General features: G+C 33.3%; 7 protein-coding genes and 1 non-coding gene across 10 annotated transcripts in view; 3 read left to right on the top strand and 5 right to left on the bottom strand.

Annotated features, from left to right (window-relative positions):
- The window catches only part of LOC110642051 (uncharacterized), a 2,764-nt gene extending 1,589 nt beyond the window's left edge, over positions 1-1,175 (bottom strand). Inside the window, exon 1 of one of the 2 annotated variants that reach the window (XM_021793979.2) lies at positions 827-1,175. In XM_021793979.2, the coding sequence (XP_021649671.2) occupies positions 827-1,130 (304 nt within the window). In that variant the 5' untranslated portion in view covers positions 1,131-1,175. The remainder of the gene's footprint in view (positions 1-826) is intronic. The other variant, XM_021793980.2, reaches the window with a different exon arrangement.
- A 785-nt stretch (positions 1,176-1,960) lies between these two features.
- On the bottom strand, positions 1,961-4,155 carry LOC131169481 (acyltransferase GLAUCE-like). The gene is made up of 3 exons (XM_058128707.1): positions 3,989-4,155; positions 3,251-3,718; positions 1,961-3,162 (listed from the first exon to the last, which is right to left on the bottom strand). Exons 2-3 carry the CDS (start codon positions 3,683-3,685, stop codon positions 2,269-2,271), a joined length of 1,329 nt encoding a protein of 442 aa, XP_057984690.1. The 5' UTR covers positions 3,686-3,718; positions 3,989-4,155; the 3' UTR covers positions 1,961-2,268.
- Positions 4,156-4,586: 431 nt separating this feature from the next.
- Positions 4,587-6,637, bottom strand: LOC110642060 (60S ribosomal protein L13a-3). Its single transcript, XM_021793989.2, has 4 exons — positions 6,322-6,637; positions 5,809-5,925; positions 5,611-5,698; positions 4,587-5,013 (listed from the first exon to the last, which is right to left on the bottom strand). Exons 1-4 carry the CDS (start codon positions 6,591-6,593, stop codon positions 4,870-4,872), a joined length of 621 nt encoding a protein of 206 aa, XP_021649681.2. The 5' UTR covers positions 6,594-6,637; the 3' UTR covers positions 4,587-4,869.
- Positions 6,638-30,653: 24,016 nt separating this feature from the next.
- Positions 30,654-33,581, top strand: LOC110647470 (cytochrome b5). Its single transcript, XM_021801313.2, has 3 exons — positions 30,654-30,951; positions 32,917-32,983; positions 33,074-33,581. The coding sequence occupies exons 1-3, from the start codon at positions 30,865-30,867 to the stop codon at positions 33,328-33,330; spliced, it is 411 nt and encodes a 136-aa protein (XP_021657005.1). The 5' UTR covers positions 30,654-30,864; the 3' UTR covers positions 33,331-33,581.
- Positions 33,582-36,736: 3,155 nt separating this feature from the next.
- LOC110647473 (BTB/POZ domain-containing protein At5g48800) lies at positions 36,737-41,876 on the bottom strand. Of its 2 annotated transcripts, none has more exons than XM_021801315.2 (4): positions 41,175-41,876; positions 40,379-40,445; positions 37,965-39,131; positions 36,737-37,527 (listed from the first exon to the last, which is right to left on the bottom strand). In XM_021801315.2, exons 1-4 carry the CDS (start codon positions 41,249-41,251, stop codon positions 36,994-36,996), a joined length of 1,845 nt encoding a protein of 614 aa, XP_021657007.2. In that variant the 5' UTR covers positions 41,252-41,876; the 3' UTR covers positions 36,737-36,993. The 2 variants fall into 2 exon arrangements, with proteins under 2 accessions (XP_021657007.2, XP_021657008.1); XM_021801316.2 differs by lacking the exon at positions 41,175-41,876 and adding an exon at positions 40,886-41,097.
- On the top strand, positions 39,606-39,742 carry LOC131170143 (U6atac minor spliceosomal RNA). Its single transcript, XR_009141084.1, has one exon. It is a non-coding gene; the product is annotated as a U6atac minor spliceosomal RNA (small nuclear RNA).
- An 8,919-nt stretch (positions 41,877-50,795) lies between the features above and the next one.
- On the top strand, positions 50,796-54,138 carry LOC110647475 (uncharacterized). Its single transcript, XM_021801318.2, has 4 exons — positions 50,796-51,047; positions 51,136-51,275; positions 51,683-51,780; positions 53,852-54,138. The coding sequence occupies exons 1-4, from the start codon at positions 50,876-50,878 to the stop codon at positions 53,988-53,990; spliced, it is 549 nt and encodes a 182-aa protein (XP_021657010.2). The 5' UTR covers positions 50,796-50,875; the 3' UTR covers positions 53,991-54,138.
- Positions 54,139-55,390: 1,252 nt separating this feature from the next.
- LOC110652503 (transcriptional corepressor LEUNIG_HOMOLOG) lies at positions 55,391-67,096 on the bottom strand. The gene is given in 19 exon segments (XM_058129102.1): positions 55,391-55,445; positions 55,578-55,779; positions 56,024-56,221; positions 56,390-56,506; positions 56,600-56,752; positions 57,067-57,216; positions 57,668-57,777; positions 57,870-58,011; positions 58,371-58,592; positions 58,753-58,827; positions 60,476-60,739; positions 60,835-60,884; positions 65,069-65,180; positions 65,304-65,379; positions 65,498-65,787; positions 65,909-66,018; positions 66,242-66,339; positions 66,465-66,547; positions 66,917-67,096. Coding segments are annotated over 17 exon segments (2,343 nt in total). The 5' UTR covers positions 66,497-66,547; positions 66,917-67,096; the 3' UTR covers positions 55,391-55,445; positions 55,578-55,635.
- Between the last annotated feature and the right edge of the window lie 4,601 nt (positions 67,097-71,697).

The following is a 71,697-nucleotide window of genomic DNA, read 5'->3' as shown; positions in this document are numbered from 1 at the left end:
GAAAAAACCGGTAATTAAAAGTTAGAGGGATTTTACTGTGTGAAAGTTGATAAGACTTTACGTTACGTTTTTTAGTTGAGGGAATGTAATAATATTCCAACTAGACAAGTTCATGGACGATTGTTAAAATTTATCCAAAAAAGGAAGACATATCTCCAAATAAAAAGAGAAAAAAAATATGTTTAATTCAATATAAGTAACTTGTATTAATATATATTTGACAAGCTACACTTAAACATTAATGAAACAAAAATATGAGATTAAAATTTTTGAAGAGACGCGAAACATATATTTTAGTAGGAACATATCATTTCAGCATGTTAATAAATTTCAGTATGTTGATCTAAAAAGTATTATATATTATTAAAATTGCATTCTTATATGATGCCAATTAGTGAAATAACAGTTTTCTTAATGACTGTAGTGGAATTGGTAAGGCTTAAAAACTTTTATGTTTAATTGATAATTTTCATAATATAGATAGAATCGCAAAAATTTGAAAAGCATAGATTTTTTTGGCAGTTATCATAATCTTAGAGATTATACTGAAAGGAAATACCTTTTAATTAAGATCGAGTTATATAAATTTAAAATTATCCTGTAAAAAATTTTGGATTCTTTGTCTACCAAATTTCACTAAGCCATTCTGCTATTCACCCTCTTATCTTTACGCAATCCCTCAAGGAAACAAACTTCAAAGAAAATAAAAGAAGAAATAAAAATCAAGTCCTTGTTTCTTTTCTCACAATTTCTCAGCAACCAATCAGAACAAGAAAGGCAAATATCATTCCAAGAAACACAAATTCTAAAAGCATAGTAAACATACGCTTACTCCCAGATTTGCAGAGCTTGCCATGGACAATAACAGCATCTTTATCGTCTTTACCAGTGGACAACCCCTTAGCAGAGAAGAACTTTAGAAGCGATCTCCACGTGACAGAGGAGGATACAAGATCAACACCTCTGCTGATGAAGTGACCATTGAGCTTCAACGTTGATGGTTCTAACCCCAAGGCCCTGGCTATCAATCCCAAGTCCAGTTTCTGGTCATCCCATGCCGAGAATGCCACTATCTTCGACAGTGACGGGCACAATAACTTCACTGTTCTGGGTTGATCGCTTCCTGACATATCTCTGTCAATCTATAACAGCAGAGTCTAGCTTTCTCTAATTCTAATACACGAGCATTGAGTCCTCTCTTAACGGTTCTGGAAATGTCTTAAAAGCTCTTCTCTGCAATGGTGGGCTTGGCCATCATGTTGGGCCTGTGAGTTTTTAAAAGAGAATATTGTTTATTTAGTTTTTATAATTTAATGAAGTTAATTATTTAATATTTTTAATTTTAAAAAAATATATTATTTATTTTCCTTACCTTTAATAATAATTTATTTATTCTTCTCGTAAAATTTTTTAGTAGTCAAATTAATTAAAAGAAAGAATAATTATAGACAAAAATAATATAAAAATATGAGAAATAAATGATTATATTATTTAAATTATAAGAATTGAATATTTGAGTTAAAAAAAATTACTTTAAAAGTTAAAATAACAGAAGAAATTAAACAATTCACATACTAAAAAATAAATTAATTAAATTATATATTTTTTAAAATAAATTAATTAAATAATTAATTTTATTAAAATAAATAAAATAAAAAGTAACTTTCTTATTCTAAAATTTAAAAATTAGTTGTTTTTTTTTATATATATCTAATCCAATATTTTTTATCAAATATATTATATAATTTGTCCCAAACTTCGATTGATGCCGGTGACAGCATCAATCGAATTGTATGAATTGCAGCATAACCACAGCATGCTGATTAGCTAGATGCTGCTTTATAAGTTTTAAGTGCTACTGTAGTATACATGTTCTGTCTTTTCTTTAATAAGCATTGATTCCTTGTTTTTAACATTTTCTGTTCTTTTAATGATTTGGGTGTAGGATGGTGATGTTAAAGTCAGAAGGGCCTCACAAGCTCTTTTGATTTATGTGGGGAATGTTGCAAAGAATCCTGACTTGGAAAAATTCCAGAATATCAGAATCAGTAACCTATTGTTCCAGGTAAGTGACTTCTCTGATTTGTTATGCTAACAAAGCCATTTCTCTGGAATTAGCAGCTAATCATATAAATTGAGATATTAACCTTCATTAAAGTCCATTTTCTGGAAAAATTGTCCTCTTTAAAATTGCTCCAAGGAAAAGCCCAATCAAAGAATAATGATATATATATGTATTGGTCTCATAAGCCATGCGCAAATATCTCCTTATTCTTCCACCAATAATCTACAAAATTCATCCATTTGATCATCAGGCAGTTGTAGGCAGACATGAAGGCCTCCCTCCCCTTGTGGCCCTGGCAAAAGAATGACCAAACCAGGTTTTACCACAATTGGTGTCACACATTTAATTTTGCCCCATGAAAACACATCTTCTTCTAGTCCTAATCTAAACCAGGCCACCAACGAAAAGCTGTTTTCTCTGCAAGGTGCCCCTCTGTGAACCTCAAGCCAATCTATCCCAGACCTCACATACTCATCATCCAATCTTTCCATCCCTTCTTGCACTTTCCTCACCAAGTAAGACTCTTCTCTATCCTTCAATTCCTTCACTTTTAATCGTGCAAATCCAGGAACCAATGCATTTCCAGCAAATCCAATCGGGGTTGGTGGCACCACAATTCTTCGAGCATCCACTGGAAATAACATGGTGCTGATTATCTCTTCCTGCATTTTCACTGCAATGCTCCTTACCTTCCATATCTTGGCAGCCACAACTTGGAAACTGCTGCATTTTCCTAATTTCCCATCCTTGAGAGCTGCCTTCTTCAAGCTGGCAATCCTTCTGGGGGACATATAGATCAAGCAAGTCTTATTATTATGTGGTGACCAGTCCTTGACATTGATGCCACTCGTCCCACAAACTGTGAATAAGCTGTCTGTCTCGCAGGCAGCTGTGGAGTACTCGTAGTGCGGGTGAGTGATTCTTGGTGGGTTCCTCGCTTTGAAGACCGTTCGATCAGGATTTGGCAGCACCACAATTTCATCTCCACGAGTTAAAGCAGCTAAATTCTTCTCAAAATCGCGAGCTGCAATCCCATCCAGGACACAGTGGTTGTACCGGGAGGCCAGTGCCAGGCCTCCACATCCCATCTCTGTTAACTGCCATAAGATAATTGCCACGTTAATCAAGAAATCAAGCACTTGAACTCAAGATTATTCTAGTAACTAATATGGTCTAGTAAAGAACCTGTAAATGGAGAAGAGGCTTGTGTTGAAGCTCCATTTCTTCTTCACTCTCTTCATGCAAGAAAGCGACAAATTGTCTGAACTCCGGTTTGGGTGTTAAAAGCTCACCAAGTTGGTTCAACGTGGAGCCAGTTTTTGCAGCAGCAACAACAACTCCAGCACTATTACAGTCTATCTCGAAGCGATTATCATCTTCGAGTGCAGGGACAAGCCGTCCAGCAAAGAAGTCATAAGGCACTAGCAAATGAGCAAGCGCAGTATACAGGCTATTGCAGGCTTCAGAGAAGCTAATTTTATTCTTTGGAGGATCAAAAAATGAGACGGATTCTTGATATACAACAAGAGACAGGTCTATGTTAGATAGGAAAATGCGTCTGCACTTCGTGGGTTTCTCCGGAAGAATCACAACCTTCTCTACTAGCTTCAAGTTCTCCATTTTTTATGATCAGATTTAGCTTGACCTTTGCCTCTATAAGTAAAAACCTTCGAACGCATAAATAAATAAAGAAAAACGCATATTCTTTATGGTGGCATAAATGAGCTCAAACAATTAACTGACGCATTTAACAACAACATTAAGACTACTGATCCTAGAGTATGAATGGAATTTAATGCTCTAAGTTTATTCACACGGAGAGATTTGATGTTTTTCTTTTTATTTATTTATCTTTTATAATATGAAAATTGGGTTTTATATCGTTACTATAGTAACACTGCGTTTGAGGAGCAATAGCCTTACTTGCAGGGAACACTGCCTTCATCGTTGAAAAATTGGTCTCTGCGCTTCCAGATCGTGGAGAGAATAAAGTTAACGGTAAAGGTTATGGCATAGATAAGAGAAAGCCGATAAAACTTGATTGTGCTTCTTCTACGATCAAACGAGCTTACCGGGGACATGAACATTAGACTTGCCTCAAAAGAAATTTGTCAAGACCAATGCCGGATGGAAAATGTATAGACCCGTCCGACCATGCTCGACGGATTCGGCAAAGCATTAATTCATTAATTACCTCCACGCAGGAAGTCCAAAAACATTTCTTGATGAAGAATGTTTTGTTTTACACGCCCCATATGTCATATCTGACATTTGAACGAGTCTGTCTTCCTATGATGTCCGGCACTTGGAAACGAGCTTTCATTTTAGCCCTACAGGAAGATTTATATCATGTTGCACTAGTGATCGAGTGCAATAAGCAATTCGCTTTGCTAGAGATTGCATGGATAAGCATAGCACATTGCTTATTCAATCGCAATTGAATTTTTTCTAAACCTATATACACCGTCGGATAAAACAGACTGACTTCATCTAGGTTCAAGAATGAATATTCAGACAGAGATAAAGGCACCGTATTGAACGGCAATTAAACACGCTCTTAACCTTGAAGAAAGAAACTGTAGCACCAAAATGCATTGGCAAATACAGCATGTCCAACAGCCAAATCATTCAAAGAGATAAGCCTGAATTCTGTAGCATCATAATAAGTAGGCACATTAAATAACCACATAAGTTCCCCTAGTAATCCCATTTCTAGCTTCTTGCATTAGAAGTAAAGCCATAAAAAAAATGTCCATTAAGAGATAAACCTGAACAAAATTGTGAGAAACTAAAGTTCCTACAACTCAGTACTTAACAGCACTCAGTATCTCAAATTGGGAACCAAGCTTCTCCTCTGCAACCTTCTCAGCTTTTGCTCTGAGTTTATTCAGTTGCTTCTTCCTCTCATACAAAACTTGAGCTCTCTCCTTTCTCTTCTTCTCCAGCTCCTGTGGACAAGAAGATAATTAGACATAAAATTACTCATCAATTCAACCAGCGGCCATAATAGCAGCAAATGGAGAAGAGAAGGCAACAACCCACTGTCATTATAATCGATGTGTAAGTGTCAGGCTAAACACTATAAGAACAATTTATACAGCCAACAAAATGAACATGCCAAATATCAAGATATGATTGGCATGTTTTCAACTCACAGTAACATTAATTAAAGCACTAACACGCATAATAAAATACACATACCAGAATGGCTTTGATATACTAAAATTTAACAGCCAAGAATAATAAAAGAATACAAACCTATATGCTTCTCACAAATAAGCAGGCACAAGATGAAACCTTAGGCTACAGTGACATTGAAAAACCAAACTAACTAGTATGATCCTAATTTTTGCCATGCAAAATAAGCTGGCAGAACTACATAAAGGCAACTATCACATACAGCAAGTCCATCATACATTGCCATTCTAACAGCTAAAATATAAAAATAAACAGGTTAAAGACAAGTGCCAACCAACAACCACAATTTGCTTATCTAATTAATCCAAGAACATGAGCCTGGTAAGATAATCAAGCAATACACTCACCCTGATGGTTTCATAGTGGTTCCATCCAACCTCAGATGACAACCTGCCTAACAGGCAGTACTTGTGTCCCTTCTGAAGTCTCAACACCCTAGTTTTCATAACCAAGTTAGGAAAAACCAATATCAAAAAAAATTGAAAGAACATCAAATAAACCGAAAAGCTCAATACAGTTAGAAAGCATAGACCAGGAACACTCACTTAAGGGCATCAGGGATAACCATCCTCTTCATCTTATCATATGGAGGTGGGACACCCTCATAAGTCTTCAAACGTGCAAGTGCAGCCTCCCCGCGCTTCGTCTTGTGTGGGATCATTCTGCCAAAAATAGCAAAACAAATATGATCCCAAGATTCTTCAACACCAAAAGCTTAGCTGAATCAAGATTCCTCCATACCAAATAACCATCTAAAATTTTTCATCACCCATGGTATAGTTGTTGCCCCCCAACCCACCAAACAAAAACAAATTCCAAGCTCATTTTAACGCCATTAGCAATCAATTGGCGATAATGCCTAACAGAAGAAATTAATCGAGCTCTTTTAATGCCAAGGTCAATGTTCCATTTTCCAGAACCGAAACAAATAGACAAAATAAAGACCAACGGATCAAATTGATGTTCATTTTCACTCACATTTTCCCATCAATCAAACAGACACAAAAACATAGCATCACTAAACCAAAGAAGTTCGAGAAATAGAAAGAGGAACAAACCCACGAACGGTACGCCAGAAGATCTTAGCAGGGGCGCGGAAGTGAATGGGTCCATGAGAAGGCTTGGTGTTCATACGCTTGCGAAGGAATCTCATGTACTTCATCTTCTGCCTTACCAGTCCTCCGGACATGCAAATCTCCTCACACCGTACCACCACCACTTTCTGCCCGTTCAGCAGCTCCTTCGCCACCGTCGACGCCAGCCGCCCCAGCATATGATGCCGCGCGTCCACCACCACCACCTTCGCACATATCCCCGATCCGGACACCATTTTTGCACTCTCTCTCTCTCGCTACTGTCCTTTAAATGCAAGTGGTATATAAGAGGAGGATGGCTAGGGCTTTTGTAGGGTTATTAAATGGTGCTGCTTGATGTCCAGTGAATTTGGCACGGTGGAGAAGATTAACCATTGAAAGGAAGCCACGTTGACGACAACAAGGGTAAATAAGGGCTTTTACTTTGTTAATGGGTTGGGCCCTAACCGTTTGAACAAAGCCCAATGTTCTTCTTTACGAATATAAATATATGTTTTGCATTGCATTTGAATACCTAAAACTATTTTTTTGAATAAAAATATTATATTAAATATTATTAAAAAATAATTTAAAAAATTTATTTTATTATTTTAATATTTTTATTATTAAAATTTATTAAATTTAATTTTAAATTATTTTTTAATACTTTTTAAATAATATATTTAAAAAAATATTTTTTGAACAACAATTCTAATAACAATGATAAACAAGTTCTAAATCATCTGAGCTTAATTTCTATGGCTAATAAGGATACATGCTCGTAGTAATTGTTTTACGTTGTGATCTCACTAAATTGAGAGTTCGAGTCTTATTAATTATGTTTCTTAGTAAACGATATGTAAACTCCATTGTAATCTCTCAATAAGATTTATGATGTGTCCGCCATCCCCACCTAAACTTTTTTCTAATAAAAAAATATTCATATAAACCAAATTAAAAATCAAAATAAGAATCTTATTAAAATGAATAAAGTTGTTATGATTAATATAAAATGTAAATTTTAAGTGTATATGAATATTAAATAATAATTATATAGTATTTTTGTACAATTTGAAATTGAAGTTGAAAATGAAAATTTAAAGAGGATTGGTTAAATATTTTAAAATTAAAATATATTAAAATTAAATTACAATGTACAAAAATAAAGCTTGAGTATAATAATTTAAAAATATAAATTTATTAATTTTGAAATGACTTGTAACACCCTGATTTTTATATATTATTATTGGGCTTCGTGTAGGTATCCTCAATTCGCGGAAATTCGACAGTTGTCCGGATCTGTGAATTTCCGGCCAGACAAACCAGCTTCCGGAAAAGTCTCCGAATTGGATCGAGGTTTTGGCTACCCCACCATTGTCAGGCATCCCGAGCGCGTTCCCGAAGTCGGAATCGGCAAAGGTAAACCCGAACCTTGCTTTTTCGTAATTTTCTAGTGCTTAAATAGGATTAAAAATCCATAAAATATTCGTGGTAGCTTAGAAAATTACGATTCTTTTTGCAATAGCTTAGTAATATTTCTAAGGACCGCGGGGCAGAGTTTTATAATTTTTAGAGCTTATTTGTGCAGTTTTTGCAAAAATGATCAATTATAAGGACTAAATTGAAATTTTATATATTGTGATGAATGATTGATTTGATGGGCCCACGAGGGGCTGTGTGATGTGATTGAGTTGTGGATATATGGATTGTGGATATAGAAGTGTGTTTTGAGCCCTTTTGCAGGTTGGGTAGGTCCTAGGTATAGGGAAGATTCTGCCGGATTTTCGGCACGACTTAGGACGTATTGGTCTTTTTCTTTGTTTGTATTGAGTCAGATTTATTAAATGATTGTAATAAAATTGTCAGTGAGCCGAATGACCTTCTTCCTCCGCCCCGCCACGGTGATTGTCATCAAGTCTGTGAGTAGAATATTAATTTTAATTGTTATTTCGATATTATTATATGTTCAAGCATGCCCATGCATCACTTATATGCATATATTTATGTAGTTAAACTCTAGGCACGATTTATGTTTCATTCATAATCGTTGATGTGCCATGGATGTTGTTGTGGTAATTTGGAGGCGGTGTGCGTGCGTTGGCGTGCGTGTGATGTGGTGTGGACTATGGATAGGGCGGGGTAGTCACGGCTTGAGTAATTGTTGGGACCCGATCCTTCGAGGGGTAGTCACGGCTTGAGTAATTCATTGGGACCCTCGATTTGGTTATTAAGTGGAAGTCCGAGCTTGAGTAATTGGCCGCACCGGTTGGATTTAAGAGAGGCGTATAGGGATCGGCTCCCATATGTTATGATTGATACTACAGGGTGTGTGAGTGCTCCAAATTACCTTTCTGATGCTATGATGTGAATTTATTGCTGATGTTGCACTTCATTCCACAGGTTGCATTAGTTTTAGATAGTTATAGAGATTATGGTTAAAATTGATATTTTACTCTGAGTCGAACGCTCACTCTGTTCAATATTTTTTCTCAAAGTGAGGAGGATTTTATTGTGGTTAACCTGCTTTTCTCCTTCGCAGGTTGTTTATCAATAGTTTTGTAATTTTATTTACTCCTAGAATTTCCGCATGTGTTAGAAATATTTAAATGATTCGGGTCTGTAATATAAATTGTCATGTGGACCTGTAAAATTATATGCATGTTTGATGGATTGGATGAGGGAGCTGAGCTTCCATTTATTTTTATGCCGATATGAGTATGTGGAGGGTGGTGAGCTCCCAATTGATGATATATTTTGTTTACAGGTCGGGTGAGTCAAAAACTCCCCGTTGAAAGGTCCACTTTATGGCCGGATTCTGTCCGGTTGGTTTCTTGAAATTGGGCCCAAATGGGCCTTAGAGTTGGGTTAATGAACAGTTAGGCTTACTACGGGTCTCGGGGGCTTTATGCCGGCCCAGGTCCTAGTGCCGGTCCGGCCCATAGGTTGGGTCGTGACAAATGTGGTATCAGAGCTTAGGCTCCAGATTCATAGGGAAAAATTATCTAAGTGTTGGGAAGAGTCTACTAGGAGTCACATGCGGAGTATAGGATTTTGTTTCGTCTTTTCCTGTAATTCTTTGTTTCTAGATTCTACGTTATATCTCGGGAAATATAAGATTACCTCAGTTAGTGTCTTGATTTTCGTGGAGTACACAGAAATGTGAAATAGAGTTAGTAGACATGTGAGGTCTATCATGAGGATACGTACTCCAAGAAATATTATATTTTTGTCAGTATGGGTTTAAATGGTGTGCCCATTTCGTGTAAGGCACGAGTACATAAAAGTGAGTCTTAAAAGTACAGTTGCCCTGGATAAGGATGAGGATACCACTACTGGCAGTCATCAGTAGATGACCCAGTCATAATAAGTTTGTGATAATAGAAGATTCAGGAGAGATAAGAAATTAGGAGACCTAGTCTGTCAGGACGTATCGTAGTAACTATACAATGTTCTCGATGTCTGCTCTGTAAGCTGCAGATTACAGTACCGACATGAGATTATTGTGTAGAGCTGCGTACTTCCCTGTAGTGCTTATGATGAGGATGTTTGCGGTCTGTTTTGGTATAGATTATGCGAACGAGTTCTATTTTTGCAGAGGAGTTGGGAACTCATGGCTATGTGTCTAGAGTTAGAATATTGAAATGTGACAGTTGGGTGATATCTAGAGTCGTGACTCGATTACTGACATGAGCTAGAGTTACATCAAGAGTTGCCATCAGACCAGAGGTTTCGGACTAGTTGCAAAGTAAAGGTGACACTTATAGAGTGAGAATAGTATCCCTTGTGTGTATCAGTATGGAATAAAGTACAACTCTACTACCTAGAGAAGGTCGAAACTATGAATTGATGATTCACAGAGCTATAATATGATAGGAGAGTCATTAATTTGACATGGTTTTGGGCAAGGTGGTAAATGTAGTATCTTTGTTGCAGCAAGTTAGGGTATAGTCCTATCTTTTTAGAAGGGATCGAAAGTTATTACTAATAATGGTGACCAACAAAATAGTGCCCAAGATAGGATTTGTAGAGTGTGATAGAGAATAGTTGGCTCGGGTATCTTGCAGAGGATGCAAGTTCTATTATAGGAATCATATATAATCAGATCACGATGGATGTAAATCCTTTGAATTGGATGACGGGTTTGGGTGCCCGGAACCTTAAGTTTTGGCTAATTGAGTAAACATGGATAATAATAATAATGACAAATAAATAAAATTACTACAGAATCAGTTCTCGAGGTGGTAAGGGTATTATGTAAGCTAAATGATAAGAATAGAGATCATACAATAAAAGTATGATTTGTAATTTCTTTGAGTTCCTTTCTAATTTCAAATTATTCAAAACAATAGTATAATCTAATTATAATAGTGTTAAGAGTAATAAATTAGTGAAGATAAATCACGAAGGCCAATGGATAAAGAAAGTGCGGAATGAAAGTTTGGACAATTGATTGCGGATGCAATATAATCTAAATTCTAGTGGAAGTACTAGCTAGAGTGGTCAAAGGACCAAATCTGAGTATACGGACATATGATAGCGATAGAAACTCTACGAAGATATAGTTAGCAAATGCAGCTATTATGTTAGGAAGAAGAATGGAACCGAGGATAGAATAGTCAAGTTCTATTTTGGGTAAGACAAAGGAAATAAATGAAAGGACAACCTAAAGAGCGTATAATAAAAGGAACAAAGTTAAGATATAGGATAGGCTAAGTGTTATTCTTGGCAAGGAGAATGACAAGGATGGAAAACCCAAAATGGGACCACATTAGTGAGAAAAGTGATGGGGGTATGGAATACAATAATAATGAGTAAATGTTAGAAGGTGTGCGATGGTATTGCGGACTACCTAAATAGGTAGAGAAAGAGAAGTTAGTAAGCAGTAAGTTGAATAAAAGCCAGTCTAAGGGATCAAATAGGTATGATGAGAGGAAAAGAATGATAGATAATGACACATAGGTTTTAGGTTAGACTTTTGAGATAGTGAGAAGGTAGTTAGAGGTTCGTTATGAATGTCAGGCAAACATTTTTAGTGTGATCAACAGAATCACTTTGTAGTGAAGCAATAACGACAGGACAATAGTAGGGGTAGAACGAAAAGTGACAAGTCTGGATGGTTATAAATCACTAGAAAGTTCAAGGATCAAATTAATGACCCTAGATAAGGGTGGAATTAGTGTTGGAAGAATTTATTAGTGAGAGAAATCTTTCAGGAATCAACAAAAGTTAAGGGCACAATAAAAACGATGATAGATATGAATCATAGGTCGAGTATAAGTAAAGTTAATAAATTATAAAATATTATGTCAAGAAGGAAAATGGTACTGCAGTAAGGGTTCATGCAGATGATACCTTATAGGTAGAGCATAATTGTGCTAGGAGATGATGAAATTTGGAGAGAAAGACCAAGAAACTTAGGTGAAACGTTATAATATGACAATCGGGTGTAGTTGAATATAAGAGGATATTTTCTTTCTTTTCAAGTTTAGCTTGTGCTTTTGGTTCTAGAAGGTTATATAAGGAACATTTACTGAGTCTAGGAGACCTAGTTATTGAGAGTTTGGTAGGCACAAATTCATACATAATTTCCTGATATGAGAATGACAGTAAGTGCATACCTAGTATTAAGTATGAAAGGACGAACAGAGTAATGACAGGAGTCAAAAGGAGTTAGCTACCAAGGCTTGCCACCGTTTTAAACTATGAGCTAGAGGAAGTACTATTTATGGATGAGTTTCAATAGATGAAATTGTTCTTTGGTGGATAATTTGAGGTTGAAGTTTAGAAAGCTATATGTAGTATATGTGATTATATTAAGGAGAATGAACACGTGAAGTATCTTGTTTGGAATTAAGGCATGACACATATTTCCTACAGCTGTGTTAGTTCAGATGGAACTTATAGTTTATGGGGCTCATATTCATCCAGATAATCAATTTCCTACTAAGGCTGGTAGGGAATGATAATGTTCGATAGTTAAGTTGGAAAAAGGAGGTACAAAAAAATTCTCTATGAGTAATTATAAGTGTTACATAAGGTGAAGAATGTCTTTGGTAGGAGTAAATCATAGGGTTAGAATTCTCAAGTAATGAAACTAGTAATCAAGATAAGACTAAGAAATAAAAAGAAAGTTAAAGTTGATGATGGGATAGACATCTTTGAAGGAAAAGGTGTAAGGATGAGATAGGACTAAAATTAAGGAATAAGTACAATGAGTTGAAAAGATACCAACAATACCAAAAATAGGAAAAGGGAAGTGGATAAGATCCAAAGGACAGGAAGAGAGCTCGATAGAGTCAGTTATAATGATGAGGATAAGGAGTGTCTAACCACTGTCCCTGTGTTAACACTACCTATGAGCGGTGAAGGATACACCGTGTCTTGTGGACGCCTTGAGTTGGCCTAGGGTGTGTTTTGATGCGGAATGGAAAAGTAGTGGCTTATGCTTCAAGGCGGTGAAGAGGCATGAGCGAACTATCCCACCCATGATTTGGAAATAGCGGTGTAGTCTTTGCACTAAAAATCTGGAGACACTACGTATGGTGAAGTGTGCGGGATATACACCGACTATAAGAATTTGAAGTACATCTTCCAACAGAGGATTTAAACTTGAGACAGAGGAGATGGATGGAGCTTACGGAAGACTATGATTGCACCATCGGTACCACCACAGGAAGGCCAATGTAGTAGCAGATGCTTTAGCGAGAAAATCTTACAGCGATTTGGCGCACATTTCACAGAGAAGAGACGATTGATTCGAAAGTACATGAGTTGATGGATCAAGGTTTAATCCTAGATCTTTCGGATGAGGGGTCTTGTTGGCTCATTTTCGGTGAGGCCGGACTTGCGAGATAGAGTTAGAGTTTCCCAACACGAGACCAACAATTAATGAAGATCATAGAAAGAGTACAAAGCAGGTGAAGGTGGTGAGTTTGGATTTGCCAATGATGGCGCCCTAGTGCAAGGTTCTAGGACATGTGTGCCCAATGTGGACAATCTCAGGAATGAAATCATGCGAGAGGCACACTATACACTGTACAGTGTCCACCCAGGTTCCACCAAGATGTACCATGATGTGAGAGATAGCTATTGGTGGAATGGCATGAAGAGAGGCATAGCAGACTTTGTGTCCAAGTGCTTGACTTGTCAGAAGATGAAGTTTGAACACCAGAGACCGTCAGGGAAGTTGCAAGAGCTCCCTATCCCAGAATGGAAGTGGGAAATGATTTCTATGGATTTTGTGGTAGGTTGCCTCGTACCACGCGAGGATATGATTCGATATGGGTAATTGTAGACCGCCTAACCAAATCGACTCACTTCTTGCTGTGAAGACTACATATTCGTGGCACGATGCGCGGCTCTACATTCGAGAAATAGTCAGATTGCATAGAGTTAGGCTTCTATAATATCGGCAGAGGGCCCCGATTCACTTCTCGGTTTTGGAGAAAATTGCAGAGGCACTTAGCACACAGTTGAACTTGATGCGGCTTTCCACCTCGCAGACGGACAAATTGAAGGACAATCCAAACATGGAAGACATGCTTCGCATGAGTGTTTTTTATTTTGGAGGTCAATGTGATTAGCAGCTTGCTTTGGTGTAGTTTGCATACAACAACGATTATCACTCCGATATAGGATGCCACCCTATGAGGCACTATATGGAAGAAAGTATAGGTCTCCTCTGTGTTGGGCGGAAATGGGGAAGCGAAGGTGCATGATGTAGACCTAGTGCAAGACACTTGAGAGATAGTTCCTTTAATCGAGGAGTAGCTTGATTTTGATGGCGAGAAGAGTTATGCAGACCCAGACGGAGGATGTGGAGTTTGCGATGGCGACTATGTATTCTGAAGATTTCTCCAATGAAGGAGTCATGAGATTTGGAAAGAAGGGCAAGTTGGCACCTCGGTATATTGGACCTTTTGAGGTTCTTGATAGAGTTGGAGCGATTGCCTGCGGTTGGAGCTACCACCCAACATTTCTCACGTTCATCCGTGTTTCACATCTCTATGCTCAGAAATACATTCCGATCCTTCTCATGTACTACGATCGGATGTAATAGAACTAAAGGAGAACTTGACATTTGAGGAGCAACTGTAGCCATAGTGGACTATCAAGTGAGACAGCTAAGATCAAAAGCAGATCCCTATGGGTAAGGTTTTGTGGAGGAGCCGATCGATGGAAGAGTGCACTGGAGTCGAGCGGGACATGCGTAGCAAGTACCCTTATCACTGCTCAATGTGTAATCATGTACTTTATTACGCCTTGTGTAAAATTCGAGGACGAATTTTTACGTAAGAGGAAGAATGTAACACCCACGATTTTTATATATTATTATTGGGCTTCGTGTAGGTATCCTCAATACTCGGAAATTCGACAGTTGACCGGATCTGAGAATTTCCGCCGAACAAACCAGCTACGGAAAAGTCTCGAATTGGATCGAGGTTTTGGCTACCCCACCATTGTCGGGCATCCCGAGCGTTCGAAGTCGGAATCGGCAAAGGTAAACCCGAACCTTGCTTTTCGTAATTTTCTAGTGCTTAAATAGGATTAAAAATCCATAAAATATTCGTAGCTTAGAAAATTACGATTCTTTTTGCAATAGCTTAGTAATATATCTAAGGACCGCAAGCGAGTTTTATAATTTTAGAGCTTATTTGAGCGATTTTGCAAAAATGATCAATTATAAGGACTAAATTGAAATTTTACATATTGTGATGAATGATTGATTTGATGGGCCCACGAGTGTGTGATGTGATTGAGTTGTGGATATATGGATTGCGGATATAGAAGTGTGTTTTGAGCCCTTTTGCAGGTTGGGTAGGTCCTAGGTATAGGGGAGATTCTGCCGAATTTTCGGCACGACTTAGGACGTATTGGTCTTTTTCTTTGTTTGTATTGAGTCAGATTTATTAAATGATTGTAATAAAATTGTCAGGTGAGCCGGGACAGCATTCTACCTCCGCCCGGCCACACGGTGATTGTCATCAAGTCGTGAGTAGAATATTAATTTTATTTGTAATTTCGATATTATTATATGTTCAAGCATGCCCATGCATCACTTATATGCATATATTTATGTAGTTAAACTCTAGGCACGATTTATGTTGCATTCATAACTGTTGATGTGCCATGGATGTTGTTGTGGTAATTTGGAGCAGTGTGCGTGCGTTGGCGTGCGTGTGATGTGGTGTGGACTATGGATAGGACGGGGTAGTCACGGCTTGAGTAATTGGCTGGGACCCGATCCTTCGAGGGGTAGTCACGGCTTGAGTAATTCAGGGACCCTCGATTTGGTTATTAAGTGGAAGTCCGAGCTTGAGTAATTGGCACCGGGTTGGATTTAAGAGAGGCGTATAGGGATCGGCTCCCATATGTTATGATTGATACTACAGGTGTGTGAGTGCTCCAAATTACCTTTTCGATGCTATGATGTGAATTTATTGCGATGTTGCACTTCATTCCACAGTTGCATTAGTTTTAGATAGTTATAGAGATTATGGTTAAAATTGATATTTTACTCTCTCGAGTCGACGCTCACTCTGTTCAATATTTTTTCTCAAAGCTACGGAGGATTTTATTGTGGTTAACTGCTTTTCTCCTTCGCAGGTTGTTTATCAATAGTTTTGTAATTTTATTTACTCCTAGAATTTCCGCATGTGTTAGAAATATTTAAATGATTCGGGTCTGTAATATAAATTGTCATGTGGACCTGTAAAATTATATGCATGTTTGATGGATTGGATGAGGGAGCTGAGCTTCCATTTATTTTTATGCCGATATGAGTATGTGGAGGGTGAGCTGAGCTCCCCAATTGATGATATATTTTGTTTACAGGTCGGGTGAGTCAAAAACTCCCCGTTGAAAGGTCCACTTTATGGCCGGATTCTGTCCGGTTGGTTTCTTGAAATTGGGCCCAAATGGGCCTTAGAGTTTGGTTAATGAACAGTTAGGCTTACTACGGGTCTCGGGGGCTTTATGCCGGCCCAGGTCCTAGTGCCGGTCCGGCCCATAGGTTGGGTCGTGACATGACTGAAAAGGAATTTATAGATAATAATATTAATAATAACATAACTTAAGAATAAAATAGAGATTATTAATTAAGATAATTTTGTTATATTTGATATAGAGCATCGAATACCTTAGTAGAAAAATATGATAAATTAAAATGGTGAAAAAATTGAGAAGGAAAATATAAGACGTAAGATAACGTAGAAGGAAGCAGTATTAAAAATTTTACAAATTTTTAATATTGATATAAAATTAATTTTAAATAAAATTGAATGACAAAAAAAATCATGTAACTTACCTCAATTAATTTGAGATTAAATCTTAATAATTGTTATATATATATATATATATATATATACTTTATTCTAGTTATTTTTAATTAATATAAATAAAAAATTTATTCATATTAATCAAATTTTTTTAACATAGACTCCGTTTATTTCACGAAAAATAATTTGTATATGAAATATTTAGTTGCAATGTTAAATTAATAATATATATTTATTTTATAGATGTGTAAGTGTATTCATATTTTAATAATATTATCAAAATTTAAAAAATAAAAATGACTTCTTTTTAAAAAAATAAAAATTATTTTTCTTAAAAATAATTTAATTTTTCTTTTAATCAGAAAAATATTTTCCGTTAACTTTTTTTTAATACTCCAAACGTAAAAAAAATACAAAGAGAGTGTTGATTAAATCATATTTAATTTATTTTAATTCGAGTTTATATAAGTAATTATGTTATTTTACACATCAAGATGACTAACTAAGTTAATATTGCAATCAAATCACTTATATCAATCATTTAATATTTATTTATTTCGATGTGAGACTTAAATTTCCAATAGAGTTTCCATTTTATTAAAAGTTGACATTTCTTTTTTTTTTTCTAACAAGGTATTATATATATATATATATATATATATATATATGTAAACTCTATTTATTTGGTAAAAAATATTTTTTAAAAATATTTTTTATATTTTTATTAATTAAAAAAATTTATAGAAAATTATTTTCTTAATCATGAGAAAATGTTAAGTTTGGAAGAATGGCTTTATGTTTTAAAATTGAAGAGTGATTTTCCTCGATACTTACTTTACTATTATTAGTTTTTTTTTAGGCAGCTTAGGCTTTTGGATCACTGAGAGTAATGCCTTTATTTTTTTTTTTCACTTAGTTATTTATAATAAATTTAATTATTTTTTTAATGTCATATAAATAAAAGAATAATTTAAAAATATATATTTTTTATTGACAAGTTATTTTTTTAAAATAAACATAGCCAGTATTCTCTCTTTCCTAGAGCTCGTCAATTATATTATAATAATATAAATTATTATAGTATAAAATAATTTATTATTTAAAAGATTTAATTGTTAATTTTAATTTCAACACTCCTATCATATGTTATATTAATTATTAATCACCCAAAATTCAACTAATTTTTTAATTTTGTAAAATACTATTTAATTTATAATTTGTTTATTCTAATCATCGCCATAATAGTTTTTTTTTGTGCTTTTCACCTACTACGTCATAATACTTTTATCTTTCTCAATCAATTTGGTTTCGGTCGTTCAACTATGAAAGCGATTTTTCTATTTACTTTATGGAGAAATATAGAGATGTAAAGAAAGATATACACATGGTTTTTATTGATTTGGAGAAGGCTTATAATAGTATTCTAAGAGATGTCTTATGGAGTATGTTAGAATAAAAGATGATATCTATTAAGTACATACAAGTGTTGAAAGATATATATGAAGGAGCAACTACTATTGTGCGCACAGTGGGAGGGGACACAAGATTTTCCGATCTCAATTGGATTACACCAATGATCAGCTATAGGCCTTTACCTTTTTATATTAGTTTTAGATGAATTGACGAAACATATACAAGAGAGTATTCCTTGGTGCATGATATTTGCAAATGAAATTATTCTGATAGATAAGACGGGAGAATGAGTCAATAGAAAGTTAAAGCTTTGTAAAAATACTCTATAGTCAAATGGCTTTAAGTTAAGTAGAATGAAGACAGAATACATGCATTGCAAGTTCAATGAAGGCCAAACTGATAATAGGGAAGGAGTTAGTTTGGATTGAGTGGTACTGTCCCAAAGTAATCACTTTAAATATCTCGGCTCAGTCCTTCAAGTAGATGGGGGATGTGAGGAGGATGTTAGTCATAGGATTAAAGCCGGATGATTGAAGTGGAGACGTGCCACGAGAGTTTTATGTGATCGCAAGATTCCCAATAAGTTGAAAGGAAAATTTTACCGTACAGTCATACAACCGGCTATGTTATATGGTAGTGAGTGTTGAGCACTGAAGGAATCGTATACGTCTAAGATAAGAGTTACAGAGATGAGAATGTTAAGGTAGATGAGTGGCAATACTAGACTAGATAAAGTCCGTAATGAGAGTATTAGAGAAAAGGTATGAGTGGTGCCAATTGAGGATAAGTTGAGAAAAGGGAGATTGAGGTGGTTTGGTCATGTGAAGCATAGACATACAGAGGCTCCAGTTAGACAAGTAGAGTACATTAGGTTAGAGGATAGAAATAAAAAAAGAGATAGACCTAAATTGACTTGGAGGAGAGTAGTACAATATGACCTATAAGCATTACACATTTCTGAGGATTTAACCCAAAATCGTTTAGAGTAGAGAAAACGAATCAATATAGCCGACCCCAAATTTTTTAGATAAAGGCTTAGTTGAGTTGAGTTTAGTTGAGTGCTTTTCACCTACTAAATAATAAAGTTATCAAAAATTAAAACAAATATCAAAAAGTTTAAAAATCAAATTAAAAAAATTAAAAAATTTTCACTAAAATTAAAAATACATTTTATTTTTGTCATTAGACCCTTAAAATAACTAGAAATTACATTTTTTTTTAAATAAAAATTTCAGTATTTTTTAAATATAGATCGAATACTCTATATCGTTTAATAGATAAGAGTGTCAAATCACTCATACCAAATACCTATCGGTAGAATTTATAGTATTTTTTTGTAACACCCCAAATTTTTAAATTTATTATTTTATGAGTAATATTAATATTTTAATTTTATTTAAATTTAAGGAAATTATTTAAAATTTTTCTGATTTTAGGAATCGGGTTTGATTTTTCGAAAATATAAAACTTTGATGATTTTTAAAAATTAATTTAAAGACCACGTGACAAAACTAAAAATATATTTGGAGTCTATGAATTTTTCTGATTTTCTAAATTTTTTTCAGAATTTTTGGACCTCGTTTTTGGTCCCAAGGCAGAGTAAAAACTTAATTTCGGATGCCCTGAATCGAACCGACCGAATCGAACCGGACCGGCCGAATCGGGCTAGCTCTTTCTTCTTCTTCTTTTTCTTCCCGCGCGAGTTTCCTCTTCTCCTCTCTCTCTCCCATTTTCTCTCTCCTCCCTCACCCCCAGGCCGCGCCGCATCCTCCCCAGCCTCCCCACCTCGCCGGCGCGCCGCCCCGGTGCCTCCCCATGGTCGGGATCGTCCCAAGTGGCCGTAAAACGCTCGCGAACGCCTCCCCTGCGCGCATGCGATGCTTCACCTTCCCGGCCGAAATCTGGCAGATCCGACCACCGATTGGACCGGGTCTTGTGTCAAACACCATCTACACCTCGAGAGCTTTCCATAGACACTAAGACACTAAAATCCATCGAACGGTTTGCCCAATTTTTATCCGGGAATTTTTAACCCATTTTAAATTTTGGGCTAGATTTCTCGCAAACCGTGAACCCCACGAGAAAACCGAGAGTACCAGAGCGCTCCACTCGTCAAGAGCTTCGTGGCAATAGAAATTTCAAAATTTTCTGACACCGTTTTTCGGTGGGTCCCAAGGAACTTCGTAGTGTTTTTCCGAGCATTAAATGAGCTTAGAAAATTTCGTAAAAATTATACTAACCCTCGTGTTGTGGGCTTCGTGTAGGTACCTTCAATTCGCGGAAATTCGACAGTTGTTTGGGTCTGTGAATTTCCGATCAGACAGACCGGCTACCGAAAAAGTCTCCGAATTAGATCAAGATTTTGGCTACCCCACCATTGTCAGACGTCCCGAGCGCGTCCTCAGAGTCGGAATTGGCATAGGTAAACCTGAACCTTGCTTTTTCATAATTTTCTAGTGCTTAAATGGGATTAAAAACCCATAAAATATTCGTGGTAGCTCAGAAAATTACGATTCTTTTTGCAATAGCCTATTAATATTGCTAAGGACCACGGGGCAAAGTTTTAGAATTTTTAGAGTTTATTTGGGTAGTTTTTTCAAAAAAGATCAATTATAAGGACTAAACTGTAATTTTACATATTGTGATTGATGACTGTTTGGGTGGGCCCAGAAGGGGTTGTATGATATGATTGAGTTGTGGGTGTATGGTTGGTGGATATAGAAGTGTGTTTTAAATCCATTTGCAGGTTGGGTAGGTTCTAGGTATAGGGGAGACTCTGTTGGATTTTCGGCACGACTTATGACGTATTTGGTCTTTTCATGGTTTGTATTGAGCCAATTTTATTAAATAATTATAATAAAATTGTCAGATGAGCCGGGACAGCCTTCCTCCTCCGTCCAGCCGTCACAGTGACTTCGATTGAGTCTGTGAGTAAAATATTAATTTTAATTGTAATTTCAATATTATTATATGTTCAAGCATGCCCATGCATCACTTATATGTATATATCTATGTAGTTAAACTCTAGGCACGATTTATGTTGCATTCACAATTGTTAAAGTGCCATGGATGTGTTTGTGGTAATTTGGAGCAGTGTGCGTGCGTTGGCGTGCGTGTGGTATAGTGTTGGATATGGACAGGACGGGTAGACACGGCTTGAGATCTTCGCTAGGACCAGGTCCTTCGGGGTAGACACGGCTTGAGTTCTTCGCTGGAACCCCGATTTGGTTTATTAAGTGAAAGTCTGGCTTGAGTTCTTCGCTGGCACAGGTTGGATTAAAGAGAGCTGTATAGGGGATCAGCTCCCATATATTTTATGATTTGACATTACTAGGTGTGTGAGTGCTCCAAATTACCTTTTTGCTGTTATGATGTGAAAATATTACTGATGTTGCATTTCACTCTACAGGGTGCATTAGCTTTAAATAGTTATAGAGATTATGGTTAAAATTGATATTTTACTCTCTGAGTCGAACGCTCACTCCTGTTCATTATTTTTCAAGCTATAGGAGGATTTTTGTTGTGGTTAACCTGCTTTTCTCCTTCGCAGATTGTTTATTAATATTTGTACAATTCTATTAACTCCTAGAATTTTCGCATGTGTTAGAAATATTTATTTGATTTGGGTCTGTAATATAATTATCATGTTGGGCCTATAAACTTATTATTATATGCATGATTGATAGACTGGATGAGGGAGCTGAGCTCCCATTTATTTTTATGACATTTGAGTATGTAGAGGGTGAGTTGAGCTCCCTAATTGATTATATATTGTGTTTACAGGTCGAGTGAGTTAAAAACTTCCCGTTGAAAGGTCCATTTTATGGTCGGACTCTGTCCGATTGAATTCTTGAAATTGGGCCCAAATGGGCCTTAGAGTTGGGTTAAGGAATAGTTAGGCTTACTACGGGCCTCAGGGGCTTTAGGCTGGCCCAGGTCCTAGTGCCGGTCCGGCCCATAGGTTGGGTCGTGACAAATGTGGTATCAGAGCTTAGGCTCCAGATTCATAGGGAAAAATTGTCTAAAGTGTTGGAAAGAGTCTAATAGGAGTCACATGCGGAAAAATATAGTCCACATTCGTCTTGTATTATCATCTTTACTTCTAGTTTCTGCTTCATATAATTATGTGTAAATATGAGTCTATAGAGCTGTGTAACATGCTGTTTTGAAATTTTATGGGCTAATACTACTGAATTTTAGGAAAATGCGTAAAAGCAGGAGAGCTGCCACTGCACCAGAACCAGATGTGCTTGACGAGGTGTCGGCACAGGATGAGGTGCCTGCCTCGAGGAGGCGGTGTTGGAGGCCTAGAGCTGCTCAAATAGAAGAGTAGCTGCCACCAGTTCAAGATCAGTCTTTTATGGCACAGAGTCCCATGGACCCAATGGCAGCTACTGTAGTTAGGTTGCAGAGAATCATCGATATGATGGCACAGTATATGGTCCACCCTCCACAGCAGCAGCAGTCCACCACACCAAGAGGGAAACCTTACAAATAGATAATCAATTTTAAGAAATTGGTGCCTGGTACTTATGATGTGTCAGACGATGCATATCGATTTTTGGATTCCTGCAGACAGGTAGGAACAGAGTTGCAGTTGACTGATAGAAGACTTATAGAGTGTATACAGCATGTCATGGGGCCTATGCCTAGACAATGGTTGAATGACTACATATTACCTCGGATGGAGGGTTTGTCATGGACTCAGTTTATAGAACTGTTCATCAACCAGTTTATACCAGAAAGTTTCAGAGATCAAAAGCAGTGGGCCTTTGAGGCCTTAAGGTAAAATGGCAGGTCTGTAGATGAATATGCTACAGAATTTTCTAGAACTGAGCAGGTATGCCCCTACAACAGTAGCTACAGAAACTATGAAGGTGAAGAGGTTCCTAAAGGGGCTTGACAGGAGGTATGCAAACCTGGCCATGATGTCTGATCAGTTGATGTGGTAGTTGATCGAGCCAGACAGATTGAGATTAGCTACACCGGAGATGACAGTGGAAGAGCAAAGAAAAATAGAGCAAAGGGTTCTTCAGGTGTTCCCCACATGGGTGCTCCAGATAGCGGAGGCCAGAGTAATTACAGAGGAAGAAGTAGGAACAAGAAGAGTGGTTTTAGACACAAATCTTGAGGATTCAGACCAGGGTATAGATCCAGCAATGGTCATAGTTCGGGATACAGCAGTTATGGGTTTGGTTCAGGATCCTCCTTTACACCTTGTGCACAGTGTGGAAGAGGACATTCAGGACCTTGTATAATGGGTTCAGGAGTATGTTTCAGATGTGGCCAACAAGGTCACTTTGCTAGGGAATGCCCCGTGTTTAGCGAGCCACATATGGGGTCACAGGGTTATGTTACAAATGTTCCTCGTCAGTTGTATCCTGATGCTTCCAGCATGGCAGGCAGTCAGTTCAGTGGCCAACAAGGCCGAGGACAAGGGGGACGTGGATTTAAAGGCAGATCAAGGGGTAGAAGTCAGTATCAGGGTTCTGTAACCCAGGGTAGGGGTCAAGCTCGGGGTTTCACCCTGACCCACCAGGATGCTTAGGCTTCCAATGTAGTTGTGGCAGGTATTCTTCTAGTCTGTTCCTATGAGGCTCGTGTTTTAATAGATCCGGGTGCTACGCACTCATTTGTTTTCTCAATGTTTGCCATGAGAATAGGTAGGAACCCTACCACTTTAGAATACCCTTTGTCTGTAGCTACCTCGCTTAGTGACAACATAGATGTAGATATGGTTTTTTTGGGTAGCCCAGTAGTAGTGGATGGAATGATCCTCCCAGCAGACTTGGTTCCTCTACAAGTAATGGATTTCGATGTAATCTTGGGAATGGATTGGTTGGCAACTCATTATGCCACTTTAGACTGCAGGAACAAAAAAGTGTATTTTCACATACCTGGAGTGGAAGAGTTTAGCTTTAATGGTGACAGGAGCGTGGCTCCATATAATTTGGTGTCAGCAATTAGTGCTAAAAAATTGTTGAGGCATGGATGTCAAGGGTATTTGGCATTGGTGAGAGATACATCTGTAGAAGGTGAGAGATACATCGAACGCTCACTCCTGTTCATTATTTTTTAGACTATAAGAGGATTTTTGTTGTGGTTAGCCTGCTTTTCTCCTTCGCAGGTTGTTTATTAATGTTTGTGTAATTCTATTAACTTCTAGAATTTCCGCATGTGTTAGAAATATTTATTTGATTTGGGTCTGTAATATAATTATCATGTTGGACCTATAAACTTATTATTATATGCATGATTGATGGACTGGATGTGGAAGTTGAGCTTCCATTTATTTTTATGACATTTGAGTATGTGGAGGGTGAGCTGAGCTCTCCAATTGATTATATATTGTGTTTTACAGGTCGGGTGAGTAAAAAACTCCTCGTTGAAAGGTCCATTTTATTGCCGGACTCTGTCCGGTTGAATTCATGAAATTGGACCCAAATGGGCCTTATAGTTGGGTTAAGAAATAGTTAAGCTTACTACGGACCTCAAGGGCTTTAGGCTGGCCTAGGTCCTAGTGCCGGTCCGGCCCATAGGTTGGGTCGTGACATTTTTCCTAGTATATTTTATCACATTAATTTTATTTATATATATATATATATATATATATATATACACACACCTAATTTAGGAATTTATGTGTTGATATTGTTCTAGACAATTATTTATAGCAATACTCAACTCAACTCAACTCAATTAAACCTTTATCCCAAAAATTTGGGGTCGGCTATATGGATTCGCTTTTTTCACTCTGAACGATTTTGGGTTAAATCCTCAGAAATGTGTAATGCTTCTAAGTCATGTTGTACTACTCTCCTCCAAGTCAATTTAGGTTTACCCCTTTTTTTCTTTCTATCCTCTAACCTAATGTGCTCTACTTGTCTAACTGGAGCCTCCGTATGTCTACGCTTCACATGACCAAACCACCTTAATCTCCCTTCTCTCAACTTATCTTCAATTGGCACCACTCCTACCTTTTCTCTAATACTCTCATTACGGACTTTATCTAGTCTAGTATGGCCACTCATCTACCTTAGCATTCTCATCTCTGCAACTCTTATCTTAGATGCATACGACTCTTTCAGTGCCCAACACTCACTACCATATAACATAACCGGTCGTATTGCTGTACGGTAAAATTTTCCTTTCAATTTATTGGGAATCTTACGATCACATAAAACTCCCGTGGCACGTCTCCACTTCAACCATCCAGCTTTAATCTTATGACTAACATCCTCCTCACATCCCCTATCTACTTGAAGGACTGAGCCTAGATATTTAAAGTGATTACTTTGTAACAGTACCACTCCATTCAAACTAACTCATTCCCTATCACCAGTTTGGCCTTCACTGAACTTGCAATGCATGTATTCTGTCTTCGTTCTACTTAACTTAAAACCCTTTGACTCTAGAGTACTTCTCCAAAGTTCTAGCTTTCTATTCACTCCTTCTCGTGTCTCATCTATCAGAACAATATCATCCGCAAACATCATACACCAAGGAATACTCTCTTGTATATGTTTCGTCAGTTCATCTAAAACTAATGTAAAAAGGTAAGGGCTTATGGCTGATCCTTGGTGTAATCCAATTGAGATCGGAAAATCTCTTGTGTCCCCTCCCACTGTGCGCACAATAGTAGTTGCTCCTTTATACATATCTTTCAATACTTGTATGTACCTAATAGATACCCTCTTTTGTTCTAACACATTCCATAAGACCTCTCTTGGAACACTATCATAAGCCTTCTCCAAATCAATAAAAACCATGTGTAGATCTTTCTTCACATCTCTATATTTCTCCATCAAGCTTCTAATGAGAAAGATCGCTTCCATAGTTGAACGACCGGGCATGAAACCAAATTGATTGAGAGAGATAGAAGTATCATGACGTAGTCGATGCTCCACCACTCTCTCCCACAACTTCATAGTATGGCTCATGAGTTTAATTCCCCTATAGTTTGAGCAACTCTGTATGTCTCCCTTATTTTTAAAAATAGGTACTAAAATACTCTTCCTCCATTCATCAGGCATTTTCTTTGAGTTTAGAATCTTATTAAATAATTTAGTTAACCATGCCACTCCTATATCTCCCAAATACTTCCACACTTCAATTGGTATTTCATCGGGTCCACAGGCTTTACCCACTTTCATTCTCTTAAGTGCTTCCTTTACTTCTAAAGATCGAATCCTTCTAGTATAATTTACATTCTTTTCTATTGTTCTATAATCTATATTCACGCTATTACCATTTTGACTATTATTAAAGAGATCATTAAAATAATTTCTCCATCTTTCTTTAATGTCCTCATCTTTCACTAACATTTTTTCTTCTTTATCCTTAATACACCTAACTTGATTGAGATCTTGACATTTCCTTTCTCTACTCCTTGCTAATCTATAAATATCTTTCTCCCCTTCTTTAGTTCCAAGTTTCTCATATAACTTTTCAAAGGCCTGTGCTCTTGCTTGACTAACTGCCTTTTTTGCCTCTTTCTTTGCTATCTTGTACTGTTCATATGCCTCATTATTATCACATTTAGGTAATTTCTTATACCATTCCCTTTTTCTCTTCACTACCTTTTGTACTTCCTCATTCCACCACCATCTCTCTTTTGAAGGTGGTCCATGTCCTTTAGACTCTCCAAGTACTTTTCTAGCTACTTCTCTAATCTTTGATGCCATCTGTATCCACATATCATTGGCCTCCATATCTAGTTTCCATACTTTGGACTCGAGAAGCTCATTTTTGAACTTCACTTGCTTTACTCCTTTGAACTCCCACCACTTTGTTCGAGCTATATTATTTCTTCTAACCTTACTTGAATTGTTCCTAAACTTGACATCCAAGACCACCAACCTATGTTGACTTGTTAAAGCCTCTCCTGGAATGACCTTGCAATCCTTGCATAGATCTCTATTTGTCTTCCTGGTTAAGAGGAAGTCGATTTGAATTCTATGTTGCCCACTCTTGAAAGTCACTAAATGTGACTCTCTTTTTATAAAGTAGGTATTTGCTAGTATTAAGTCGTATGCCATAGCAAAATCCAGGATGCTTTTTCCCTCCTCATTTCGACTGCCAAAACCAAAACCTCCATGAACATTCTCATAACCTTGTCTATCACTTCCTACATGTCCATTCAAATCTCCACCAATGAAAACATTCTCTTCATTCGGTATGCTTTGCATTAAATCATCCATATCTTCCCAAAACCTTTGTTTACTCTCACTGTCTAGTCCTATTTGTGGGGCATAAGCACTAACTATATTTATTGTTTCTCCTTCTAGTACTAGCTTTACTAGTATAATTCTATCTCCTACTCTTTTCACAGCTACTACTGCGTCTTTCAATGTTCTGTTTATGATTATACTCACTCCGTTCTTGTTTCTCTCCTTTCCGGTAAACCACAGTTTGTACCCTGAATTACCCACTTCCTTACTTTTCTCTCCTACCCATTTAGTCTCCTGGATGCAAGCAATATTCACCCTTCTCCTTTCCAAGGTATCCACAAGCTCCATTAATTTTCCTGTAAGTGATCCAACATTCCAAGTACCAACCCTGATCCTCCTCCTATCTTGCTCCTTCCTAATTGGTCTCCTTCTATGATATCTTCTATTGTTTTCTATGTCTATCTTGTGTTCTGTTCCACTATTTGTTCTACTATCTGTCCTATGGACTAACTTCTTTACCCACACCCGTCCATGATGTGGGAACCCTTGCTCACTTAACACCACACCCGGGCGCCGGCATGGCGCATCGCTTTCGGTGAACGCCCTACACCCTTGCATATTTATCACTACACCCGGGCTCTGATGTAGCGCGTCGTTAGTAGAGGACGCCCCAACGTTTATATCATTTGAATCCATATCATAGGGTGTGACGAAATTTTTACGCTGGTTGTCACCTACTGCAACCCTCCTCCTTTATCTGGGCTTGGGACCGGCTAAGCGCAAACTACTTAAGTGGAGTTACAATTATTTATAGCAATATAGAGAAAAAAATATAAATAAAAATATATAATAGATACTTAAATTATAGAGCAAAACTCTATAATAAAATTATGCATCAACAAAAATAATAAATATTTAAATTAACTATGTAAAAAATAATTAAAATTAAATAAATATAGAAAAGAGTGAATTGTTTAACTATATAAAGAATGATTTTTAATAATTTTATATGTCTTTTTATTCATTTTTTTATATTATAGAATATAAAGATGACAAATTCATAATATATAGGAATACTAATTGTAATTTATAAATTTAGTTTTGAGTGTCAAAAAGTAAACGCATTGGCAATGGTTGTTGAATTGGAATTTGGATGGCCCAACTAACGCCGCATAACTTATTTTTCATTATTTAAAAAGACTCAAGTAAAACTTTTGAAGTAAAATAAAATGGCATAATGTTTAATTTAGTCTCTATATTTATTAGAAAATTTAATTTAATTTATTTTTAATTTTTGATCTAAATTAATTTAAAATTTTTAATTTACATTAAATTTGATTTAAAAATTAAAATTTAGAGGCTAAATTTATTGATTTCTTAATTTAATCCTAAAAATTAAGAAGTTTGTTTTTTTTTAATTAAATTGAGTTTAAATTAAATTAGATAAAAAATAAAAAATAATTAAATTGAACTTTTTTAATAAGAATTAAGATGTAACTTAGCTTTAAATTAAAATAAAATGAATGAAAATTAATTTCACCCGACTATATATGATCGAATTAGAAAAATAATATTTGTATTGAATTCAACTTTTAAACATTAGGCACCTAATTAATTAATTATAAATTTGAAAAGAATTTAAATATTAAAAATAATAATTAATTTTGAATTTAAATCGGATATTTTTGTGGATATTTATCCATTGCCGTCGTAAATACATCCAATCTATGGGGATCTCATAGCTCTTTGTTTGGGAGTGGGGAAAATAAATTTGGGAGAAAAATGAGTCATGGGAATCATAATTTTATATAACTTGATAAAATTTGGAGGAATCATATAAAATTAATGATGGAAGAATTTTAAATTTGGATGAGTTCACCGTTTACATCATTTTCATTTTCACGAAATAAGGTTATTTAATATTTATTTTCCTTAAAAAAATGGTTATTTATTTAGGGGAACTTGAGTCATGGTGGACTAAAGTCACTAAACTTGAAGATTAGGTTAAAAAGTTGAGCCTGCAACCATCCTGTTCTGACCACTTAAACCGGACGAATGTGAAATAGGTGAACCATAAAAAAATAAAAAATAAAAATAAATAAATAATTTTGAGTATTTTCAATAAATATCTAGCTAATTTTTTAAAATTTTAAATTGATTATAAATAGCGCGTATGTGAAATATAAGATTTAATATATTTTAATAAAATTATTATAATTTTATTAAAAAGTATATATTTTTTATTTTGTGTGTTTATATATTTTTAGTTAATTTAAAATAAATAAAAATTAAATAAGTAAATTAATTCATAATTTTAATTAATAAAAAGTTTAGTGACTCTTAACATTAAAAATAAAGTGTCATTTTAAATGTTATTGAAAAAATAATTTAAAAAAATTTATTGTGTTATTTTAAAATTATTATGATTAAAATATATTAAAATTAATATTTAATATCCTCTAATTAATCTATTTAAAAAAGTTTTTTAGGCAGTAATATTAAATAAATCCTTTAATCTTTAATAAATTTAAGGAAGTTAAATACATTAATTAGTCTCAGATTTTGGTCGAAAAAGTTTAGTAATATTTTTAATTATTTTAATTTCTCCTTAATTTTAATGCTTTTTAAAATAGCAAAAATTTAAGGAATAAAATTAATATTTTGAAATATTAAGAAACTATTAAATTTTTTAAATACAAATTAAAAATTAAAATATACTTTTATCGAAAAAGTTTGAGCGATGCAGGTGAAAAAATAATATATAAATTTTAAATCTTAATTGAATATTAATTAGAGAAGAAAAATAAAAATAATAAAAAAATTTTAAAAATAGATAAAAATTTATAAAAGTTAAATTTACTAATATATTTAAGACTATTAATAAAAATATAATAGTAAAAATAAAATTTATAAATTTATTTCTCTTATATTTTAGGAAACTTTATAATTTAATTTCTAAAATTTTACTTTATAATACACTTTAATTTTTAAATTAAAAAATTAATTACTTTATTTTTAAATTTTATATTATATTACATTCTAATTTTTAAATTTTTAAAAATAAATTATTTAATTTTAAATTTTAAACTATAGGATACTTTAATTTTTATTATTATAATATTTAAAATAATTTAATCCTTTTATTAATATATAAAATTATTATCAATAATAAAATTATAAAGATTAAATTATTTTATATATTAAAATTAAATAATTAAATAATTATTTTTTAAAACTTAAAAATTATAGTATAATATAATATAAAATTTAAAAATAAAATAATTAAATTTTTAAAATTAAAAAATTAAAAAATAATATAAGATAAAATTTATAAATAAAATTTAAACATCAAATTATAAATTTTCTTATATCTTAATTTTTTTTTTTTCATTTTCATTGAACAATTAAAAAAAGTTGGTCGCTTAAAGTCTCGTCTGACATCTCACCCCTCACCAACCCCACACCACACCTAATCCACCGGTATACAATAAAATTTCTCCCTCTACTGACCTTACCAACCCTCTCCTCTCTTTCTCTCTCTGTTGTTCTTGTGTTCATATTCACTCACAGTTACAGCTTCTCTTGGTTGCAGCCCATAGTTTTTTGCTCCTTCCAAAAGCTTTAAGGCTTCTTTCATTCTGCTCTTCCTCATACCAAACCCCACACTCATGGGTGGTCAAGGAAAGGTCTTTACTTTGGCTGAGGTCTCTGAGCATAACCACCACAAAGATTGCTGGCTTGTTATTGAGGGGAAGGTATGCACACCATGTTTTCTGATCCAATTTCGTTAATTCCCATTTCATTGGTTGATTGGTTTATATTTTCTTTGATTTTATTTTGGGTGCAATTCTCCCAACTGGATCCGTGAAGATTTTTGGTGTTTGCTGGGTTCAAGCATAAATGGCATTTTATTGAATAAATGGTATTCTGTTATCTGTGTTTGCTCGATTAACAATTCTGATTTGTTGTTTATGTATTTGTTTTTGTTGGCTTGATCTTGACATGGTAATAAATTCAATTTTCGTGTTTGAGTTTATAGATCTCTTTTAAAAATACATTTCTACTTGTGTATCTGCCTTGCATGTAGAACTTTGGGACTCAACAGGTGATTGTTTGTTCAAGGATGATCATATTAGGACTCTGTGATGATAAATTTGAGCTGCATGTGCTACAATTGATTGGTATAACCTGAAAGATAAATGTGGTAGGCTGCAGACGGTTATGAGTCAGGAAATTTAAGATCTTCTATTTTATTTGTTCGTTTATCTTCGTTGCTTAATAACTTCAGATGGGCATGGCAGGAGATTCTTCAGATGCATAACTTATCAAAGCCAAACCTATCTGTTGGTAAATCACTAAATTGGGTGATATAACATGTCATATACATCGAAAGTTATTAAAACATGCAAGCTTAGGAGTCTGATAGCTGAGATCTAAAATGCTTCACATAATGGTGATGTGGTCAATATGGAGAATTTGATTTGTGATTATAAATGGTTCTCTTTTGATTGCTTATTTACTGCATAAGAATGATTTCATTGTTATAAGTTATTTTTTTAAATCATTGGTATATCACATGCATCAAGAACTTAATTTATATGGACTTGATTTTGGGCCCTTAATTCTTTGATATAGTTCTCAATGAGAACTCAACATTTCACAGAGAAGTGTTCCTATTTTTCAGTTTGGTTCACTGGAAAACTTGAGTTGCTGAACTTTTAAGCACCTTTTAGCAGGTTATGTCTTTATGAACCTGTTATGAATATATATTCACGTTGATTGTGTTGGGAACTTAAATCGATTTATAGGATCTTAACAAGAAATTTTCTAGCAATAAGATTGCGTTACATACAAATAAAAGTACTAAATCAAGGAAAAAAATGGGTAAATATAAGATTCAAGAGGCCTGTAACAGTCAACACCAAGAGATGAAGAGTATTTAAGAAGGTGAATTTGTTCTAGAGATGCCCTTGGTTACATGTGAGCATTTATTTGTACTGAACTTGTGGAATTGTTACCTGAAAGCATATGTTGGATGATTCCTTTGTTGTTTTAATGTTTTTTGAGCAGTAACTTATGTAGGAGAGTTATTAAAAAGTGATTTGGCACGGATGTCTAGCCACCACTCGGACTTGGGTACTGCACAATAATCTTACGTGTTAGTGTTTCAGTAGCACCTATTTTCTAAAATTTCTTAGATTTTTCCGCTAATTTGGAATGTCAAAGCATCATACCCATGTTTAAGTATCCTTAACCAACATGGGTGCTATATGCCCTAAGGTAAAGTGAAGAGTAGGAAATAACCATGGTTATTCATTGGTACACATATGCCAAATAGACTATAGTCATGTAACTTACACTATGTTTGGGAGGGAGTTTTTGGAGGTAAGGTACCCTTTCTTTTTTTTTTTAATAAGTAATAGGTACACGAGTGGCTTGTTTGAGAGCAATACTTTCTTAGGAAGGTTAAGTTTTGGAGGTTTCAAAACCTCCAAAACCCCTACTTTTAAGAAACTTCCATGCACAACTCCTAAACGGAGTGTTAGGATCTGATTTGAGAAATGCTTTTGAACTGCATAGCAAGGAATGAGAAATGACCTGGAGGCAGATGAACTCAGAATTCAGGGTTCTTCAATATTCAAACTAAATTTTAATTTAGCATCATGTTATATTTCACATTTCAATATCCTCAAATACCATTTTTTAATTCTGTGGACCAGGTATATGATGTGACAAAATTCATGGAGGACCATCCTGGAGGTGATGAGGTTTTGCTGTCTGCCACAGGTATGAAGATATACTTGTTGTGAGTGCCAATTGTTTAAAGAATCATGGGCCCACATTTGCAAATACCATTGATTCTTGTGTGATTTGCAGGGAAGGACGCAACTGATGATTTTGAGGATGTTGGCCACAGCAGCAGCGCAAGAGCAATGATGGATGAATTCTATGTTGGTGAGATTGATACATCAACCATCCCTTCTAGGAAGGCATATACTCCTCCTAAGCAGCCTCACTACAACCAAGACAAGACACCAGAATTCATTATCAAGCTCCTCCAGTTCATAGTTCCCTTGCTGATCTTGGGTTTGGCTGTTGGTATCCGCTTCTACACCAAAAAAACTGAAGCATAAGTGCTGAAACAATAACTGGGACTTGAAATTCCAAAAGATGATTCAAATAAGCTCATGTTAGTTAATTCTTGTATCACTGTGGATCTTTTAGGACGTCTGAGTTTGTGATGAATGTGTGCTTGTTTCTCCCTGCCATTCCCTTTTCCTTGTAAGAGTTCATGTTGTCATCTTTCTTCTTCTACCCTTCATATGCCATTGGTAAAAACCATCTTTCCTCTTATCACATAATATCATTGCTGATTTTGGAAACATGATCATGAGAAGTCTGATCAATTTAGAAAATTATATATTAAAATTCTCAAACTGATAACATAGTAAAAACCAGTACCCAGTTATGTAGAACCTTATGATATTAATGCATGGAAAAATGTAACAGATGAATTTGGTGAATGCATTAATCACATTGGACGGTATGGCTGTGCACGGGTCATGAAATAATGAGTCGAGCTGTACTTATTTTTTTGTTCTGGTTCAGTTTTAGTTCCTTATTAAGATTAATCGGAATTGAAATCGAATTTGATTATGGATATGCCTTTCTATATTTCATTTAATATATTATATGTCTTTATATATATTTATATATCTAATTATGAACTATATGTGCCTTAATATTATATTTCATTTATTTACTTTTTTTTAATAATTTTAATTATAAATATATTAAAATATTTATAATTTTTAATTATAAGTATAATATTATATTATGTTTATACTTAATTTTTAATTTTATTTATATCTTATACTTAAATATTATATAATTAATAAATAATTAAAAAATATATTATATAATATATTTGTACTACTGTCTTATATATGTTTGATTCTAAAATATATGTTTCTCATTGTTAAAGATCATATAATTTAAAAATATAAGATATTAATAATTTATTTCAAAATTTAAATTTTAATTTAAATATGACTTTTTATAAAAATAATTATATAAAATTATTTTAAAAATTAAGAATCAAAAGAATCAAATTAAAACTATACTAAACTAGAATCGAAACAATGAGAGATCATACCGGAACTGTATTGAAATTTTGGTTACAAAATCACAATGTCGATGAGAGAGGGTTATTTTCTAGGACATTTATTGTAGCTAAGCAATATGACCTAACAATGTTAGCTATAGTGCACTCGTTGGCTAGCTGGTTGTGCTTTGTCATCGTTAATTCCACAGTTTACAGCTCACTGGAGGCCACTTTGAATATCTCTTCCTCTAATTTGGGGTCAAATTTGATTTTTTTGTTTTTAATACTTTGATTGTAATTTGAAACTATACAAACCGGAATCAAGCTTTGTAATAAAATCCATATTTAAAAGAATTCTACAGAGAACAGAGACAATCTAATGGTATAGGTTTGAAAAATCATAGAAATTTTCTGTGTAGTATCACAGAAAGATTAGAATAAGACTACAGCCATAAACCGGTATCTTCTATAGTCATCATAGGTAAATACTACAGCTAAAGCTAGAGGTTATCGTAATAGTATATCCATATGCAACAATGAAAAGGACAGGATCCGTCTAAGATGATTTAGATGTGTATTGTTTACCCCAATGGATGATCCTAACAAAGACCTTGAAGAGTCTTCATTTATCCAAGGACCCTTTCATAGGAACTCCCGCAAGTTTCTGTCATCATGTCGCACAAGTATCAGTATATGAGTCATTATGGTCCTGAACTTTATCTCCTCTTCCTCAATATTTTTCAGCATACAGGGGAAAGAAAAACACCAGGATGGGAAGTATAGCTGGTGAAGATGGTGTGCTGAAACTGGTGCATCCAGGTAGGTATGTGGAAATTCACAGACTGCCTGTAACTGCAGCTGAAATCATGAAGAAGTATCCCAGGCACTCTGTTACCAGGCCAGATGTGTTCGAGTATCCTTGGGTTGTGGTAAAACCTGAGTCTGTCCTGAACCTGGGAAAAGTTTTCTTCATTGTTCCTAATCACACTATCTACGACTTGATGAAAGCTCACAGGGAGAGAAACCAGCATTCTCCAAACCAAAATCAATCTCCAGAGAAAGGTGTTAACGAGCAAGTTCAAAATCAAGACTCCCCAATAAAGTCACATGCTGGTTCAACACCAAAACATCTAAATCGTCACAAACAGCTTTACAAATCACCTCCTACTACATCCTGTATGTGGATACCTTCCCTAGATCAAGACCGTGATTTGAGAACCAGAAAACAAAACAAGGTTGGTTCATGGCCTGAAATTATGCTCAAGCACAAAATGTCCCACCTTAGTCTTGAAGATAAACCAGCGGAGATTTCCAGAATTATCATTAAATCTTCCAATCATGAAGAAGATCATAATATTAACACTAACATCACTGCAGAATTTCACAAGACGAAAGTTGGTGACATAGATTTCAGACACAGCAAAGAGGTTACCATGCTAAAATCTTGCTTAAGGAAACCAGACAGCGTTCGTAAGTCGCTTCAACTTAAGGTTTCCTTTTTCTTGCCAGCCAAAGATGAGGAGCATCAGAGAAGAGTCAAAAGTGTCTCGAGAAGAGTTTGCAGGCAATAGTTCCCGCAGTTTTGTGTATTTTTTTGTTCATTTTACAAGCCTTCTTCCAACGTAGCCTGATTTTTCCAAAATTTTCCCAAATATGATAGCTATGCTAAACTTGGGATGAAGTAAGTGGGGGGTTTTTCAGGTCAATATAACTTCTCCTGAAACTTTAACACATGTACATATTTCGGGAAGAAACAATTGAAACTTCAGCCATTGTAGTATTTTTTCTTGGAAACTACTGAAATAAATTCAGGACAAAATGTTACTGTGACTCATAAAAGCATGTCGGCAGGCTCACAATGAGGCCAAAATATGCACATAGCAAAAAACCCCAAATTTCAAATCACCATCAGAAATAATGACTAAAGAGAATAGGATTCCATGCTTTCACTTCAGATTCTGCCGTCTAAACCAGTTACAAAAACAGATCATCATTTTTGCACCCTGTTCCTCCACGGCTCCACATCATATGCTTCCAATTAAAGTAATATTTACGCCCTTCTTCTTTTTAAGGAAAATTTTTAACTGTTCTTAAAATCCCCATTTTCCCACCTAAAATAAGAGAAGGGAAGAACCCTTAATTGATCTGAAACTTGTTGCCATGTACTCTCTGAAGCAGAAGATCTTCCCATAATTTTTTTTTTCTCAATACTACTCCAAATTATTTCTGGTCATGCCAGAACTTGATTGTTAATGAAATTTATATAGCTCAAAGATCAAATACTACAGGAAGAAGTAGATTAGAATTGCGAGGGTCAATTTTATTCAAATGGACATGAAATACTTGGAGAGAAGATTGCCAAACCCAAAATTTCTTCAGTCACAAGATAATAACTCAGAAAGGATATCCATAATTTGTAAGCGTATTCTACTAAGTTATGCTAAAAATTCTTTCATATATACAGCATTTCAAACAAATTCTTACATATAGCATTTCAAATTATATCAAAGTTTACTCTCCAAAAACCATGACTTGCAAAAAAGAACCTCTTACCTTCCTAACCAAAACATCATAAATCATATACAAGGTGGCCGAAGGAACGTTTATAAAATTCAAGTGAAAAGGTCAACACGAGCATGGCTCGCAGTTGCTCAACAAATACAGTAAAAAGAATCTGGGTAACTTGAATTACCTAATCAGTGCTGGCACATGTTCTCTCAATCACTCTAGAATCAGTTCTATGAGAATGCCTTGAGGGAGAGCTTGATCCCCTAGAAGAACTATGCCCAAAGAAGCTCAGCTTACCAATTTTCTTGGAGAAAGAACTCATGAATTTTCGAGAATGAGACTTTTGCATATCTCTCTTCATACAAACATGTTCTTTCTCCAGATCATTTAATCTCATCCGTAATCGAGCTAACTCAAGTTTCAACTCTCGGTTTTCTCGCCTAAGTGATGCATAGTTGTCTCGTGGAGACATTGCTGCACTGAGTGCACCACTGCTGATCCTCCATGACTGGTGCATTGGTTTGTGGTCTTCATCACCGTAGGAGCAGCACAACGAATTTCTGAGCCTTATTTGCTCAAAATAAAGCACTTGAACAATAGCTTGGAGGGGCAGGCGTTCATTTTGTGCAGCATGAGCACCAGCTTCTTGTGAGAGCTTCTGAAAATCAATAAGTTTGCAGAGCTTCTTCCTGTCAGAATCTGATAAACCCTGATGAGCCTGGATATGTGGTTGAAAAAGAATTAGAGGTAGAAATTTTGAAAACAATGACAAGCGTATAGATGAATTTCATCTACTTGTCAATTGAGACTAAGAAAGCCTAATCCACTACTTTAGTTAGCCATAGTGATGAAAATATATATTTTTTAAAAAAGAGAAACTTGACTGCAACAAAATATATTTTAACATGAAACTAAGCCCAGAAATCTGGGAAACAAGAAGTGGCTGCATATTTTGTATTTGTAATCTGGAAAGCCGTGCTTACCCAAGTTGTTAAAGGCACAGGTCTCTGTGACATGCCACAAAGCCCTTTTTTAATATAATATCAAATATTACCTAATTAGATTTACTCCTTTCTTCATTCGGTTTTGCTGCAAATAATAATAAACTTTCTTTCCAGATATTGAAAATCAAAAGAAAACATCAGAAATACGTACTTTAAGGTAAATATCAATTGCTCGATATAGACCATCATGTATGGTACGTGCATGTGATGGTAAAGTCTCTGCGATCACCATGAACTTGGAAAGCTTGAGGTTTGCATCAGGAGCAATTTCTGCTAGGTAGTTGTCTACTAATTTTGCCACCTTAAACAATGCAGTTTGAGACGGTGAATGAGGACTATCAGATTCAAAAACAGAAGCATCTTCCATATCATCTTCACTGTCATCTTGCTGTGAGAAGTTTACCAAGATCCTATGAACTGTGTCAACATCAAACAAGGTATCACCTGCATGTCGGAAGGATGGAATCAGAAGATCATCAAGAATTGCAATATCCAACTGGGAACCAATTCGCCTCTCTAGATCAAGTCTACAAGCAATTGTACAATCAAGCATGACAGCACTACGCAAAAGACCAAAAAGAAAACTGATTGGAACTGCAAGTTTCTCAACAGGCAAAAGGTTGACAATTGTCTCAACCACAAGTCTTTCATGCCCCGTTGAAATCAGATCAACCTTTGTCTGACTAGAAGGATTCCATAAACTACATTTCTTTGTCAATTCCTTCTGAGCATAGTTCACAAGTGATGCTCCAATACTCTCAGGACGGACCCCACGGCATTTCATAGCTGTCATTACTCTTTGGTACAGGTCAATCCAGAGAACAGAAAGATCTTCTATCCACCAGTCCCCCTCACACTTGGCTTGCTTGTTCATGTGAAGTCTCCCTGAACTGCTATACTCCAAACGTGAAAAGCTTGAGGCAATTTGCTCAGCACATGCCTTTGAAGCTATTGCATCTATGCAACGGCTAACTATTTTCAGCTCATCAGCAAGAGGAAGTAGATTCTCACATTGTTGCAAAACTTCAACGCACATTTCAAGGTTCTTGCAAACAATACTCTCTAGATATTCTTCAGCACGAGAACCAAGATTGTCTTTTGAAAACTCTTCGGTCATTTCAAGGTAATCAGAAACACAACACAGCTGAGCAACGTTTGCAGACGTAATTTCAAAGTTAATGCCATAACAGAATTTTGCAGCCAATTCAAATGACTCTGCTCCTCCTGGTAGGTTAAGAAGCTCCACCCTTGAGATATCAGCATCCCTATGTTCTGCAACCAACTTTCTGATTCGTCCACTGCGAGAGACAAGAGGGAACTGCATTTTGAATTAGATTATCAGAAGCCTATCAAAACTGCGAAATGAACATCTCACTAATATGCAAAAAAGAAAAGATATATTCAATCAGGATTTGCTCACTCTTAAGGTGAATTGGCTACTAAGTAGTTAATTACATACCAAAGTCAGACCAGCCAACACAAATTAATGCAAAATAAATTTTGAATGACAATTATAAACTAAACAGAAAAACTTTGAAGGCCATTTGTCTCTCACAAAACAGAGGAAAAAGAATAAAAGGAAAAGAATTGAGATGGTCTTTTAAAAGGTTCATGAATTTCCATTTCTTCTGTTCTGCTGAATACTAATAATTGTACAAGTAAGCTTGTGACACACAAATTTGTGCACAAACTTTCCTGCAACATTTCTACTTTCTCTCTGAATGCTCTTTTGTTAGTTGTTTAAGTCTTGGACTGTCAAACCAAGCACACATCCATATGTGGATAGAATTTTTGGTCAATAGAAAGAAGAGATGGTTGGCATCTCCCCTGACAGAGACAGAAGCAGCCTTTGGGTTTACCTATACCAGCTTATTTGGTTAATGCTGATTGCTGCCCACCTTCTTAGTGGATCTATAACCAGAAATTTGAGGAGGCGGAAAGGCATTTTTGGAAAGTGAAAATTTAAAGTTTTTTACCTCACAATTAAGAGTGTAAAATTTTAGGATGTCTTGTAAATCTTATCCTGAAGCTGGACAAAATTGGTTATCACAAAACCAAGATTTTAATCTGGGATGGTAAGATAAAACTCTAAAATTCAACTGTAACTTAAAGCTTTCATATTCTTCCTACATAATTGATGGAGAAAAAGTAAGAAACTTTTGACTGTTCTACTCAGAACAACAGTCTTCATAACTATCCTTCTCACTGAGGGTAGGTTACCTATTTTAATGTGTGTAACCAAGTAGCAAATAAAACTTAATTTATAATGATTCAGAAGTTTTCCAGAAAACAAGATTCATGAAGTTTGCCGACTCCAAAATTCCAAAAAAAAATGCTCCTTGCATTCTTTTTGCTGCGTATACTTCTATTTATTCACTAAGTCTTCCAAACAAAATGATTATATTAATCTCAGTAAAACTTGAACTCCATAAAGCTTCAGTGGCAAATTAAGCACTTTCTATGTTCACCACACTATGCTAAAAGAAGTTTCATCCATATTACAGGCAGTATATGATTGATCAGTGAGAAATTTAGTCATTCAGAAATAAACTTGCAAAAATTTACCTTATGCAATGCGAATGTCCCTCCACTCACTTCTATCGTGATATCACTAGGGACATCCCGAAAAATCCTACAACAAAATAATTATCAATCACCACAAAAGAACGCTTAAACTATTTCAGAACTTAAAATGTAAGTTCACAATTAAAGATTTTGCATGCAGACACCAACTCTTAGCAGGCAAAAAAACATAAAACCCTTATGATGAAACAAAGCAGAAAGCCTCCAGGAAATATTCAAAATCAACTGGAATTAAATAGAAAGTTCTGCCAAAGAACAGAAGTTCAAAAAAAAGGGCAAAAATATGCACATGAACAACAAGCAGATCCAAAAATGATGAGAATCAGAAATCTTGATATAAGAAAAGAAAAGCAGGACAGAGAATGCATTTTCAATGAAATATTTGAAATTGTAGAAATATCTCGAAGCAACAATGATCAAGGTAAATAAGAAGATGAAAGCCAGTAAACGGATAAGAAGAAAGTTTGAAGTTTAAGTTACTTAGAATACCATAACATTGACAAAGAAAGATGCAAAACCGGTGATTGCATCACACCAGCAAGGATAAGAAAGAGAAGAGCAGAGGGAAGACAACGAGTATGTAAGGCAGCAAGCAAGAATTGGAACAAAATATAAGATCAACCTGACCACTTACCACTCACCACAGTACTAAAGCAACAATCAAAGAGCAAAAAGAGGGAGGAAACAACAAAGAAAAAAGAGAAAAGAAAAAAAAAAAAAAAGATAGAGAGAGAGAATCACAACACCCAAGAATATAACTTTTATATCAAAAACAAACCATTCATTGCATCGCTGCCTGGAACACTTAGCCAAGGAGAGTTGCTGCTGCTGTTGTTGCTGGTGGAGCTTCTCCATGCCAAAGAGAAAACAACGAAAAGCAGAGCGTGAAGATGAAGAGAAAGAATAAAGGAGGAAGAAAGTGGGGTTAAGGGAGAGAGACAGAGAAGGAGACCCAGTTGGAGAAGTAGCTGTTGGTGAAGTTCTTCTTTGGCCATTTTTGTCAAACAAGTGATGTTCAAAACCAAAGATTGCAACTGTCCAAAGCAATGGGCCTCCCTTTTTACCATGTGGGTCATGCTTATGCTTTTGCTATCAAAGCTTAAAAATGCCTAAATCAAATCTTACAGCTGCTTTGAATTACACCATAAAAGGTGAAGAAGTGAAATGAAGCAAGTGTCACTGTAGGCATTTGGGGTGTGTCTAAAGCCTTGAAAAAATGTAGTAAAGTGCCGCTGGAAAAGCGGAGCTTTGCTTTCCTTTTGATTTGCCGATTAAATAAAATAATAATAAAAAAAGCGGGAACAAAATGAATTTATTAATTAGACATTCTGAACATTCACTTGCACTTTACCGCTTTGTGCTTTTCTTACAGTTAAAACGACAGTTTGTCCCCTCCGAGTTTTTCATAAAATATTAACAGTTCATATCTTCAATATTACAGAATCTCGATAGATGGATAGCCAACACTAAATTTATAAGAGAATGAGAAGTCGGTGAATTCTATTAGTATCACCCTCCTATGGCCATATTAGGTGGCTTTGCCTTTTGGCTTTTAAGATTCTATGCCAACTAGTTTTGGCTTCAATAGTGTTATTTGGAGGTTCACCAGCTCAAATTGAGCTTCAACTATGGAGGATGAGGATTTTCTCTTCTCAATTGGTGGTTCAGCTTTGATGCAAGGAGAGAGTTGGGAGTGGGGATCACTCCCCATCCCCACCTCACAAAAGTTCATGGTCGGATGAGTGGGGTGAGTTTCTTGCGAGGAGATTTTTTTTATTTTAATTTATTAGTATATAATATAAATTTATTTATTAAAAAATAAAATATAATTAAAATACAAGTTTTAGATATTATTTTAAAATTATATTTATATATTTTTTAAATTATAATATATAAATATATAAAAATAAATAATTTTGAATAAAAAATATAATACACTACTGTATGGAGTAAATTATGTAAATTTGAGCAGGGATAAGCCCTTTTTATTTGTCTTGCATAAATTAAAATCAGAATAAAATTGATTAAATTTGAGACAGATTGAATTGAGCTCTGAAATTTTTTTCGGTTTTTAATGAATTATTATGTCATTTTTCGATTAAAAAAAAGGTTTCCCCTAAGAATAAATTAGTGAGAATGTTTGGAACATAAATAATTGCATAGCATTTAGATGTAATAATTAAGAAGTGGGTCAAAAGTTTGTGTCAAAATTGTACCCGTGAATAGATATGATTTTGACTGGATATTAATTTTAGGTACACCTACACAACACTTGTCTTAATTATTTTTTATATATTAATTAATCTTAATGGATTTTCCCCTTCTCTATGCTTCCATATTCAATTTCCACCCATTTTCTTGAGCCTTGCAAGAATCTGTTTGATTTAATAAAGCTGGTAACTGTTATTATTAATTAATAATTAATAATTAATAATAATTTATTTATATTAAATATTTAATAAAATTATGTTTAATTATTATTATTGATATATAAAATAATTAATAAGAATATATATCATTTAATTTATTTTATTATTTAAATAAATAAAAAATTATAAATTTATTATATTATATTATTTATTTTATTATTAAATTAAATATATAATATTATTTATTATATTATTAAAATAAATATATAATTATTAATCTACCGTATAATATTATTTATTTTATTATTAAAATTAGAAAATAATTATTTAAAAAAATTAAATAATTTTAAAAATATAGATAAAATAATAAAGTAGTTATTATTGTTAATAAAAAACCTTTATAATTAATTTTAAGTATTTAGATATAAATAAATATTTTATATTTTATGTTATTAATAAAAATTATTTTAACGAAGTTGAAATACGTTAATTAAAATATTAAAATTATAAATAAAAAAGAAAAAAATATTAACAATATTAATTTTTAAGTAAAATAAAAAAAGATAATATGGTTAAAATATAAAATAAAACTAAATTAACTATCAGCTGATAGCTGATGAGAAACAGCTCTAAAAATAGAGTTGATACAAACTGCAGCTAATGACTATCATATCAATTGCCTATCAGCTATTAGCTTTATTCTTTAAAACTTGCCAAACACTTCAGTTCGCCTGTTTAGGTGTTCATCAGCTATCAGCTGTACCCAACAGATGAACCAAACACCCCCTAAGTCTCCTTATGTATACTTTATCCCAGAATTTTGGTAATTATGTGCTGGATAAGCTTTTTATTAATATTTATATAATTAATTCCTTCAATTAGAAAGAGCCTTAATTTATATTTTAAATGTTAAATGCTGCGTTAATACAATAATATCTTTTAAATTAAGATAATTACTATTATATTTTATATATGTAACTTATTTTAAATATCTTTATTTAAAATTGAAATAGTATGAAATTTTATATTTTAAATTTATATTTTGTCTCTCTTTAATGGGAGCTCTATTTTTTATTTTCTTAAAAAAGAAAGCTTATTTTTATTTTTGAAATTTTTATGCTTTCATTTTTTTAATATTTAAAAGATATAAATATATGTTTTTTTTTAATATCATAATACAAATTGCTCTGTAAAATTTTTTTTCCCTTATGTAACAAAGTTAGGACATATTTTCCTATAAAAAAAAAGTTAGGACATATTAATTACTTAGATTCGTTGATGAGTCTAATCTGTCCCAACCATTTAATACAAATGGTTAATCTTTTGAGCATAACTAATAAAGGATGAACACCCAAATAAATAAATTAAAATATTTAATAAATTTTTTAAAAATAAAACTAAAAGTTGATAGACATTTGATATTTATATGCTATAATTTATAAATTAATTATATTTTAAAATTTATTCTCATCGATTATCAATTATCAATTATATCTAATAGTTAAATTAAATAGATTTAAGTGTGAAATTTTATTATTTATAATTATCGCTTAAAATTTCACTAGCCACACACTTTTTTAAATTTTCGAAATATATAAAAAATTGTAATTTAAAATTTGTCATTTTTTAAAAAACTTTTTTTTGCTAAATTTAAAAAATGAAAAAAGCTGATTTTGGCTCAAGTAAATCATAATTATAGAAGTAAACAATAATTACTCCTCTTTTCTCTCTCTTTTCTAATTTTTTTTTTTAATTCTTTGAGGGCACTTTTGAATGGTCATTCGTAAATGTTATTATTACTTGTCATTTTTTTAATATATTTTTTATTTTATTTTTTTGATATTTTTAAATTCATATCCTTTTAAAATAAATATTTATTTATACTATATTTATTATTATTAATAAATCTTAAAATTGTATTTTCTCATGTGTAAGTGTTTATTATTTTCTCATATCATGAAGTTGTTGGATATGATGCTTCATATGCGATGTAAATTTTTTTTTTCCTCTAGTATAAGATCAAAATTTGATGATTATTCGATCATATAGGTGTCAAGATCTAATTTTAATTTGGGATTTATCTAAAAATTGAAATCAAATTAAAATTTCAGCACATTTTTTCTTTGATTCTTTAACAATTTGGAGAAAATTCCATACTTGAAATAATTTTATTTAATTATTTTCATAGAAAATTATACATAATTATTATTTAATTTTTTTAAAAATTAATTTTTTAAATAAATTATAAAATTAGTTATTAATACATAATATAACATATAAGATATATCTTTTAGTTATTTCTTAGTTATGTAATTTTAATTATAAATACATATATAATTTAAGATTAAGCATATTATATAATAATATAAGTATACATTTTAACTATTTTTTATTTATATTATCTTTAACTATAATGTAAATATATAATTAAGAATTAAACATATTATTTAATGTAGTAACACTCTTATAATTAAAATTATAAGGTGATTTAATTGTTTATAACTATAATTATTAAAAAAAATATAGAGAAATGACAAACAATATTAGGTTATATATATATATATATATAATCTTAATTGAATATAAATGTATAATTATATTAATATGCATATTTTTAAAATCATAGAAAAATCACTTGTATAAAACCAATTTTTGGTTTGATTTGAATTTGATATACTTTAAATATAGTTTCAATTTGATTCTTAATGAATACTCAAAACCAAATTAAAATAATGAAACAAGTTTGGTTCGGTATGATTTAGAACCCCAAAAATCATGCACTCCTACTTGATCAATCTTATAGAAAGATCTTGGAATTGAATAATGATAGATCATTATCGAATATATATATATGCTTTCCACATATTGACTAACTCAAATTTTCTGTCAAAATATTGAATCCTTTAAATTAAAACAATTGCTATTTTTTATAAGTAATTTATTGTAAATCCCTTAATTTAAAATTATAGTATATGACGTTTTTATTTTTTTATTTGTATTTATCTCAATTTAATGAAAATGATCATATTTCCTAAAAAAAATGCAAATTAAATTAATTAATAGAGTATTTAAACTAGTAAAAAAAAGCTTCACTTAATAGTAATATTTAATGATTGTATAATTTTATGATATCTTTGTAACTCTTATTTGATTCGTAATATATCATATTCTTCTTATTGAACCTTTAAATTGGAGAAATCAGCCTCAATGGGATGATTATCACTCCTTTAACTACCATTATTTATTGCAAAATTCTGGCCACCGTTGGAGACGTAAATGTAGCCTACTGCCTCAATATAACATCCATACCTTTGTTGGTTCAAAAATCCTTTTCTCTAGAACTCATGATTATATATTCTTTATTGAAAAAAATTTCAATATTATTCCAAATTAAATGAAAAAAAAAAAATTTCTTCAACATCCCACATTGTTATTAGTGTGTTGTTTATATGCTATGCATATTTTTTGTCAAAAAAAAAATTAAAATTATGTTTATGTGTATAATATTATATATTATCTTTTTCAGGTGTTTCGATGTATAGAGTCTGTTCTTTTGAAATCCCACATTGCTTGTAAAAATGGTGTATTGATGGCCTAATTCATAGACCATAACTTGAGGGCAACTTATTATTGAAGTCTTTGTGGAGAGATTTGGGTTCAAAAGAGGGAAGAAATGTCTCCCCAAGCATATCTAATGGTTAGCCAAAAGATTAAAGATAGGGAGTTAAGAAAACATTATCCTATAGCATTCACTCTTCTCACTTCAACATCCAACTCAAGAACCAGAAATTTAGTCAATTGAATTAATGTATACTTTAAAATTAAATAAAACAAATGATTAAATTACTAAATCAAAAGAGCCAATGAACTAGAAACAGTTCAGCCTAGCTTAATTTAATAATTAAAGGCATATTACTCGTCTAGCAGACTCAAATTCATCTGCTTTCCTTATTTATTTACTAAAAAAAATAAAAGCCATACATAAATTATAAAATTTATAGAGAGATGGAGTGGCCTTTTAGATAAAAGTCACATTAAAATTGTGAATTTTTTTTTTATATTAAGGTGGGCCATTTAAAATTACAAATTAGTTCAAATTACCAATTAAATTGTTATTCATAAATGAGTTTTTATTAATTTATGAATTTATAGTCATTTTGAATTAAAATATTATATTTTCTTTAAAATTAATTAATTAATTTATTTAACTTTTTAATCAAAAATTGAATTGATTAAATCAAATCAAAAGAACTAGCTTCATATTAAATCATACAAATTATTAAATTATTTTTTAAATTTTATAAATTATTTAATTTCAAATTATTTTATCTCCACCTCTAATATATATTATGCAAGAAAATGAATTTTTCTGGATAGATGCTATTTTCTTCTGGGTTTTAAAGTTGGCAAGATTTCTCACACTAACAACTCTTGTATGCATTTGGGTGTATGATTTAATTATGCAACCTGCCAATTCATGACTGATATATAAATTTATCAAATAATTAATTCCTATAATTTATAATTACATGTTAAAAATTTTTATAACATGACAGATATGCACTGAGTGCATAAATGAATTATACACCTAAATGCATACAAGAAATTTCTTTTTCTCATGGCCAACCACTAGAAACAGATTCTCATCAACTATAAAGCCTGAACATTAGGTACTAGACAAAAGCATCCTATAAAATATGAAAGTCATCTTTGAAAATCCAATGTTCAAACATAGCTTCATTATGACTTCTCATGAATCCAATTTTTGGACAAACCATAAATACAACACTATAAACATTTATATAATATTTAGGTATATAGAGTATTCAATGGTGATATAAAATGGTGTTTTTCCTTTTTCTTTTTTTTTTCTCAAATAAAATGAGCTAGTTTTGTCTAATTTTTTAAAAATTCTTTTTGGGATTTTATTGTTAATGTTCTCTCATTAGTGAGAGTTTACTCACAAGTAATCTTTTCATATAAGATTCATATTATATCGATACAGGATAAATTATATGAATGGCATTTTAACTTAAAAGTATGTAATAGTGAAGTATTTAAACTCTAATTTGTAAAATAAAACTCTCTTATTTACTTTAAGTAACGTAAAATTCTCTATGATTTTCAGGAGTCAATTTCCAAGTTAATTTTATTAACGTAACACTTATCAAATTAAAAAAAATTATATTTTCTTTATACTAATTTAACACATATTAAAAAAATTTTAATTTTATTCTTTATCTACTCACAGTATCGACAATCTAAATTATACAGATAAACACTTTAATAACTCATAAAATTTGTCGATTCGAAACTATCAAATCTATGAAAATATAATTTTTCAATTTAATAAATATTACACCAATATAAATAATTTAAAAATTAAATATTGAAGATCATATAAGATCTTTATTATAAATTAAAATTTAAATATCTTATTGATACATATCATATTCTTAAATTTAGATACTATTTGTCAAATTTACCCTCACAATTGTATCATTAGATATAAGATAAATTTATTATATCCCTCCTTCAACTATAACATCCATGATGAAAACCTAGTTACATAGAGAAAAGCATGCATAGTCTAAATAATTATACTAGATCATTATCTATCAAACAAATACAATCAATTTTTGTGCTTTAAATTTGTCATATTGTGAAAGTATAATCACTTTTCTCTTGAAGGAAAGCAAAGCAAATAAGCAAACAAGTAATATGGAGGAGTCAAAAAGCTTAAAAGAGAAAGAAAAGAAGAGCACTCAAATAACATTGGAAAGGGGAAGAGAATAGGGAGTGGAGGTGTGGCTACTTTTTAATAATTTTATATGATTACCCTCCACCACCTACTAGTGGGTTTGTGCAGGTGGGTCTAGTGGGTTCCACCTTCTATATAATTACACTTAAAGGATATTACTTGATATGATATCTTCCACCTCCACCACCATTCCATTCATGTAGATAGCAACAAAAAATTTTCTTACTTCTAAGTCAAAGTCTTTAGGCCATGTCTGGCTTTCATGGTCAATTAGCCACATGGAAATGCCCATGCATTGATCCCTACAAAGCTTTTCTTTTTTTTTTGGTCATATATGGCCTTAATTTCATGGGAGCTATGAATGAATTTTAATTCTATTAGTTGAATACTTGAAACCCAAAAATATTCACTAGTCAACATTGTTCCACTTTGATTAGATTTTGTTACCATTTCCAAGTTTACATTTTTGACTTTCCTTCGCTTGAATTCACACAGAAAAATTTAAAAGAGGTACTGAAAGAAGCTATTGAACTAATTTATTTTTATTCAATTCAATTTAATTAACATTTTTAGATCAGTTTTCGATTTTATTTTTTATAAAATATGTTTTAATTTTTGAATTTAATTTAAAATTAAACTGACCATTTTCATAACCTAATCTCTAAAAGGGTAAAACAATACGAGTTAGAGCATTTTATTTGCTTTCATGTTTTGTTTCACAATTAATGAACTTATTCGAGCTCTAGCACCATCATAGTCACAATCGATATACTTACAATAATTGTGAGCGGCGGTGGGCGAATGACAAAACGAAGTCCCATGATGTCCAGCTATTTGCATGCGTTATCTGTCATCATTGACGGACAACACTTTCATAAACCCATTATCTATTCCTGGTGCTAAAGGTTCGTCATGAGATAATCTATCTGGGTTTGCTTTAAATCCTGTAAGCACTGTAATTTGCAGTTGTAAGTCCGGTGTGAAGCCACCATCAAGCGTGGTAGCATTTTAATTTTTTAATTTAATTTAAAATTATTCACATCTTAATATCTTGAGATCTATATTGAAATTGTTAATTGATCATTTCTTATAGGATTAATTAAATCAATAACATCAATCGTTAACGGTGGACACCGGTCTTTAGATATACTCAAAGAGCTCTCATTAATTACATTTATACTATTCGGTAACATAATATTTATAGTAGCATTTAAAAATTGAAAGAGTGATTAATGAAAAACTACCATTCTTAGCTTTTAGAGCTTGAGAGGGCATTTTGATCAGGATCAATAAGATATATAACTATTTTTATATTTAACAGCTATTTTTATTAAATACTTCTACTTTAAATCACTATATAAACAGTTAATCACTAACAATTTGTAAAATAATTAATAGCTATTAGAATAACTAATAACTACTAAAATAACTAATATTATCGAACTGGAATTTAGATCTATTGAGAGGGTGAAGACAAGTGAGTGAAATGCTCTAAATTAGCTGATTTAAGCAAGGGCTTTATCTACAAAGTGCAATTAAATTAAAATCTAACTTATCTCAGAGGCTTAGACTTGATTGATACTATAATTTTAATATATTTTTTAAAAATGGACTACCCATAATCAAAAAACCAGGTCCAATGGGTCTGGGGCTGAAAATCTCACTCCAATTTTATTTTATTTTTTATTTTTTTTTAATGGAAGAAACAAACACATACCAACAACAATGGGCCCAAAAACATGGGCTATGCACAAATATTCCAATGAGAGAAGTCCAAGATAATATTATTGCAGAGTGCGACCAATGCAAGTAATTCTTATTCACCACCATTCCTTGATTTATTGATTGCTTCAATCTTATCCTTCAACTTTATTTTATCTAAAAAAATTGTTCAATTTTAATTTTAGTAACATTAAATTTATTGTTACTTAATATCTAATCGTCAGCTGTTAGTTATTCATATAGTAATTTAAAATAAAAGTGTTCGATAATAATAACTGTTTGATTAATTGATAAATATAAAAAATAGTGATATCATTTTTTTTATCTCTAATATTAATAATAATAATATACTTTTTAAATAGTTTTCAACATATTAAATTTATTTGAGTCTAATTATAAGATATTGATATTAAATTATAAATTATTTTAATAATATTTATTATTTTTTATATATTAATATTGTAAAAAAAAAATTCTAAATCTGCCGCTAAGTAATATAAGTAAAGTAATAAATTTTGTTTGTAATTAAAAATTAAATCACTTATATTGTTAAATTATTATTGTAACCCTAAATTGAGGGACGGTACAAAATATCTAGAATTTCAGCTTCAATTTCCTGGCAATGCCATGGACTGGTCTTCATGGTTTCGAAGAAACGCTAAAAACGCCAAAAGCCCAAATCAGCAGCAGCGAAAAACACATGCAGATGAAGATGAAGAGCTGCTTGGAGTCACTTCTCAATTAATCGATCATGTCAAGTCCTTCACACTTGACACCTTCAAGAATTTCCCACTTCCGGGTAACACTCTTTTTCATTGCCTGTAATTTTCTTCTTACCAAGAGCTTCAAATGTTGATTAGTTGTGGGTTTTGATTGAATCTTTTTAGCTGAAGAAGATGGAACTACCGGAGCTGCTACTTTTAGCGATGAAGTTCTTGCTACTACTGCAACTACATCGGCCAATATTCGAAAGGATCTCTCTCAATGGCAAGAGCGACATGCTACTCTTGTTCTTTCCAAAGTCAAGGTTTTAATTTCTACTCTGCTATTTCTTGCTTCTCTTTTTAGCAATTTGTGCGGAATTTGCTATTCCTTAGCATTTAGGAATTAGCTTGTATTTTATTTTATTGGGGGATTTTAACCAATATAATAAGGGTGGTGATTCAGCACCCAGGTGATGCAGCCAGTGCCATATTGTTGGTGATTATGTCATAATTATGACTGAATTGGGTGTGTATTTTTGGGACTTAATTGCCCACAAAGTTATTTTTGAGGTTATTTACCTGTTGATGATAAATTAGAAGGGGGCAAATGGCTACTTTATCCTTTAGTTGTACCTGTTGGCATGGCTGTTTTTGTACTTCAACTTGCGTAAAATGAAGATTGCTGTTTTAGCTGATTTTTCTTCTGCTATATCCCTACTTTTCTCTCCAGGAACTTTCACAACTTAGATTTAGGCTTTGCCCTGGCCACTTGAAGGAACGAGAATTTTGGAGGATTTATTTTACACTTGTTAAGAGCTACATAGCTGAGTAAGTTTTGTAAGTTTTCAGTGGTTTAATCATACTATTTTGGAATTTATTGCAGTAGAAGCTGTATTTTCACTGTTATCTTAAGAGTTGGAAACTTTGCTTGTACCATTTTGTTCAAGCAGACAAGGCTTGACCCTATTGGAAGAGGAAGCATTTATGCATGTATCGTTCTGTTTTAATAAATTTGGTTCTCTATTACTGATGCCTACATTTTTTCGCCAAACCCCAGTCTAAACGGCAACTTAAATGTTCATGGACTCACTTCCCTTTTGTTAAAAAGTTGTGGCTTGAAAACAATACACATAATTGTTCTCTGTTTGCCAGCATTCTATGATACAAGGGCTGCCTAATGTTTATGGTTTTTGGAGGCAATTAACTCTCTTGTAACTGGACTGTTGATACTTGATATATATATATGGATTTATAGAAATATTAATTTCATATAGCATATCCACTTCGACTTTATGATCCTGGAGTAATTTATACATGGAAAGCTGAAAAGGATAAATGTTTCAACTTTTTGAATTTAGATTTCCATGCTCATTTAGTGCATAGGTGTTCTAAATTCTTTACATATTCATTGTTTTAAGACATAACTATTCATGTGAAACTTGAATGGGATGCATAACATGTAAATGGGCACAAGGATATTTGGGCACTTTGTGCATAGGAAGAAAGGATTGTTAAGCTAGCAGATTAAATGGTCAGTTTCTAGTTCATTTGAAGAACCTTTGAGACTCAACTCAACTAAGTTTTTATCCTAATCTAGTTGGCGTTGACTATATGATTCTTTTCCTCCATTCTACTAGATTTAGGGCTACATCTATTGAGCTGTCACCTATTGCCACGCTTCCCTTTTATCTGGACTTGAGACTGGCTATGTATGATCCATCCAGGGTAACAATCATTCTCCAGCAGAGTTCTGAAGCACATTTTGACAAAGGATAGAACTTTTTCCAATAGTTCAAATCCTTGTTGCAGGACTAGACTGTCTATTCTTCAATCATGAGTTCATAATGTCTCAAGTTACTGGTATTCTAGGTATCAATGCAGTTGCATAACTTGAAAGAGAATGATTAAGTATGAAGTGTGCTGCAGACTCCACTAGAGCAGAATCAGTACAGTAGAAATCTGAGCTTTGTTTATACACGCAACTGCTTCTCTCAAGTAGGACTCTTTTAATTGGACCTCATAGTGCAGTTGCATAACTTGAAAGAGAATGATTCAGTATGAAGTGTGCTGCAGACTCCACTGGAGCAGTATCATTTCAGTAGAAATCTGAGCTTTCTTTTTATACATGCAACTGCTTTTCTCACAAGTAGGACTTTTAATTGGACCTAATGTAGTGCTTTTTCACGATGATCTTTCAAGTAATAAGCAATTAGGGAGGGAATGAACATGTTTGTTTAGAATGTGTAACACCATAGCTCATAAGTTATAATAACATATAGGATAGATTCAATTGAAATACTGTTGTTCCTGCACTAGTTTGCAAACAGTTGATCTTTGGCCTGGAAACAAATTCTTCCATTTTTAGATAAATACTTGAGAAAATCTTTAACTGAGATAATATCTCTAAAGAAAATAATTCAGAAGGTATGGCTGGTTGCCTCATCTCCTAGTCCTATCTACGATGCAGGCCACAGCTGAAATTGTTTGGTACTAATTTTGGTTTTAGGTTTGGACATATATGCTAATTCTGGATTCATTTTGTTGCTTTTGTTATTTTTGAAATTATTAGATCTGCATATTTTTCCTTTATATGTGCACTAGCTCCAGATTAGTCTTAAGTATGGTCTTTTTTTTTTTTAACCCTTTTTTTTATAGATCCCTATACCATAATTGCAATTGGTACTTAACACGCTAAGCAGTTGCTTAATCTCATAAATGCCTTGAGCGTAATCTCGTGAGTAACAGGAGATTGATAGTTATTTATTGCCTGCACTTTCAGTTGCACAAGATATATTATTTACCTATTTATTTCTCACACGGACATATATGATATATCGGTATATTAATTTGCACATCCACATACAAAATCTGACATATTGGTTCTTGGTTTGTTTATCAGATATGAGTTGCAGGCCATACGAGTGGCAAAAATTAAAAGGATGGCAACGGAGAAGGAAATATCTTCAGATTCTGGTGCATTTGAAGTTGAAATGGCAGAAACAAAGCAAGCAGCAAGTTTGGAACGTCCAACTCCATGAGATTGTTCACTCTTAGCCTGATGTTGAAAGCATAGGTGTATGTATTAGTCTAATTTTACTTGGAAAAGAGAGTTTCATAACACTTGAATTTTGTGATTGCATTTCTACTGTTACGTAGCACATACTGGATTTGGTGATTGCTTGGTCATGCTTTCTTTTGACCTTCCATGAGACCAATTGCGTGTAAGCACAAGGGATACATTGGAGATTGATCATGTTAACAAGCTCCTTAAGGGTGAGGAGATGTATCTTCAAACTCTGTGATTTACAACTAACACTTGTAGCAGATGCTTATCCACTTTTGTTCAAATGCTAATTTGGTTTGGTTCTTATGCACATCGGCTTCTTGTAGAAAGTGAAATAGGTAATAGATGAGGAGTAGACTGCATTTGGGTCCAGTCCAGTGTTCATCAACAGCTTTCCTTCAGCTGTCACACGTCATTCCCACTGTCAGGAGATCATTTGTGTGTACATGTTATATTTGTTTTAAAAATATGAATATGCAAAATTAGATATCAAAAAGGAATCATAGTTAAAGACTTCCACAAGCATACCTAAATTGAAATCATTATTGCCATTCTCACAGGAGAATGAATCTTTGTAATTATGCCTTAAACAGCCTAGTCGGGTTTTGCACAATTCTTCATTTCCAAAACAATGAGGCAAAGGAATCGATTAAACAAAGATGCGATTTCAATTTGATTTTGCACTGCATATCAAAACAATTTTAAATTTTTAACATCAAAATAATTTGTAAAATGATAATGCTACTATCAAAATAACAATATTAGTATTAAAAGTATATTATATTATTTTTTATCTTTCTTAATTATATAATTTTTTTAATTAAAAAAATATAATTAACGACTAAAATTTAAATATATAATTAAGAACTACAACGTGATTTAAACCATTTATGACTCCAATTATTAAAAATTTTGAAAAATAAATAAAAATATCAAATAGTATATATATATATATATATATATATATATATATATATATATATATATTACAGTTTTAATTATATAAAAAATATATATAATTTTATCAATATTATATAATATATATAAAAATGCTTAAAAAATATACATGTAAAATCAATTCCTTAGTTTATTTTCAATTCAATACAATTCCAGTCCATAAAGACTATAATTAAACCAAGACAATGAAGATAAATTTAATTTGGTATCAACATGATAGGGTACAATTTTTCGTGGACAGCCTAATTCTATGTTATTCCTTGCTTTACGCATTTCTTCTCCATACCAAGCAGGCTCAAACAGTACAAATCTCTTAAAAAATAATAATTATTATTATTAAAAAGAAAAAAATGAGAAGCTCAAACAGTAACAAGAACAGAATTTGGTACGCGTAATGTACAGCCAGTTAGCAACCTCACACTCAATCTTTCCGCCACACAAACTGCTCCTTGTGCTTCTTGATCCTAATAATCTTCAATCAAATGGAATCACAGTAAAATAATAATAATAATAATAATAATAATAATAATAATAATTACACATTAAGCAATTAATACATTTATGTAGGATTAAGGGAAAAAAAAAAAGGCGTAAGTGATGTAACCCGTAACCACCCGTGCCATTGCTTGAAATCCAGATTTCTGCAAAACTAACATCTGGACTCATTTCCATAGCTTAACAGAAGTATCATGACTTGCGGAAGCTACCATTCCATTGACAGGTGACTGTGCCAAGGCTGAAATTATGTTTTCATGTGCTGGAATTGTCATACTCTTATTCTCTGCGATGTTCCATAGCTCCAAAGACTGCAGCCGCAATTTTATTTTTTCAAGAAATAAAATAATTAGAACTATATCCACCATTTGAGAAAGCCACCATGATATTGGGATGCCTACATGATATATCATGTGTATAAAATATCGACACCTTACACTAGATTCAAACAAATATCACAAAGCCTATTTGTAAACCATGAAGAAAAGCATCATGATGCCTCCTACTATATATAGTGTCTCTGGCAAGTCATTATAAAAGTTTGCCTATACCTACCGAGATTCCTCCTATCACCAGGAGAGTTGAATAGCTTGGATGGAAAACACAAGAATGAAACTGGTTTCCATTAGAACTAAACTCATGAGTGCACTCCCCTGAGGCCAAAGACCAAATCTTCACCAAGTTCTGACTAACAGATGCCAGAATATCCCCAGTTGCATCCCAGCATATGTAGTTTACCATTTCAGAATGCCCCTGCAATTAAGACGGGGAAATGAATGATGAACAATAAAACATAAAAAAGAGAGGATTTTCTGAAAGCTACCCTTCATACAATTCATTATTCAATCTACAATGGGGTATATATAGCTTGAGCTCAGCCAAGAATCACCAACAACAAACAGTCCATTTCAAATGCAATACCTGGAATGAGAGTGTTTGCCTATCAGTTTCAACATCAAAGATGGAAACTACTTTATCCGATGCTGCTGCTAGTAGATGTCCAATTCTTGGTTGAAATCTCACTTAAGCAGTGCCTCCCTGAGCAGAAGATTGAAACAGGACAATGATTTGTTGCATCTTACTAATGAAAAATGAAACAGTTAATGGGAAAGATAAATTAAGTGAACAAACCTTAGAAACACGAGTGCATGTGAATGGATTGATATTAAAATAGCGGATTTCATTGTCGTTATCACTAAAACAGAAAAGATCAGTTTTCTTAGGGTGGAAGTCAAGGGACATGACAGGCATGGGCCCTGTGTATGCACGCAGGGAATAGCTTGGCTGCAACAAAGACATGAAAGAATAAATCATTGTACCATGAATGGGAATGCATGACAGTTTATGGTAAGGATTAGGCATAATTGGCAGAACACTGAACACAGAGCAAGCAAAACAAAGGAATGGGAGTGCATGACAGTTTATGATAAGGATTAGACATAATTGGCAGAACACTGAGAGCACAGCAAGCAAACAAAGGATCTAAGATTCTAAATGCTACTTAAGATGTTACAATTAAAAATATCATCAATGCCAGGCCCACGCCTAAAGGCTTCAGCAATAGACTGGGTTTATGAAGAGTAAGAAAAGATACTCACATTGGCTGCATCCCATAGCCGAACAGATTTATCAACTGATGCTGTGGCCAACTGAGATGAATTTGGCCTAAAACGAACATCTGTAATAACTAGTTTGTGCTCTTCAGGGGTGTTCTCCGTTTGCAGGGTATCCATGTTCCACAGGACAACCTAATGCATACAGCAAAAAGAAACTTGTATAATCTTTAGCTTTAAATCTCATATTCTCATTCTATGTACTTAACTTCTGTGTTTTTTTGCTCATTTGCTGACAAAGTAATTGAACCAGATCTTATTTGAGTTCACACCCAATATATTACTATGCTAGAGGCTACATACAATTGATAATAGAAGATTACAAAGGAGATTATCAGTTGTCACACACATGAACACAAAAACCTCGACAGTGCCTTGGCATTGTGATTTCATAAGGTGATCTTTTATTGTAATAGCAGCAGGAGGTACTGCCTGTGTTACCTAATTAGCCTCTGATCTTGGGATTTCAAGCAACGCTTTATCTTTTAACAGAGACATTATTATGAGTAATAAGTGAGATAACCTATCAGGCTGGAAAATATTTTTCTCAAACATGTTTTACCACATATAGTATCATACACTATACCTTCTTGTCATGCCCAGCACTGGCTAGCAACTTTCCATCAGAAGAAAAATGACAGCAAGTGATCTTGCTATTTCTTGTCCGTATGCAACCAAACTCACCAAAAGTAAAACCTGCACGTGAGACTTTAACCGCAGCTTAAGTAGAAAGTAACAGTCATTCCAACTCTGTACAGACAGAATAGAATGATGCCACAGTGGAATACCTTTAGTAGACTCTTTTTGGTGCTCAGTGGAACTTTGCTTTAGTGTTCCATATAAATTGCTTCCATCCCCTCCATCATGTGGAAGAAACTGTACCACAATATCATCCAGACTAGAAATATCTCCAAAGCGGTCCATGTCTTCCTGCACTAACAAAATGATCTCTTCAGAAAGTAGTCAAGCTAATTTTTATGTAATTTCTACACTAGGGTGTCATCAAGGCATCCTTTTAAACAAAATATCCAAAATGCAGTTGGATTGGAAGAAAATCCTTTTAAACAACAAAGTTCTGATAAAATAACAAGAAACAAATCGGATATTTTTATACTGGCAGGGACACATTAATATATCATAGAACGTAGCATGTCATACATGATATATTCTTGAGAACTAGAGAGAGCATCTCATAATTCATACTTGCAATTATGTTACAGATGTACCTGCTATATGATTTCTTCACTTAATTACTTATTTTTATGTCAGGATAAGTAAAACAAATATACCAGCATGTTGGAAGATGATGCAAAACCTCCTGAACCCTCCGGACCATACATCATCAAGCCTTTTGAAACACTGTTAACATGCTGCAAACTGCTCGCCGTCGCTATTCCATCACCAGGGGTATGAGTTGATGGAGGAGAATTGGGTGAAGGACCCACAGTATTCCCTGTACCAATGCTGTTGGCAGCTCCAGAAGAAGAGTGTTGCTTCCTTTTCCTGTTACCCTGCAGCCAGCCACTAGAGTATTGTTGGGACAATAAATTTTTGCAGTTATTCTAGTTAGAAAGCACAACATTGTAGTGCAAATTGCACTACAGTTGCAAATATTGTGCATGGATCAGCTCGTAAAGTAAGTTATTTAAACTAATTGTCAATAAGGACAACCTGTTGCGGCTGCTGTTGCTGCTGCAATTGGTCCTGCTGTTCAGAGGAAGAATGCTGCATCTGGGCCATCTTCATCTGTTTAACAGTGCGCCAAATATTTAGCAATAAGGTATGTACAACCAATTAAAGACTCCAGAGTTCTAAATCAGTACTGCTAGAAAGGATGACACAGAGCAATGGTGACCAAATCCAATATAAAATTTCATAAAAGATTTCAGAGATGCATTTAGAATAGATCAGAATTTCAGGGACACAAGTGCACAGCTTAGAAAGTCATACTTGCTGTGCTATATAAATGTGATTATAAGAAAAAGAAACATGGATGGAAATGCATTGCATATACACTCTTAAATAGTCCGATACTAATACATTAACAAGCATGGTTTAGTGTATTGTTCCTTTCAATAGTGTCTGCAAACCCAAATCTAAAATAGAAAAGCGAAATGAAAAAGATTGAAGTCAATGATCTTCCTATTTTGCAGAAAGCATAACATTGGCGTGACTTCGTTATCACTTCTAGACTGAAGGGGCTTTTACCTTACAATGTTTGACTTTCCTTTTGATGAATTAACATATGATGATTGAGTTGTTCTAAATCAATATACGCATAAAAGACAGAGGCAAGAGAAGTCCAAACACAAGAATGCACAACCCTGCTTGGCAAACAAAGGGCCAATCATGTACACATGTATCAGATAGCTTTTCACATGTACAAGTCAGTGAAGCAAAAAATAATGCTTTATGCCACTCCACACTTGAGGACAAACAAGTTGCTTTCTCTTATTCTAGAGCCTTTCAAAAATAAATGGTGTCAACTAATCTACAAGTACCAAGTCATTATACATAAGACTGAAAATTCATTAATATTATCATCGAGAGCCAAGCTTTCTATTTCTCAAAAGGTAATTTAATAGACAAGGGCAACAATACATCCGAAGGATTATATCTGCTAAAATTGAGAGATGTTTGACTTGGTCAACTGAAGAAAACTATCACAAGATATATCCTCAAAAAGTAGTTGATAGTTGATGGCTAATAGTCAATGAATACCACTATCTACGGTTGCTAAAATGTTTAAAAAATCATTCAGTAAAAAATGTACTTGATAGATATATTGTATTACATTGTATCAATTATTTATTTATTAATTAGTCAAGTAGATTAAAAGAGAGAAACGGAAGGAGGGAGAGGAGCAGATAAAATCACTGCTGATTTTCCATACTTGTTGCAATAAATAATTTTTTTTTTTTATCTTACCATCTGTTAAATCATAAGCTAGAATTATGGAATTGTATTATGTATTTTAGGTTAGGATTACGCAGATCACTAAGGATAGAATCATGCACAGATCATAGGAATAGTTATAGATACTGACTGTATTATTTCAATATATTCCTCTATAAAATCCCAGTATCTTGACAAAAAAATTAAGCAATTCATTCCAATTCTCTTCCCTTCTTCTTCTTCTTCTTCTTCTTCTTCTTCTTCTCTAATTTCACACCATCAAACATGAATGACATGATTAATTCAATTATTTGGCCATTAAATTTCAGATAAGGTTTCTTGCTGTGATCAAAGTATATGCAATATTTAGATGAAAGCAAAATTTCCCATTAATTTTAAAAGGGACTATTTACTGTAAATGTTAAATAAATTTCAATAGTTAAGACTTGATAAACGAAGTGTGCTCTTACATTGCAAATGATTAATTAAGAGTTCAAACCTTTGGCGAGCTTGATTGCACAGGAGAGCATATTGACCCATCATTTCTTGTGGATTGACCATCTTTTGTATTCAAGCTACCCCTAGGCAACTGATTTAGCCTTCGTGGATCCATGTCTCCAAAGTTACTTGAATTCCCGAGGCTGCATGGTGCTTGCGCTTGTGCCACCTGCTGTTGTTGCGAAGCCAAAAGAAACTGATTTTGGGTCTGCAGACAAGGTTTCTGCACTTGTACACCCAAACCTGGCCGTAATTGGTCAATTCCCTGAAGAATTGGTTTGCTCTGTGGTCATGGGAATGGAAATTTGCAAATAAAAGATGCATAGAATATCCAGCAGAAGAAAAACCAAATAAACTTACAGTTAATGGCCAACCCTTTAATTGAAGACCAGTTACACCTTGGTTCAACCCTGAATGAGCAAAATAAAAGAATCAATTTTCCCCTCTAATCAGAGATAGCAATCTTTCCAAACAAAGTTTAACAAGGTTACTTAACCTAATCCCTTAGGAAGTAAATGGCATAATGATTTCCTTTGTGAAAGAAAGACAAGGGGAAAAGTCACACGTCTGAAAAAGAACATGAAAGTAGCATTTTAAACACATGGACAGGGAAACAACTGCTAAACCAGAAATACAAGCCAATGGGCAAATAAGATAGGACAGGCTATTCTATCACAGATATTTTCTGGTTTATTTTACGCAAATATAAGGTCAGTTATCCCTATTTGGCAGGTCAGCAAACAAAGCCCAGCAAATTCGCAAAGGTCTCAAAATTTCCTGTAGCATTCTGACAGCTCTAGCTTAAACCTGGCTCAGCCCTCGTCTAGCCACAATTTAAAAGAAAAATAAATAAATAAAAAAAAGAAAAATTAAAAAAATATATATTTTTTGAGGAATTTTTTCACTAGCCAAAAATTCTAATAAGGTCCAAATTTTTTTAAAAAAAATATTGGTGACAAAATATTTTTGGGCACTTCTTTATTTTTATTTATTTAAATATTCATAAAATATTATTTAAATTGACAAAAATTCAGAAAAAGTCCAAAAATTTTTTTTTTATTATTCCTTTCAATTTATGTCACTAAAAATATTTTTATTTATAAAAAAACATATAATTATTTTTTTGTTTAATAGGATCTTATTTTTACTTCCTTTTTTCCAAAAAAAAAATGGTGCAAATGGTGTGTAGTCGTAGAACCTTAACTACTTAGTAGAAAGATAGAGTAGATGGGATGATTAAAGAGCTGATCACACTTGAAATACATCCTAAGCATACTTTTAATGAAACTGAGTGTCTTTTGCATCATGTAATCATTGTGAACAAGAGGACGCAAATAATTATATAAGATTTGATTCTTAAACTACTTATAATTTAAGATTTAATAAATTTATTCTTATAATAAATTTTATTTTTTTCCCTTAACTTATATTTAATTATTTAACAGAAAATAAATAATTAAATAAATAAAAGGAAAAAATGAAAATTGAACAATAATATAAAAATAAATATATGCGAAAATAAAATAACACAACATTTATTATCACAAAAATAAACACTGTTCAATATTCACAACAAACAAAAAAAAAATAACAACATTCAACTAACAGTAACAATATCAAAATATTCAAAAGGAAATAGAAACAACGAAAAGTTTACCTAACGTCTAATATAGACCCTAGTCACAGGCATAAATGCTTTAATAGCATCATAAAGTTTAAGTTTTAGCTCACAGTCCACTTTAGAAAGTATTGTCTTAGTCAAGGATTTTTTTTTTTTTTTCACATTTAGATAGACTGAGTGAAATACTCGCAGTCTTTTAGCAGCCCATTTTGCATATTCCTTGATAAAATCCATGACCAAACGTCTACAAAACCCATTCACCAAAACCCCAATAGAATAAAGCATTCCTATTAGGTTCGGATCAAGCAATGCGACCTTAGTGCCCCATATTTCTCATTAATCATTATCACGCAAAAAAATTTCATTCCCAAATAATTGTTTGCATCCTCTTGTTTACAGTGATTATGTGATGCACAAGACGCTCAATTTCATCAGGAGTATCCTTAGGATCCATTTCAAGTATGATTAACTCTCTAATAATCTCATCCACCCTAGCTCTGTAGTAAGCAATGAAAATACTAAGAGGAGTAGCACCATTTTCTGAAAAAAAAAGGGAAAAATAAAAAAAAATAAAAATAACTATATATTTTTTATAAATAAAAATATTTCTAGTGACAATAAAAGGAATAATAAAAATAATATTTTTGGACATTGTTCTGAATTTTTTATCAATTTAAATAATATTTATGAATTTTTAAATAAATATTTAAATAAATAAAAATAAAGAAATGCCAAAAAAATTAATTTTTTTATGTCACCAATATTTTTTTTAAAAAAACAGACCTTATTATAATTCTTTCCAGTGATTTTTTTTTATTTTCCCTTTTTTATTATTATTTTTTTTAAAATATGTGGTTGGATCAGGGTTGAGCTAGGCACAAGCCTGGGCTTGGTGCCCCAATTCCAGTGCACCTAGGCTAAGTGCGCCAAGCCTAGCATGCTGCACATGGCCCCTCCTTCACACATGTCGATGCGGGCATGTGTGCCACGCACTGCGCTCCAGGCGTTTTCGGCAATCGTATTTCTTCCAGTGGGGGGTTTTAGGTGCTTTAAATAATTTGGACTACCTATTTTGTGAAATAAGGGCATTAAGTTGACGTTTTAGAACAAACTACCTAAGCTGAGATTGAAACAGGACCAAGATGGGTCTTCTTCAATCTCTCCTAGGTTCCAAAAAATTCTAGATTTCATTTAATTTTTAGCTAAGTTTGTAAGGCTATAACTTTCTTATATTAAATCCAAAATGAACAGTCTATATACCTATAGAAAGCTAGAACAATCTATTTTGAGAAATAAGGGCACTAAGTTGTGAAATAAGGGCACTAAGTTGACGTTTTAGAACAAACTACCTAAGCTGAGATTGAAACAGGACCAAGATGGATCTTCTTCAATCTCTCCTAGGTTCCAAAAAATTCTAGATTTCGTTTAATTTTTAGCTAAGTTTGTAAGGCTATAACTTTCTTATATTAAATCCAAAATGAACAATCTATATACCTATAGAAAGCTAGAAATGTCTAGTTTAACATGGTATAGACAAAACTCACAATGGATAAGTATACAAAGAGGTATATAAGCTCAAAGTAGGTAACTTGATCATGTTCTTAAAAAATTCCACAACTCGGATTTTTTTTTTTGGATTTTACAAGCCTATAACTTTCTTGGTTTTTATCCAAAAAGGCATACCATATATCTATAAAAAGATTGGAATCTCTAGTTTCATATGGTATAAAAAACACATCCAATAGATAAATACAAAACAAGTTTTGAAGGTCCAAATTAAGCATGACGAACATATTTTACATATATCCAGAATTGTAACAGAAAAAGCCAAACACCATTTCTATCATTCTAACAAATATTTATCACGTTAATAATCATCTATAGACCAAGAATAACAGGTAGCAAGGCTCTGATACCAATGTTAGACATATATACAAGCCAAGATCAAAGTATACATGTGCATATTATCATTCATGCATATTAAACTCATAAAACCAACCTTGCATCACATGGTCTGTACATGGTCACAATAACTTGAACCATGCATAAAAATCACAGTCTCAATGTTACCTGGACTTGCAGTGGTTCCCACAGAAATAATTTGAGAAAGATTACAGCACAATAATGCACCAAGAGCCTTATGATTGCTTACTTGCTCCTGCTTCAGTTTTGCTCCAAGCAACACTACCACTTTGTTCTCACACTAGCCTTCTCCATATCATGCACTTCACTTAACTTTAAAGTTTCTGATCAAATATATATGTACCACTATAGCATGTCTCTTAGTTGTCAAAAACTGCTCCATTTGCAGTTTTCAATTTGTTTCAACAGCCGCTCATAGATAAGGCTAAGTGCATAAGCTTAGTATATAGACCCATCATGGGCCTTGTCTTATATTTTATGGGCTTGGGTTAGGGACCCATCATGAGTGCCCATATCCATCATAATGTGTCAGTACTTGACAGCTCTATCTATTTCTCAATCTATAAGAATCACCATATTTCATAATTGCCTTTGGCAGTATTTGAACCTAATCACTATGATTAAAATCTATGATGATTTTCAATGTGGCATCCATCCTTAATGGGTTTTTACCGTGGTATATGTCATGGAATCCAATACACAGCCACACAGATCCATATAGATAATAACATCAGAAGAGACCAGCTAGGTCTGTTCAAGTATTAAAAACTCAGATTTTAGATATTAACATTGTCTAGGTTAAACTACCTAAATTTGGACCAGTTGAGACAGAAATCCTAAATGGCAAAATTTCTACTGAATTCTCTCTTATTAAACATTTATTCAATTAAGCTACCATGTCTCAGTACGAGAATAATAACAGAAACAATAATTGTGGACCCTTGTTTGCAAATCCATGTTGTATATAAAATTTTATGGGCAAAATTAAAGTGTACTCTACTCATGTAAATGGTCAAAAACTTTCATAAGACAATCTCTTCCTATAATTACCTGCACCACTTATTCCGGACTTTGATTGTAAAATTGCTTGTCCATTGATTGATGAGGGTTCCATCGGCAAACTTTTCTGAGTTGGGCCCAAGTTAACTTCACCTTTGATGTCCTACAAACTCCACGTGTGAAACAGGTCACAACTGGTGGATTGGACATTCTAGATGAACAGAAATAATGAAACAATCACAGAAATTAGCAAACTAAAAGCACAGGTTCTTGTCCAAGTAATTACAGTTGTCAATGAGGTTTGTGCCTGGATCTGCTGCAAAGCTGCAGACATGTTCCCAGAATTACCCTGTAACAGCTGGCTGAATTCACAAGAAATAAAGAAATTCATAATCCATTCCAACCAAGTTGAATGAATTTCAAAATAGAGGTCCAGTATGCACTTAATTAAAGAAAAATTGAAAAGTAAATGTTATATACGCGTGCTGACTGGTTGCTGATTTGAAGAGGGCCACCCTATTAGCATCTATTAAAGCTGGTGATTTCTCTGAGTCCAAAGAATGTGGATGTTTTATTCGTTCTTCATACATTTTCATAGCCAAGACACTGGCTGATGGCTGCCCCATCATTCCTTCAGAGTTAATAGCATTTATAGAACCAGCAAGAGCTGGATGATTAGGGTCCCTACGTTGCAACTGAGCATTGTGATATTGCATTAGTTGCAACTGTTGCATTTGCAGTTGCTGCTCCCTCGCCTTGATTTGCTGTGCCTATTTTCCATAGAAATTAAAGTTAGAAAATGAAAATTGAAGTGATTGCACATAACTTATCTTCTCGACCACAGAAAACAGTAACACCAAATCAAGAAATCAAAAAAGATATCAAAGAAACCTCTATATAAGCTGCGGCAGCCTCAGAATGCTTCTCATTTGTCCTTGCAATAAATATGTCCCAAAATACAGACCACCATTCAAATAGAAATCCTCCAGGTGCATCAATGGCTGCACAAACAATTTATAACTTAAACTTTCTGAAAGTTCAATATGGCATACCAAGCATCACAATATAAAGAGTATGTCATTTACACATCCACCTAATTAAAGTTTGAATTTTGTAGACAAACTTCTTAACTAAAGAAATGTCAACAGTCTCATCATAGCATAGTATGGTGGCAATTATGTGAACAAAATATATTGAAGTTGCCCAACTAGCTAAAACCATTACCTACTGGATCTGTGGCAACCTTTCCTTCCGTCATAAAAGCTTTTGCAGAATTATGCAATTTTCTCTTCAACAGGTAATCGTGAATATACACATCAAGCCTTATAAAGGAAAAAAAGTAAATATCACTAGAATGATTTAGCTAATAACACTGAAAGACAAACAAAACTTGGATATGAACTTATTAACACTGATTACCAAAATCAAAAATAAACATAACACGTACATCTTATCAGCTTCCCAATTATTCTGCCCCATATTTCCGTTTTTTCAACGGATTAAAGAATTACAAGTGATCACTGCTCCTATCTGCGAAAAGAAGCATCACTACTTCAGATATCTCCTACGAAATAAGAATTCCAACCAAAAAAAGGAAATAAAAGTACAAGATGCTGAGGAAAATATAAAGGAACTATAAACCAAGCTTAACATATATAATCTTGTCTTAATTTCTTAAAAGAGCAAATTAGTCACTAAATCCTTCTACTAATGTCTGATTAAACTCAAACTTAAGCTCTGCAACTGGAATGGATGAACTACAACGTAATCTCGCAAGATCTCCACATGGAAAACGCTAAATTCAAAGAAGATCAGCTAAAAAAATAAACAAAAATTAGCAAAAAAATCAGCCAAAAAGAAAAATTAGCTCAAAAACCGAGAATTCCATACAACTCTTACCAGTTTCGACTTAGTCTTGAATTGCCGAAGCTGACAAAAAAAATGGCGATTGAAGACTCCGTTTGAGTGTAACCGAAGTAGAACAGCTCGAACTTTAACAGTGCGAGAGAAAAAGCAGAACTGAATCGGTAGCATGGAGTGACATTCGCCGAAAGCTCATTATGGTGCCACCGTGGAGGTGCAGGTCTCTTTTTTTTCTTATTTATAATGCGCCTCTGGTTCGGAGTTAGGTTCGGAGACGAAGTGTGTAACATTTAATGGGTTCGGGCGGTCACTGCGCTTTCGAGAGGTTAAGTAGCGAACAAGTTATAATATGAAAGGGAAACAGCTCACGAGCACGCGCGAGTTGGGGAGTCGCAGATAGGTGATTGATGATTGGGGTGGAGTTAAAGGGGGGGGTATAGGTGTTCGATGTCTAAGTGTTTGTGTGACTGTGACATGCGCTGAATTCACGTAGGATGAAAGCCATGCCAGACGGACATAATAAATTGGCTCGCGCATTGGCAAGGCCCGCTACGAGCCTGCGACGGACTTCAATCGAATGTGAAGTTGGGAAAATTCATTAGGGAAACTTACAAGTGACGTTGATCAATTCAATTCGATTTAATTCGTTTTTTAAATTTAAATAATTAAATAAATTTATAATTTTTGATAAATTAAATTAATTTTATAATCAAAAAATAAATAGTTAAAAGTTTAATTACACCCTATATTTATTAAGAAAATTTAATTTAATTTATTTTTAATTTTTTATTTAAATTAATTTAAAATTTTCAATTTAAACTAAATTTAATTTAAAAATCAAACAAAATAAGAATTTAAACTTTTTAATTTTAAGCTTAAATTAAGAAATTTAATTCTAAAATTAAGAAATCAAAATATTTACTCCATAAATTTTAATTTTTAGATTAAATTGAATTTAAATTAAAATTTTTGAGTTAATTTAAACAAAAAGTTGAAAGTAAGTTAAATTAAACTTTCTCGATAAATATAGAGATTAAATTGAATAGTTTGCTAAAAATAAATTAAATAATTAAATTATAATTTTTAACAAATTAAATTAAATTTAAAAAAATTAAATAAAATTAATTTTATTTTATTTGATTCGATTTACGAGGTTGAGCATTTGAGGTTTTTTTTACTCATTTTGTGATAAGTTCAATTATATTTCTTATTTTAATTATAATTTGAGATTTGATAATAATTAATTAAAAATTAAATTATTCAATTTAATTTTATTAATTTTTCTTAAAAAATAAATCAAATTAATCTTTTTTTAAATATAATCTAATAATTTAAAAAATTAAATCAATTCAATCAATTTTTATAGATTAAACTGAATTTTGCTTACTCTTATAACAATGTTTAAATCTAAGGATTTTAAATGTAAATTTTCACAAAATTTACAAATTTTATTAAATTTTATTATTTGATTGACAAAAACAAACAAAAATTCATACATTGTTAAAAATTGCACATCTTCTATAGTTCCTCCCAATTTTATATTTTGAAATCTCGCGTTTTATATTTCAAAATTTCGTTTAGGAAGTATCTGTTTGGTATTATTTTTAAAGATTTAAAACTATTTTTCTAAATAAAAGTATCATTTTAGATGCTATTGAAAAATTAATTTAAAAAAAATTATTTTATTATTTTAGTATTCTCTTGATTAAAATTTATCAAATTTAATTTTAAATTATTTTTTAATACTATTTAATTAGTATATTTAAAAAAATAATTTTTTAACAGTAATTTTAAAAGTAATGCCAAATAGGCCTGGAGTGAAATTTTATGGAACATCACATTTTTAATCAATGATAAAATTTTTAAATAAATGTTGTTATAAAAACAAAATTCATATATTGAGCCTTCATTTATTTCGTAGAAAATAACTTATATATGAAAAATATTTTTTATTATTTTCACGACCCAACCTATGGGCCGGACCGGCACTAGGACCTGGGCCAGCCTAAAGCCCCCGAGGCCCGTAGTAAGCCTAACTGTTCATTTACCCAATGCTGAGGCCCATTTAGGCCCAATTTCAAGAAAACAAATGGACAGAGTCCGGCTATAAAATGGACTTACCAACGGGGAGTTTTTGACTCACCCGACCTGTAAACACAATAAACAATCCATTGGGGAGCTCAGCTCACCCTCCACATACTCATCAACATAATAATAAATGGGAGCTCAGCTCCCTCATCCAATCCATCAAACATGCATATCATTATACGTTTACAGGTCTAACATGATAATAATATTACAGACCATAATCAAATAAATACCTCTAACACATGCGGAAATTCTAGGAGTTAATAAAATTACACAAACATTGATAAACAACCTGCGAGGAAAGTGAGCAAGTTAACCTCAAAAATATCCTCCTGTGGCCTGGAAAAATATTGAACAGGAGTGAGCGTTCGACTCAGAGAGTAAAATATCAATTTTAACCATAATCTCTATAACTATCTAAATCTAATGCACCCTGTAGAGTGAAATGTAACATCCACATCATTTTCACATCATAACATCACAAAGGTAATTTGGAGCACTCACGCACCCTGTAACATCAATCATAATATATGGGAGCTGATCCCCTATACAGCTCTCTTAAATCTAACTCGTGCCGTGAAGAACTCACTTCGGACTTCCACTTAAATACCAAATCGGGTCCCAAATAAGAACTCAAGCCGTGTCTACCCCAAGGACCGGTCCCAATGAAGAACTCAAGCCGTGTCTGCGTCCTATCCATAGTCCACACCACATCACACGCACGCCAACGCACGCACACTGCTCCAAATTACCACAATAACATACATAGCACTTTAACATTTATCAATGCATCAAAAATCATGCCTAGAGTTTAACTACATAAATATATGCATATAAGTGATGCATGGGCATGCTGAACATATAATAATATCGAAATTACAATTAAAATTAATATTCTACTCACAGACTTGACGACAATCACTGTGGCGGCTGGGCGGAGGAAGAAAGGTCATCGCTCACGACAATCATATTACATTTATTTAATACAATCGACTCAACACAAACAAAGAAAAGACCAATTACGCCCTAAGTCGTGCAGAAAATCCCAGTGAGTCTCCCTATACCTAGGACCTACCCAACTTTGCAAAGGGCTAAAAACGCACTTCTATATTCACAATCCATATATCAACAGTTCAATCATATCACACAGCCCCTCCTGGGCCCATCAAATCAATCACCCATCACAATACGTAAAATTTCAATTTAGTCCTTATTATTGATCATTTTTACAAAAAACTGCCCAAACAAGCTCTAAAAATTATAAAACTTTGCCCCGCGGTCCTTAGCAATATTACTAAGCTATTGCAAAAAGAATCGTAATTTTCTAAGCTACCACGAATATTTTATGGATTTTTAATCCTATTTAAGCACTAGAAAATTACGAAAAAACAAGGTTCGGGTTTACCTTTGCCGATTCTGACTTCGGGAACGCGCTCGGGACGTCTGAAAATGGGGGGCTAGCCAAAACCTCGGTCCAATTCGGAGACTTTTCCGGTAACGGGTCTGTCTGGCCCGAAATTTGCAGACCCGGTCAACTGTCGAATTTCCGCGAATCGAGGATACCTACACAAAGCCCATAACACGGGGGTTAGTACATAAATTTTTCAGAATTTTCTAAGCTCATTAAATGCTCGAAAATACACTGCGAAGTTCCGTGGGACCCACCGAAAAACGGTGTCGAAAAAATTCGAAATTTATGTCGTTGCGAAGCTCTCGACGAATGGAGTGTGCTGGTGGCCTCGGTTTTCTCGTGGGATTCACGGTTTTCGAGAAATCTAGCCCAAAAGTCGAAATAGGCTAAAATCTTCCCGAGCAAAAATCGGACAATCCGCTCGATGGATTTCGGCGTTCTTGGTGTCTATGGAAAGCTCTCGCCGAGTAGATGATTTTGGACACAAGACCCTGTCCAATCGGTGGCCGGATCGGCCGGATTTGGCCGGAGAAGTCAAAGCCTTGTGGCGCGGCGTTTTCACGCTGCCAGTTCGAGCGTGTGGCCACTGGTTGGTGGCGGCGCTGCTGGCTGGCTGGTCATTGGCGCGCTAGAAGCGAGAGGAGAGAGAAACGAGGGAGAGAAGGGAGAGAGCCATCGCGCGCGGGAGAAGAAAAGGAAGAAGGAAAAGGGACGGTCCGATCCGGTCCGGTTCGATTCGACCGGTTCGATTCAGGATACAAAATTTTGAATTTTTACTCTGCCTCGGGACCGAAAACGAGGTCCAAAAATTCCGAAAAAAATTCCATAAAACTCAGAAAAATACGTATACTCCAAATATATTTTTAGTTTTGCCACGTGGTCTTTAAATTAATTTTTAAAAATCCTCAAAGTTTATATTTTCGGAAAATCGAACCCGATTTTTAAAATCCGAAAAATCTCAAAAAAATTCCTAAAATTTAAATAAAATTAAAATACCAAAAATACTCATAAATAATAAAATTTTGGGGTGTTACAATTACAATGTTAAACTAATATTACATGTTTATATATATATATATATATATATATATATATATATATATATATATATATATATATATATATATATATATATATATATATAAAATTATCAAAATTCATAAAATGATTTTTTATGAATTTTTTTAAATTGTTTATTTTTTAAAATATTTTTTATTGATTTATTTTTTTAAGTATCTAAACATAAAAAAATATTTTTCAGGAAAATAAATGAAGCTTTAATGTGCCAAACAACGAAAATTATATAAATTCATGAAAT

The sequence above is a fragment of the Hevea brasiliensis genome, chromosome 10 (genome assembly GCF_030052815.1).
Source record: "Hevea brasiliensis isolate MT/VB/25A 57/8 chromosome 10, ASM3005281v1, whole genome shotgun sequence".
Classification (NCBI taxonomy): domain Eukaryota; kingdom Viridiplantae; phylum Streptophyta; class Magnoliopsida; order Malpighiales; family Euphorbiaceae; genus Hevea; species Hevea brasiliensis.
This window is presented reverse-complemented; position numbering and strand designations above follow the sequence as displayed.

What these genes read in the sequence shown, in the direction of transcription:
- LOC110647475 (XM_021801318.2), top strand. Translation starts at nt 50,876, where the DNA reads ATGGACTGGTCTTCATGGTTTCGAAGAAACGCTAAAAACGCCAAAAGC. An exon ending in TTGTTCTTTCCAAAGTCAAG is followed by an intron (nt 51,276 to 51,682) that starts GTTTTAATTTCT and finishes TTTTCTCTCCAG; the next exon opens with GAACTTTCACAACTTAGATT. An exon ending in GTTAAGAGCTACATAGCTGA is followed by an intron (nt 51,781 to 53,851) that starts GTAAGTTTTGTA and finishes TTTGTTTATCAG; the next exon opens with ATATGAGTTGCAGGCCATAC.
- LOC131169481 (XM_058128707.1), bottom strand. Translation starts at nt 3,685, where the DNA reads ATGGAGAACTTGAAGCTAGTAGAGAAGGTTGTGATTCTTCCGGAGAAA. An exon ending in AGCCTCTTCTCCATTTACAG is followed by an intron (nt 3,163 to 3,250) that starts GTTCTTTACTAG and finishes ATCTTATGGCAG; the next exon opens with TTAACAGAGATGGGATGTGG.
- LOC110642060 (XM_021793989.2), bottom strand. Translation starts at nt 6,593, where the DNA reads ATGGTGTCCGGATCGGGGATATGTGCGAAGGTGGTGGTGGTGGACGCG. An exon ending in TTCTGGCGTACCGTTCGTGG is followed by an intron (nt 5,926 to 6,321) that starts GTTTGTTCCTCT and finishes TATTTTTGGCAG; the next exon opens with AATGATCCCACACAAGACGA. An exon ending in ACCACTATGAAACCATCAGG is followed by an intron (nt 5,014 to 5,610) that starts GTGAGTGTATTG and finishes TCTTGTCCACAG; the next exon opens with GAGCTGGAGAAGAAGAGAAA.
- LOC110647470 (XM_021801313.2), top strand. Translation starts at nt 30,865, where the DNA reads ATGGGTGGTCAAGGAAAGGTCTTTACTTTGGCTGAGGTCTCTGAGCAT. An exon ending in GGCTTGTTATTGAGGGGAAG is followed by an intron (nt 30,952 to 32,916) that starts GTATGCACACCA and finishes TCTGTGGACCAG; the next exon opens with GTATATGATGTGACAAAATT. An exon ending in GGTTTTGCTGTCTGCCACAG is followed by an intron (nt 32,984 to 33,073) that starts GTATGAAGATAT and finishes TGTGATTTGCAG; the next exon opens with GGAAGGACGCAACTGATGAT.
- LOC110647473 (XM_021801315.2), bottom strand. Translation starts at nt 41,251, where the DNA reads ATGGAGAAGCTCCACCAGCAACAACAGCAGCAGCAACTCTCCTTGGCT. An exon ending in AGGCAGCGATGCAATGAATG is followed by an intron (nt 40,446 to 41,174) that starts GTTTGTTTTTGA and finishes ATTTTGTTGTAG; the next exon opens with GATTTTTCGGGATGTCCCTA. An exon ending in CAATTGATATTTACCTTAAA is followed by an intron (nt 37,528 to 37,964) that starts GTACGTATTTCT and finishes CCACATATCCAG; the next exon opens with GCTCATCAGGGTTTATCAGA.